Source organism: Hetaerina americana, unplaced genomic scaffold (genome assembly GCF_022747635.1).
Source record: "Hetaerina americana unplaced genomic scaffold, ioHetAmer1.1.p SCAF_6, whole genome shotgun sequence".
NCBI classification, from domain to species: Eukaryota; Metazoa; Arthropoda; class Insecta; order Odonata; family Calopterygidae; genus Hetaerina; species Hetaerina americana.
This window is the reverse complement of record NW_027287205.1, coordinates 67,358,740-67,430,828: the sequence shown is the minus strand read 5'-3', so window position 1 is coordinate 67,430,828 and position 72,089 is coordinate 67,358,740. Positions and strand designations below refer to the sequence as shown.

The 72,089-nt window shown below is 36.6% G+C and overlaps 1 protein-coding gene across 3 annotated transcripts; it reads left to right on the top strand.

The window, feature by feature from the left end:
* The first annotated feature begins 14,190 nt into the window (after window positions 1–14,190).
* On the top strand, window positions 14,191–66,612 carry LOC139695104 (synaptic vesicle glycoprotein 2B). Of its 3 annotated transcripts, XM_071593736.1 has the most exons (13): window positions 14,191–14,298; window positions 22,785–22,966; window positions 40,953–41,009; window positions 45,019–45,084; window positions 46,177–46,338; window positions 48,025–48,187; window positions 52,140–52,261; window positions 56,682–56,920; window positions 58,331–58,500; window positions 61,525–61,787; window positions 63,703–63,862; window positions 63,938–64,065; window positions 65,713–66,612. In XM_071593736.1, exons 2-13 carry the CDS (start codon window positions 22,900–22,902, stop codon window positions 65,766–65,768), a joined length of 1,653 nt encoding a protein of 550 aa, XP_071449837.1. In that variant the 5' UTR covers window positions 14,191–14,298; window positions 22,785–22,899; the 3' UTR covers window positions 65,769–66,612. The 3 variants fall into 3 exon arrangements, with proteins under 3 accessions (XP_071449837.1, XP_071449839.1, XP_071449838.1); XM_071593738.1 differs by lacking the exons at window positions 63,938–64,065; window positions 65,713–66,612 and having other exon boundaries at window positions 61,525–61,824; window positions 63,703–63,738; XM_071593737.1 differs by lacking the exons at window positions 14,191–14,298; window positions 22,785–22,966; window positions 40,953–41,009; window positions 45,019–45,084 and adding an exon at window positions 45,650–45,730.
* The last annotated feature ends 5,477 nt before the right edge of the window (window positions 66,613–72,089 follow it).

Genomic DNA, 72,089 nt, shown 5'->3' with positions numbered 1-72,089 from the left:
TAAATGCCTCAACTCAAATAGATACATTTTCTGAATGCGGCACATAATACCTACAATTAAAAATGGATGGATGTTATGTGTTTTTAAATCATTTAAGACCTCATAGAACTGAATTATTGTATACTTTTATATAAATGAACATTATTTAAGAACAAAAATGCATAAATTATAAATATATACTAAATAAAATAAATACATAAGACCTTTCTTGAGCTAATTCATTCTCTGTAGCTCAAGAACCAGATGCACTTGATTCCAGCAAAGCAGAGAAAGTGAAAAAGACAGCTATTTTACATACCATTTCACAATATGGGAGAAGAAAGTTGTCAATCCTTCCAATTTGGTAGTATGCTGTTTAAGATGGTTTTGGATGAATAAAAATTAAACACCCCTAGACTTCTTAGCACTGCCCAAGACACAAACTGACCCCTCACTAAAACAAACCCCTCACTAAAACAAACCCCTCATCAATTCCAGATACAATCTACCTCCCATCAGACCAACCTAATATCCTTTTCCTGCCCCTTCCTGGCTTGTCTAACATCCTTCTTCACTCTATTACAGTCTGCAACATTCTATTGCCCATCAAAACTCCTTGCATCCACTTACCCTACCGAATTTGGATTTCTCCCAACAATCCCTCAATTGCTCAGCACTCAGCAATTATTGTAACCCATTGGCTGACTGGATGACTAAAGCTTGACCATCTGCAAATGTAACTGATTTTATGGATTCCCTACCTACTTTCACTCCTGCCTCCAACCCTTCCCATGCCTCCCTTACCATTAACTCTTCATATAAATAGAAAAGAGCAGGTGATAATGGGAATTTCTTTCTTACTTCCCTACCTAGCACTGCTCAACCCAACCCTTCATCTGATGCACTTAGGTTGTATATCATTATGAAATCTAATCAATCTACTCCACCAAATGCCTTCTCAAAATCCATAAAATAAACAAATCCATCCTCATTGTACTCCTATGTTCTCTTCTATGAGTGGCTTCACCATTGCTATGGCATCACACCTACCACTCCCCTCTATGAATCCAAACCTATTATCCCCTAAGTCCTTATATTCCATCCTATCTATCCTCTTAATGATGATCCTGAGTGCTACTTCAGCAGTAAGCAGCACATATCTATTCCCATGTGCTTATTTTATTTAAATCCTCTTCATGCCCTTTTTACATTGCCATCAAGCCAGCCTCGGTCATGACAAGGTAACGTCCTCATCTGCCAATCCAAGGGTCACCAGTTTGATTCCCACCTGGGTTGGTTTTCCTCCACCTAGGGCTTGGGTGTTTGTAACTATCTCCATTGTTTTCACTATTAGTAGTCTGATGCAAAGGCCAAAAGCGCTCTTTTTGGACTAAGCCTAAATAAATAAAGTATACACGTTTGCCTGGAACTGAGTCATTCTCACCTGCATCATTTTCTCTTCCTGTCTAAACTAAGCTTACAGGCATAAAATTTTACCACATAGTTCCTCTTTGAATTATTTCCATCTTTTTTGGATCATCCTGTGTTGAATTAGTAATTTTCCTGATGCATCTTTAATAGGGTGCATAGATTTTTCCTCCTTACTTTGTTACATACAAAGGACCCATTTCACCCTTTCTTTGTAAATTCACCTGGGGTACCTGGGGACAGTTTAAAAATTGATCAATTCATAGCAATGGTGAAGCCACTCATAGAAGAGAACATAGGAGTACAATGAGGATGGATTTGTTTATTTTATGGATTTTGAGAAGGCATTTGGTGGAGTAGATTGATTAGATTTCATAATGATATACAACCTAAGTGCATCAGATGAAGGGTTGGGTTGAGCAGTGCTAGGTAGGGAAGTAAGAAAGAAATTCCCATTATCACCTGCTCTTTTCTATTTATATGAAGAGTTAATGGTAAGGGAGGCATGGGAAGGGTTGGAGGCAGGAGTGAAAGTAGGTAGGGAATCCATAAAATCAGTTACATTTGCAGATGGTCAAGCTTTAGTCATCCAGTCAGCCAATGGGTTACAATAATTGCTGAGTGCTGAGCAATTGAGGGATTGTTGGGAGAAATCCAAATTCGGTAGGGTAAGTGGATGCAAGGAGTTTTGATGGGCAATAGAATGTTGCAGACTGTAATAGAGTGAAGAAGGATGTTAGACAAGCCAGGAAGGGGCAGGAAAAGGATATTAGGTTGGTCTGATGGGAGGTAGATTGTATCTGGAATTGATGAGGGGTTTGTTTTAGTGAGGGGTTTGTTTGTTTAGTGTGGGATATAGTCATCAACTAGGACAACAAGGATGTGGTACATCTCTTTAATGTTAACAGAAATGATTCCTCTCCCTCTCCTCGCCTAATACCATAAGGATTATAAATTCATATAAGTATTATTATGGCTTTGATGAAGCATCACTTTAATTTTCACTGTCACTATAAATACCTACAAAAACGTTGCCATGCTCAGAGATTCAAACACCAAAGTCACAGGAGTGTTTTGACAGCACTCACCCAAGAATCTCCCTCCATTCTAACAATGTGCAACTGGTTTCACTAAAAGCAACTCACCACGCAGAAAAAAATGGCTTATGCCATGACACCTGTATTGCTGACCAAACTGAGAAAGTTATCATCCTTTCTCATTCCCAGTTTTCTTCCTTTTAGTCCATTATTTAATATCCATAAAACATACGGTTTTTATAAAAAGTATCAGTAACAATTTTTTCCTGATGTGTGTGTGAAGTGCTGAATTCAGACCTTCAGTAAAGTGTGTGCATGATCGCAGGTCATTTTGGCATTGATAAGATGACAGTGCACCACTATCACTGAAAATTTGGAATTGTGAGGGACCAGCACTAAACTCGTCCAGTAGGCCTTGATGGACGACCAAGAGAAAAGTCAAGTGCCAGCTTGCAATGGCCTTCAGCAACGGCATCGTGACAATTCCCCAAGCCTCTTACATTCCCATCTTGGCATCAGCAGACTATTTCCTATTCTCAAATGTGAAATCCTCCCTCAAAGGATGTCAGCATGGGACCCTAAATGCTGTCAAAGAATCTTGCACGTGAACCCTTTAGGACCTTCCGTTGAAAAGCTACTGGCAAGAGTGTATTAACTCTCAAGAGAGGTACTTTGAAGAATTTTGAGGCATTTTAGCAATATCTGAAATAACTCTATTTTTCCAAAAATTTTACTGAGACTTTTTATACTAAACATTTTAATTAACCTTCCTGTCCCTCGCCCCACTTCTTATATGTATCATGATTACATTATGATAATAAATAGTGATTATTTATAAATTATTCATTGTGGAATTAGTTCATATTTTTTCATTTCAATGAGTCCCAATTTGAATACAAGGAGAGTTTACGGATCAAAAATAATGAGTGAATATTTTTGAAACAGCATTGAGCAACATGGCTGAGACAGTGAGGGGCACTAAGTCAGGTCTGCGTGGGGTGACGTGGAGAAACGCTGATGACTGGAGTCATAACTTAAAAATAATATATACCAATGGAATGGTAAGATGGAGAAACAGCATAGAAAAGCCACTAAGCTTAACATGATACTGGTGAGAAGGGCAGTGAACATGGAGAAGGTGAGTCAAAGAATTTTATTTTTAGAGTTAAAAGCAGAACTAAACAATTCAGGGTTAATATGAGAGAAGAGAGATTTTTCCAGTTTGGGCTAATGAAACTCATTAAGAACTCAAAAAAGATAAAATAATGTAACTGTAACATGTTGAAAGTGACAAATTTTACAAGCTGATTATTTTATCTATTACTGAATGCAAATTGAAAACCATCCTTAGAAAGCAAACAAAAAAATTTTGGAGTCAGAATGGTCAACACCCTTAGCAGGAGTGAACAATAACGAAATACCAAAACAAATATACATATATCAAATTGACTCCATCAGTTAATCAAATAAACTGATATATTAATGCAAAAAGATTATATCTGTTCAAACTTTAGATCTTCTGTACTTAGAAAGTGACCAACCCCACAATTCAAATCACGGCATGTAAAACAACAATTTACTACAATAACTAATGAATTCTGTCTTTAGATTTATTTGTAATGTAAGAAATTAATACAAAAGCAATACATCAGTGATTTGTCCCCCTAAATAAAGTGGCTTGAAGTCAAAAAGTGTCAATGGTGCCTTCTATTTTTACCACTTTTAAAATTATTTTAATTCATCTTCATATCCCTAATTTTGATTCATTCCTAAAACCAATATTCATTGTTGAAACTTCAGATATCATTCTATACACTTTCATAGTCTTAAATATTTTGCCACAGCCATGAGCAAGTGATTTATGGTAAGAGCATTATGAATGTGGAATTCACTTCCCATTAAATTAAGGACTCAAAATTAAATTAAAGTCAAGGTATAGTTAATAAACTCCTTCTCAAGAAAACCTTATTGGCAGGTTTCTTGGCTAGTCATAGTCAAAACTCATCCCAACATATTATCTCTTTTAAACTCCCCTTCAATACATTATAAACTGAAGTTGAGCTGTAAATTTCTATTTTTTTCTTTTCCTTTCTAAATGTTAATACAAAATATAGGTTAGCCTACATTTTTCCCTATTGGATGTGTTGCTCACATTTTCACTTTCATTTTTTACTTTTTCAAAATGCATCATATCATTATCCTTATAACATGGAGATTAAATATTATGGGAGGAGTCAACCCCAGCCATACTCTTATAAATGGGCAAAGGATGGGTGAGGGAAATTAGAGAGGAAATGTAAAGTAAATCAATAAATAAACAACTCAAATAAAATAAAATAATATGAAATGATATAGGGGGTTCAAAATAGAAAACGGTTAAACCAAAATATGATAACAAAAAACGCTCAGGCTAAGGTGTACTAGATAGCATTGACCTTCGCCCTTCCCAAACACTCACCAGTCTGGAAATTACGAGAGAATTAGGCTTAGAGAGTGATCGGCGGAATGCTGGCGCAGAGATACTTGGCGATCACTCTCTAAGCCTGATTCTCTCGTAATATCCAGACTGGTGAGTGTTTGGCAAGGGTGACGGTTTAGTTAATTGTTGGCAGCTGTTTTGCTTGGACGTGTTTTGGCTTGTCTTCGATGTTTGCCTGTTCCAAAAAATGGATCAAATTATCTGTATCAAATTTTGAGTGAAAAAAGAAATTAAGTGCGCAGTCCACATTCCGAATGTTGAATGTGGTATATGGAGAGCCTACTTTGGACCGAAGCAACGTTTATCGGTGGTACAAAATGTTCTCACAGGGCCGAGAAGATTTGAACGACGAAGAGCGTGCCGGACGCTCGAGCACGTCAACGACAGACGAAAACATTGATGAAGTGAAGAAAATAGTATTTTTTCGAATCACCGTTTGAGAAGTTGCTGAGGACCTAAACATATCGATTGACTCGTGTCATTCGATTTTTATCAATGATTTGGGCATGACAAGGGTCGCCGCGAAATTCGTACCAAAATTGCTCAATTTCGACCAAAAACAGCAACACATTAACGTTATTAACGACTCTGTCCACGACAACTCAAATTTACTCCAGAGGGTCATAACTGGTGACGAATTATGGGTTTATGGTTATGACGTGGAAACTAACAATCATCCCAATGGAAGCTACAGCGCGAGCCAAGACCGAAAAAAGCACGCCAAGTTTGGTCGAATGTGAAAATTTTGCTTACAGTTTTCTTCGATTGCAGGGGCGTGGTGTATCATGAGTTCTTGCCACAGGGTGGAAAGGTAAATGAGGAATATCCTGCGAGTTATGCGCAATTTGCGCGAAGCAATCCGCCACAAACGCCCGGATTGTGGAAGAACAAAAATTGGCTTTTGCACCATGACAACGCCCCTGCTCACAAATCGTTACTTGTGCGCGAAGTTTTGGCAAAAGACAACACACTAATGATGCCGCAGCCACCGTATTCCCCATTGACTTTTTCTTGTTCCCGAAACTGAAGAGGCCCATGAAAGGACGACGCTACGCTACGATTGACGAGATAAAGACTTCATCGAAGGAGGAGCTGAACAAGATCACAAACAATGATTTTTTGAAGTACTTAGAGGTTTGGAAAAAACGTTGGCACAAGTGTAGAATATCTAATGGGTATTCCTTTGTAGGGTAAAAAATAAATATTCATGAATAAATAAATAATTTTTGAAAAAAACCTAAACGTCGCAATACGTTTTGAACAGACCTCGTGTTGTAATGCATATTAGCAGATGACTTAGTCTAAAGTTAATGCTGCAGCATCTTCCGCGGTTTCTCATCAACACCAGCTACACACCATGCCCTCCTTTCACTTACCAACGGAAACTTTCCCAGACCACAGATCCTACCTCCACCAAAAGAGTCCCTCATACTTCCTTCCCATTATTTATTAAATTTATTAATCACGCACCAATGCGCCAATCTCAAAAACCTACTGAGACCACACCTGTACGTGGGATTATAGAGCATTCTATGTAGCATGATATACATAATCGTTTGCCAGCATAAAATTTAAAAATCGGCATTACATAAGAGAATTTAAATGACGTAACAGGAGATATTTAAAAAGGCGAACTGTTTGAAATGCATAAAATTAAAAAATGAGTTAAGAGCTACATCTCAAAACACTGCGTGAAGTGAAGTCGTAGTATTGTCAACCCAAGAGACACCCATGTAAAGTGAGAATTCCTTTTATTTATTCGCTTTCCCATTTGAATAGATTAGCTATCCCGTTTTACGTTATAAAATGTAAACTGGGTTTTCCATTTTCAAATTCACTTTCTACCCGTTATCACCACATTAAAGTGTGTACCGAAATACTCTATAAAACTCGATCATAAAAGGATTCGTCCCCGGCCCCTAATTGCCAGTAGCCCCCGGAACCAGTCCAATCACCGATAATTCCTCAGAATTCAAAAAAACGGAGCATGAACATATGTGGCTTATCGATTCAGCGGCCTTGCTCAACATGTATAACGCGGCCAAACTAATGCATTCACTGAGACTAAAATAAATACCTTATGTATGCATGTGCAGAAAGAGCCAATCTAACTACCTGGTTTCGCCCCGCCCTTGAGGTGTTTGCTTTTACGGCAGTGTTGGGTCTGTCTTTCCACGAAGGGCCGTTCATTGTTCAGCGACAATTACGCTGTGTAATCGTAGCCAATCAAAACCGTTCAAACAAACTAACGGCCACGCGATCACTTGGGCAACCCCGAAAAACTCAAAAATCACGTGCAATACAGCAATGCTGCTAGCGCTAAAAGCACGATATTCACTCTTTGTTCTAGACTGGGGCTAGTTAACTGACGGTACAGAGCTCTTTGGTGTTCTTCATAACTTCTAGTGGCATTTGATGCCTTTTTACAGTTTTATCGGTCACTATTTTACCATGCTGCGAAATAGAGTATTTTCCATGAACAAACGGAGTATGATAGCCGTTGAATTTTATGACTACCAATTATTTACATCTATAACCTAAGTTTCAAAAATTATTTCAATCTCTCTCTGAAAATGTGTAAAAAAGAGTCTGAATGGAAGAGTAACAATTAAATGCCATTCAGTCACACCAACAACCAACAATATTTCTAATTGACAATTTTGATGGCTGTGACGTAACTTAGTGCGACCTTTTGAAGGAAGAACATCTATATCAGTAAAATAGTAAATGACGCAAGAGATCGGCTAGGCATATAGTATGCGTGGATAAGGCAACTATAACCAGCCGGAATAAAGTGCCACGAGACATTAGCCAAATGTGATGGTGTTTGAAAATTGTGAGCCAGCATGGTCAGTTAAATCTTTTAAGTGAAAGACACAAAACAAGGAATATGCACAGAATACAATGCCGACTTCTTATATATATTTGTGTCTATTCAACATCGCCGGTCCCTGTACATTTCCTTCATGGATTCTACGATTTTGAATTTTTGGGATAGGGATTGCAGTTAATAGTTTCCATTCATTAATTATTTCACTTGTTCTAGGGTTAAATGTTAGCTTTTCACCCTTGAAATGCAGTATCCAGTAAAAGTTTCTTTTTATAGTTTTTTTGGCTTTATAAGATAGGTGTGCCTGTAGGTTGAAGAGAAAATTATGGGTGAGGCCAAGGAACTGGGAGCTAAGAAAGAGAGATGTGAGCATACAAAAATAGGGATGTCGAAAGCCACAAAGGAAATAATGGAAACAGTAAACACGAATAGAAAAAGAAAAAGGAAACCGTGAATTACGGAGGAAAGATAGACGAGAGAAGGAAATTGAGGAATATAACCACCGTGTTAGGCCGAAGGAAGTATAAAGAGTTGAATAATTAACTGAGGCGGGCCACAAATAAAGCAAAAGAAGCGTGATGTAAGACGCAGTGTAAGGATATCGAAAGTTTTCAGGGGAAGGTTGAAATTGGTGCGCTATATAGGAAGGTTGAAATACATCCAGGAAGTAATAAGGGAAAATTTCAGTTAACAATCAGAGATAAGTCAGGAAAAGTATTGGTAGAAACAGGAAATAACCAAGAGGGATGGAAGGTATACTATATATAGAAGGACTGCACGATAAAGAAATTATGCCAGTGAGATTAGAATTATGGAGAGAAAATTACGTAGAGGAAGATACCTTAGGTCCAGGTATACTCGGCAATGAGATAGAAAGGGCATAGAGGGAGAAGAAATCAAATAAGGCCGTGGGGGTGGATAACATTCCTCGTGGGGGTCCAACATTTGAGAGGAAGAGTCTATGACTATGGACGTTTATACGTACGTATGTATATGGGCTGATTCGTAGTATCTATGAGGAAGGAATCTGGCCGGAAGACTTTGCGAGATCAGTGTTAGTTCCTATCCCGAAAAAGATAAAGGCTACATCATGTGAGGACTACGAAACGATAAGTTTGATTACTCATACAGCTAAAGGGGTTCTCAGGTAAATTCTTAAAATGTGATCACCTGATTGGGTTCAGGAAGGAGAGAGGCACAAGTAATGCCAGAGCAGTGTTGAGGTCACTATGGAGAGGAAAATGGAATACAATTCTTATGTATTTGTTTGTTATATATATTTCGAGAAGGCGTTTGATACGGTCAATTGGGTTAAATAAATGAACATATTAGAGAAAATATGAATGAGCTGTAGAGATGGAAACCGTATCCGCAACCTGTGCATGCTTCAGACTGCTCAGTTGCGAGTGACGGATGCTGAGTCCAGATAGGCAGTGTCAGGAAGAGAAATAACACAGGGGTACTCATTATTCCCCGTGGTTTTCAGCTTATACGTGGATGCTAGGGTTAAATAGGCAAGGGAATAAATGGAGACAGGAGTGATAGTCGTTGGGGAATCCACAAAATCAGCTAGTTTTATGGATGATTAAGCTTTAGGTAGCCAGCCATCCGAAGGGTTAAACAATCGCTCAGTGCTTTGGAAAGTCGGTGCTATAGGTATGTGTTGAGGATAAATGTAAATACAGCAAATATTATATGATTTTCGAGAAAAGGGGAGGCTAAGTAAAGTATTTAAATATGATTTCATAAATAAGAGCAGCTGGAAAAGTTTACGTACGTATGTCGGAAGTATTCTAGGCGAAAACAGTTTAAGTAGCAGGGACATACAATGAAGAATTGCATCATGCAAAGAAGATTTCACAAGGGGGAGGGTGTTGATGACAGAAGTGTTGAGTAAGAATATTAAGGAAAGGCTCGTCAAAACTTTGATATGGATCGTGGTTTTGCACGGCGTGGAAACATAGCCATTGAGGCGAGGCGACAGGCGTAGTTTGAAGACTTTTGAGATGAGGGTGTGGAGAAGGATGGAAAAGGTGAACTGGGCAAAGAGGAAATGAGTGAACGAAATGAAAACAAACACGAAAGTATCATACAGAGAGAAAATGAAAATAAACGAGGAAGTGGGGGAGAAGCATGGTGGGAGAGGAAATGGGATTGTTGGGAAAAATCCGAAGGAGGCAGGAAAGATGGATGCAGAGTGTTTTCATTGGCAATGGGATTTTGAAGACTGAGATACAGGGGAGAGAGTTGGGCAAACTAAAGAGAGGTAGGAATAGGATAGGGATGATGGACAGAATGAAGAGAGGAAGGAAGTATGCAGAAATTGACGAGAGGCTTTATACAGGTATAGTGTTGGATTCCAGGTTGAAGAGAGGCAAGGATATTGTCGGTGTACCGTTTGGTATCTTGTGTCCATCCAAACCCTACCTTTACCGGTAGATTATCGGCAGTAAAATAATCGCATTTAGGCCATCTGCAAAATTAGATATAATTTCACAGAATATGATTTATTATTATTAGACTTTTGTTTATCATCCAAATCAAAATTATCGTCCATGTTGGCTGTGATGGGCACCTCTCACTACCTCTTTGCTTTCTTAACACTTACAATCCATATCGAATTAAAACATGCATTAGGAGTTATTTTTTCCTTTGTCTATGACTAAACTAAACGCGCATCTTAAAAACGGTGTAAAAATCTTTTTCATAGTGTTTATCCATGTCCATTTCATTTCTTTATTAGCAGGAAAACTATTCATCAGAATGGAGACGCAATGCGAGTCAGAATTGATACCAATTTCAGCAGTATGAAGTATAATAAGGAAGAGATAAGCAGGGGAGTATTACACTTCACTTTTGCCATAGCTTTCTGCATTGAATTACCTAAGTTTTCAATGATGAATTCAGCAATTATTATTATCAGGCATGCACGATGAAATGAATAACCTGTGAAAGGTTATGGTGTTTCTTTTCACGGAATTATTTTTTCATCCGTAAGCACAGCACAAATGAGCCATGGTGATAACCGTATTTTCGCCCAATATCACGTGACCTCTGTGATTCTTATGTTTGCCTCAAATCGATGGCGCCTCGCTTCATCTATATGTATGATAGGTCTGATGAACAAAATTTGAATGAAATAACCCTATAGTTTTTAAAAGGGAAATTGGTATGATGACGACAGAAGCTGATAGTGTTGAAACAGGTTACGCCAGCTCCTCCTCGATAAGGTTTAACGTGAAAATCCTTATGGTAACTAGCGAAAAGAGGTGAGAACTGAGCACCGCTTAGGTATTGTCAGTTTAGATCATTCTTCTTCTCACACGCTTTAAAATTACTTTTTTAGTGACCAACATAATCCTCATTTCAAAAATTTATTTAGCAGGTGCAGTTGATAAGCCTTATTACCAATGAAAGTTTCCGTGGGATTTGTGACTTTCATTTTTAACTCTCCTCGATAATCTTCAGCAGCCGCTCCAAGCCATTAAAAATTTAGTTGAAGGAAAACTTTGTAATCAGTTTTGAGAAGTACTCAAATACCAAAATCTACGGAAACAACATTGAAGGGAAAGAAAAATATTTCTGACCGCCACGTTATTTTATCTTCACCATGTCATAATTGGTTACAATTAAACTCCAAGAAATAAATCTTGGTTTTATATCACCAGTAAAGAAAATCGCACCCGTTATTATTGCAGATTTTTGCGATTGGATGCGTTAAATCCAAGTAGAGGCTTTTAATATATTTTCATTCACATTCTGAAGATAATTTCTCTTATGTGAACACTAGATTCAAATAGTAAAGAATTGTACCATATGAAGTTACCGAAATTATTGAAGAAGATTATCCAAGAATGAAATTACCACTGCTAGAGAGTGTCCTATTAACGTTAATTAGAGCAAGTGACTTAGCAATTGAATTGTTCGAAAATTCTATCGCGCACCGGATGAAATCAAGTTAATACCCAGCCGTAGGAATTCATCAAGTCGTTCCATAAACATTTAAGTATAATTAATCAGGCCAAAGTTGGCAATATTTCTTAATTTCATTTTCATTCCGAAAGTGTAAGCTCTTTCATGGCTTACAGTTCCAATCATAGCTCTGTAAAATGCCCATAATAGAATAGAATCTTATGATTTTTGCAGATTTATTTCTATCAGGTCTCAATTAATAGAACCTCTATATTAATGATCTAGAAACTGACATTTTTACCGACCAACTAGCAATTAATCATTTGGTCAGTGAAAAACTGTGGAAAGCACAAATTTATGTGACGATCTATGTTTTAAAATCATTAACATTCATCCTTTGGCAAAAAACTTAGGTTCTTTTAAGAAAATTAATCTTATACATATAACCAGGAGTAAGGATTTTCGTATATATTTTTAAATTTTGTACCTACATTGGCACCAAAGAACGCTTCGATGCACTAATTTTTTCAAGTAATAACTGATAAATGATTCAAATTCTAAAAAATATCCTTGAATCAATGTAATTCATCAATTATTCCGCGACATTAGCATGCATACTGCTTTTGAAAAACAAGACACTTTTTTTCGTAATGTAGCATGTTAGAGACTAATACACTTCTATCCTTCATAAAAAGCTGGCATCCATAGTAAAAGTAAAAAGTAACATAGTAACCATGTGGTTGGTCAGACAATCGGCAGACAAGCTTCCTATACTCATAATTATAATTGAACTTTCTAAATATACGCAAAAACCTTTGAAAAATAAGAAAAATTGCGAGCACTAAATTTATCCCATGAATTCGCCTTAATGACGCCTCGCTGCTCGCCGGAATTGGCTGATCATAGTTTTTTAAATTGTATAAATTTCTAAATTGGATAATCAGTCACAACGAGCCAAGTGACTATCGATGCTCGCAATTATTCAACAAGTTACTCGAAACAGGTTCTTACTCAAACATAAATCTACTTCTGTTCTTTCACAAATACCTAAGTGTATATGGATGAAGGAATTGACGTGGATTGAATGAAATTGATTCAATTGGAATTAGCCCTTGTTTCATTGAAATGATCATCAACACAGGCAGTCATGTTCCTTGACATAAGGATTAAAGTCGAGATTATGCCGTCAGTCTTATCTCTCTAATTAAGAGGTAGCATTATCAACAAGTTAGTACAGCGACTTCTATTTCTTCGCAAACTACTGTCTTCCATCAGATGGAGGCAGGTATGTATTTCCCGCGGAAACCTTGACTTACAGGAGCTGTATCTCAGAAATATTTTCGATAGCTCGTTTCATGGTCTTTTACAATAAAAATTGCCCATATTAAAAAAGTTGTCTCATAGCAAGTTAGCCTTAGAATGAATCTTAATATATTATCATGCATTGCATAACTTTTGAATGACACCAACAAAACCTCCTTATGGCCATATTATTTACTGATATTAAAAAAGTATGGCAAAGTGAGACGGAGTTTTCACGATACCTAAAGTGAAACAATCGCTTGGGATAGTCCAAAAACCTACCTTTAAATGGGCGGATACCTTGAACTGATATTGCTAATGGATTTATGTTCTTATTTTGCCTTACTCATTTATCAATACCTCCCGTGGGAAGAAATGACATAGTCATTTGGTTATGTCACCGCATTGCCTCGATATTTTCTCGATTGGATGAAATAACAGGCGTCTATTCTTTGTTTCCTAGAAACTAAACCTACCAAAGATTAAACTTGCATTTGCAAAGGGGATACTGGGGCTAGGAATATGAGGAAGTGTTGAATGCGACACCGCCGAGTACGAGTTATTTCACTAAACAAACATAATTTTCCCAGTTTTCAATGGGCGTTAATTGGTTTATACAACTCTACTCGCGGGAATCCCTTTCCAACTACAATGCTTCATGACTGGAAATCTCATTTTCGAGTGATTGGTAACAGAAAGCGGACACGAGTATGGGGGTTTTCTCCTTATAAATAGTCCCCTGAGTAGACGTGAACTATGTGAGCAATATTCACAGCTGCCGTGAGCTCACAGGACTAAAATTTGCTGTCCACTGCATGTGCTGCCGTTCTATATAATATTCGACACCATTTCAATTGATATTACAAATAACCTGAGTGAGTACACATCAACATACATTTTTAACTTTTGTGTTCTGGACTGGGGTCCTTGTTCGCATTTATTTGGACACTGGTTTTGGTTTAAGGTTATTCTATTTTTTTAGAGAACCGCTACTCTAATTTATCATTGTAACACCGATCTGATAAATATAATAAAGCAAATATGGCAATACGTTTTCTCACCCTTCTAGAGTACTCGCCCCCTCCCCCTCTCTCAACCCTCTGCTTAATTTTCCTCGTCCACTCTCCCACACCACGCCCCCCGGATTCTTGCGACTCCGCACGCCGCCGCATCCAGAAGGCGACGTGACCACCAGTTGAGGACTGTCTATCTCTGTGTGAGGGCGCCGTTTGCCGCCCTTCCCAAACTCCTCCCCCGCGGGCAAACTTCCGTGGTTAATCGTGGATAAGGCTAAACGGGTTCCGTGGGCTGTGAGGCGTCGGCGGTAAAACGTAAGTAGAGAAATAAGATAGCAGTGGGTTTCAGGAAAAACTTCTGCTCCCTTATGGCAAAGGTAAAGGAAACAGTAGAGCAACATTGTCGAGCCTAGCTCGTGAGAGTCGAACTTCGTACTCAATCGTGAAAAAAACCCCCGTGTGTTAATGTATTAAGCAAGGCAGACGGGATTTAATCTTGAGAAGTAAACAAATCTCAAAACGAGGCAAAGAGGAATTGTTTCGTGGCAAATTTAAGTAAGCAGAGATAGTTCTAAATTACGTGCAGGCTAGTTTCAGCTTTTATCTTTGGCGAAAACAATAAGAAGTGTTGAACACATTCAATTTTCAACAATTTTGCGAAAGCTTGAAGAGAAAATGACAGATTTTTAATAGTATGAAACCGCTTTTCATGCGATCTAATTTTCACATGCATACTTAAAGCAGGAAAATAAGGACGCGTGACAGTAAATAATTTGATATTCGGAATGAACATGAATTAATGAATAAGGTTGATCGCCTAGCAAGCGAGCGAAAAAAGTTACCTTGACGAGCCTGACTTTTCACCCACGGGGGGGCGTAGCTTAAGTGCTTTCTATCGCCGACCAAATTATTTAACTTAGGTTCATATTTACCAATGCATTTCTAAATATATTCAGGAGAGCCCATTCCATGAGTATGAAAAAATATCAATTCATTGTCATGTTTTTAAATTTTCATTCCGAAGAATTACAAACACAGCTCACTCATTCAATGGCTCGCATAAATTCCGTTCCACATTTCCCATTTCTATATCCATAACTACGTGTACCCGAAGCTCTTTAGGTGGCCTGAAGAGTTTGCGCTTTAGTCTCTCTCCTCATATACTATTCCACCCCATAGTGTGCTTCTAGTGCATTCCTTGTGCCTGATATTGTATTCCAGTCAATCTGTACTTTTAATAGTTATCATTCATCAATTTACCGCAATAAATTAAAATTTTGAAACCCTATTTCCCAATTCCACGTGTCTCTTTTTACTCTCGTATGCTTTCCTCCGACTGCTTCCTACTATCTCCTCCTTCCTTTTTTTGTCCCCCATCTAATCTGTCCGCCAGATAACAATGAATAAGAATTGTCGTAGTTTTTCTCCTTCCTTCATGACTTTGTATTAATAAACATCTAAATTGTTGAATTAACAAGCTGTGTGTGTGCAAAACCTTCATCATATACATACTTACTCATTGGTCACAACGTAAATTTGTAGTAAAACTTTTAGTTCATTTGCAACTGCCTTCCGAAAATACGATTTCACACTTAAATACGGCCTTCATTTTAATGTATTCCATCATCACTACCTGGTTTGATGTTGCATCACATTAAAACCAAGTTGTCATCATCTTGTAGCCCACAAAAATATGCATTTTTTAATAATCATTACGTGAAATTTCACTGAATCGGGTCCGATTCTCATTAATTCCTTCTCCAAATGTTTATAAAAGCATTTTTCGTTACAATATGAAGTTCAATCTGCAATACTCATGACTAATGAAAGTGGTAGCCAAGAAGACTCTTGTTTGCCTTTTGACCGAGGAGTTCGCGGCTGAAATCTCAGTGTCTCTTTTAACACTATCGTACAAACACAAGCTGGGTCGTTGAAGTAAGACAAGACTGTTCGGAAACCTTCGGCGGCACAAGGAAAATAACTGGTCCCTGAACCCTTCTGTATAAATTATAAGCACCATAGAATGGTAATTCCAAATTAAGCACCCACTAGTTTGATTACTGCTATAGTGGTCTCCATAATAAAACACCAATATGTCAACTTTCACGCTGTAATATCTTAGAATGGAGTTATGGTGGTACTTGATATGAGCGTACGCAAATAGAGATTATCGATCCTAGTGCTGTATAAATGTATTCCTCTCTCTTTCTCGTTCGTCAGATTATTCGTCCATTTGATTTTCAGCCGATTTCTATACTTGTAAATTGTTTTGTCTGTCGAAGAAGAACATATTCCACATCTATACAGTGCTACTCTTTCCCATATGCCAATGTTAAATTGGTGTCGGCACTACAATCATAGTTTACTGTAGATTGCCGATCCTGTACCTAGACTTTCGATATTTAAGACGGCATATTCAAAACTGCTGGTCGTTAAGTTTGACCTAGAGACATTAGCTGCAACCATGTGCACTTCCATTGCTGGAGATATCGTCAATTTAATGTTCGACGAGGTTCTCCTGACCCTACGGTAAAAGAAGGAGATCAAGGTGTCTGTCATTTAGCGCAACTTGTACCTTATATTCTGGCCTCTAATCGGGGTGATAATTTCATTGACTTTCCTCTTATTAATCCTATAAATTCTTTTGCCATTCGATGCAATGGGTTCAAGGACTTGGACGCAAACCTCTTCAGTGTTGCATGATAACGACGAATTTATCGAAACGGAGCAGGCGCATTCGTTCTTTGTTCGCTTAAAAAATGTTTATTATTCATATTTACTCCACTTAGTTTAAACCTCTTCTTGGGACCTACTTACTGACCTCTTCTCGTAAGTTTCTGCATCCCCATTGCACAATCTTAGTATACTATATTAATATTTCGGCAATTGATCGTCAGATTTTTACATGCCTCATTTAAAAACTAAATATCCAGTTATACACTAGATGGATTTTTAAACTTTAGAATTTCCCCAAAGGTGATGGGGAAATTCAAACTGCTGTGCTTTTTGTGTTGGCTTAATTTTGTCCCAGAGTATCTAATCTGACTGCGGGAGATATAATCCAGTTTAAGCTTTGATTAACAGCTTTCGGGAGACACCTATCGGGCAGAGGGTCGCCCAACTATTGAAGGGTCAACCGGTTTTGATTTTTCTACTCAGCAGACTTCCTTGACTCTATTTTGGGTTAAATATAGACCATATTCACTATTTCTTTCCTTTTACCCAATTCATTTTAATTAAACTTAAATAAAATTGACTAATAGCTATGAGAAATCTGAAAATAATGTATAATCAATATCAATTATTTACAATATTTACTACCATTATAGATTTCACCATTTTATTTATTTTTTATTTAACCATTCGACTTAGATTGCTTAAGCATTTTCCTACGCCATTAGGTACGGTTAAGATCACGCAGTCTGCCATTCCTAATCTCTCATCCACTTAAATAAACTAGTGATGAAACTCACTAATTCAGAAATAGTACCCAGAATACTTTTTGGCTTAATCAAAACGTAGTTTACAACATATGTCCTTTTAAAAGATTAATTTCTTGATTACCTTCTCATAATTCCATTCCACAAATTGTTAAATTCGTAGAAATTGACAGACAGAAAAATAAATGAGGAAATCTCAGGCATGGGGATGGAAGAGGGGATGGTTAAAAAAATCCAAAAGGGGCAGGAAAGATGAATGCACAGCGCTGTGATTGACAAGGGAATGTTACAGACTGTGACTGAGGAGGGAACGTTTGGGAACCGAAAAATTGGCGGGATTAGGTTAGGCATGTTGGACGGAATGAAGGGAGGAAGGATTTATGCAGAACTGAAGAGCGGCTTATTGTAGTACGGGAGGTCACGGTATATTACTTTAGGAGATATAAGAAAATGTATCGTGATACCGTTGTATAGGATATGTCCATCCAAAACCTACCTTAACCAGTTGAAAATTAATGAAAATAATAACCAAATGGTAAGAGACACACAATTACTTCTTAACATATATTGAACATTTTTTCAATTTATGGACATGAATTCTTTTTACGCGTCGTGGTAATTGTGATAATAATAATGAATATTCATCCCATTTTTCTTTAGAAATAGCACAGTTGTTTTACACATACTTTGAAAAAAGTTTCTTTGTGTCTATTTCCTCGTATACATACACATAACAAAATGTTTTGAACCCGTATTTAGCTTTGGGTTTGAAAAATAATTTACGGGACATTTTCAATTCTAATATATGATTATTTTGTAATGAGCCTACACCTGATTTTATCAATGATAACCTTATATTGGGCCAAACATATAATTGATTGATTTGATCAATCAATGCCTTCACCTTTTATTAAAGAAATAGAGAGTAACAGCTCATGATCAAACAGTCTACCTTGATGATGAAGGCATACTCCGTTAATTTGGCTGCCTATTCTTATGATTGAATCATGAATTGACTATGAATAATCATCATAAGATGAATATAGAATACAATCATGTCGTATTTTCCTGTTCCGAAGATTTAAAAAAGACGTTTAATAGTGTGAATTTGGAATGACTAATGAGTATATTGCAGAAAATAGGAATAGATTGGAGGGACAGGATGCTAATTCGTTACCTGCACACGTACGTATACATGTCTCAGACTGCTCAGGTGCGAGTGGGTAACGAAGAGTCCAAATGGGCAGTATTAGCAAAAGTAAGGCTGAGTTGTCCATCATCACCGGTACTATTCAATATGCATGTGGAGGAAATGATTAAAGAGACATGGGAAGAACTAAATATAGGGAGGAAAGCCGGCGGGGAATTCGTAAAATCAGGTTTGCTGTTGACCAAGCTCTAGTTTTTCAGTCAGAATCAATATAAATAAAACAAAGGTTTTGGTTTTCCCGGAAGACAAAGGCTAGGCTAAACTTTCAAAAAAAGGAGGGCAAAAACTAGAGCAGGTGGAACAGTTGACGTATCTGGGAAGTGCTTTGGACCCAATGGTCGACGTAGAAGAGACGTAAGGAGAAGAAATGCAATTAGACAAATAGGCTTTCACAAAGAGGAGGGTATTGATGACAGGGACTTTGAGTAAGGATGTTAAGAAAAGCATCATTAAAACTTTGATATGAAGCGTGGTTTTCTTCGGACCGAAAACATGGTCACTGAAGCAGGATGATAGGCGTAGATTGTGGGTTTTTGAAATGTGGGTGTGGAGTACAGAAAGGAAAAGAAATAAGGATTTGCTAGGTATGATGAATGAGGAAAGAGGATTGTTGGGAGAAATCAGGAGACAGCTAATATGAATGAAGGGCTTATTGATTGGCAGCGGGATGTAGGAGACTGTGATTGAGAGAAAAATGTTAGGCAAATGAGGAAGGGTAGGAACAGGATAAGGATGTTGGTCAAAATGAAAGGAAGAAGAAAGCATATGGAGAAGAAGACTGGCTAGGTAAGGTAGGATGTTGGGTTGTGTTTGAGGGAGAAACAAAATATTAATTTGGCAGTATTGTCCGTCCAAAACCTACTTTAACTGGTAGATTGGAGATGAATGACTTTCGGTCACTTCAGTGAACTAACGAGATTTTTGCAAGCATTTCAGCGTTAAAATCTTGCTCCCAGGTCCATATTTAGCTAACATTTTTGACATAAATTTACCTCCGCGCTCACGTTTACGAGAGCATACTCTTTTTGTAGCGGCATCGAACGAATCGGCCAGCTGCTGCCATCATAAAACCTTATCCTAGGATTTACATCATTACGTGGCTCATTTGAAGTGACCGAGCCAAAGAAAAACAAATATTTCTATCATATCTTACATCTAAAAAAATTTGAGTCACCCAAACCCGGGTTCAAAATTGCTCTCCTCAAATTCCAGGAACATACGCGTGGCCACCGTTTACGCCGGTTCTTATCTTAAATTCATTATGAAATGCTTTCACGTAATTCTCGGTGCCTCTGATTACGTCTAAAATAATTAATTGTGATACAGGGATTTATTTTCTACCATTCTATTTTTTTCAAATATCCATCTAAAAATCCTAATCCCTATGCCATAAAAAAATATTTTACGCTAAAATTTCAAAATTTAAGAAACAACGCCATCACAATGTGACTAGTTTTCACAAAGGACGGGCTCACTATTAAGATGTTACTAAATTGCTTAGCCTTTGCGGAGTCATCGAAACAATTCCCATCCATACCCATGTTTCAGAGTTGCACTTGTTTCAGTGAGGCAAGTGTTTACTATTCATATTATTATCAAAATGATCAATGTGGAGTCTTTAATGCTTAAAATAACTTTCTTTCGAGAGGTAGGAGGGATAAAATAGAAACTGATCAATCTTAATGGCACATGAAAGCAAATCAAGTATGGAGAGCTAAACATTTCCATAACAGAGAAAAAAAGAAGAAACAAGCAGAATTTTATCACATAAGGATTTTGTTCTCTTACTAAATCTATCGTACAATTTCAAATTAGGCTACACTGTGCATAACTGCGTAAATTCAAAGGTTTCACCTGTTACAATTCGCCTGGTTTTAATTAAAGCTTAAAAAAAACAGGCAGGCTGTAACTCCCCATATACGTATCTGCCCATGGCGAACTATTTCATATCTTAAATATCTCTAATATCCTTTAACATGTAACATTTATTTTGAAGCTTTAAATGTATTATATCTCATACAAGTACATAAACTCTTCAAAATTTACGAGGTGCTGCGTACTTTTACTTTCTCATTTCCAACGAAAAAGATAAGATTTGAATTAATTGAACTCTGTACAACTGCTTCTATTATTCTCCACCGTGTAGACAATTTTATTGTACGACCTTTTTCCACGTTTCTAAGATTTACCGAGTGGAAATGTTTATTATTAATAATCAATTTCTGCTTCGTTTATAGTATTGGTTATATTTCTTTTCGCGAGAGACATTTAAGTGCCAAAAACCCATGTCAGCCCCGGAACATACTTCAAATGGGTTCGCCATCCCTGCACTTTTTGCATCCAGTGCCCAAGAGTAAGTGCGTCTCCAGATAAGTATAGGTACTGGTTCTGATTACAAAAGCCCTAATTCTTTTGTATATTATTTCTGTGCGCAAATGATGGCACCTTAAGCATGAAATTATTGTTCTTAAGTCCATAACTGGCCAATTTTTCAAAATTAATGTTTTCCTTGTTCAATGGATAATTTGCTAGCTCACATTACTTATAGTCACTTTAATTTTATGAAACCTTGTCAAAACTCCAATTTTCTCAACTACTTGCTTTCGCCATGGCAGGTAATAAATAGTCGACTAATATGAATAAATACGTGTAATTATGTCACTGTGGAACTGATTCATAAAAAGGTTTGTTTACATTTTTCCACTTCCAAATGTTTATTTTTATCGTTTTTGAACTTTCTATGGATGATAATTGAGCAGAAAAATGTGAACCGGTCAAACTAAAGACACATTTCAGTTGAATCAAATTTCCTAAAATATGAAACATTTCATTAGTTACTTTTTGGGCTTTATATTGGTCACTTATCAATTGAGATCTCTTTTCCTTGCGAATTATTTCATACCTTAAACTAATGTTTAAATGATAGTAATAGTTTCGGAATTATTGAGTGTTACTAATAATCTATACGTACACATTTACATACTTATTCGCGTAGCTTAGCATAGACAAGGGAATACTTTTAGTGCACCATTTTCCTAATCATACTTAATTAAAACTTGGACCTAACACCTTCCCGTTAAAATTTCGGCACTCAGTATTATTGTAATTGAATTTCTTAATTCATGCCGTTATACTTATCTACTGAGTAGCTGTTAAGAGTATTTGTACTCGATTAAATATATAAAGTTTAAAGGGAAATCAGAGATTTGTTGACAATTTATCTTGAACAAATTGATTGATAAATTCTGACACACCTGATATAAACTAACAGTGAAATGTTTGGATTGGCTGCCTGTAAAATATGCTGACTTTCTCATAGTGAATTCATTTGCCGATCTTTATCAAAAACCATTTCTTGTCAATTTTTTTCTCACACCAAATTTGATTTCCACCGAGCATAAACAATATTTTCATACGCACATTATTACCACCATGCTGAGAAAACAGATACAGATTTGTGGGTTTATCTTTCGCTAATTAAGTCGTGGTATAATCATTCTAAGTGTCAATGCTTACAATCCGACAATGTATTTTACGAAAATAGGGAAGTAACGACATGTAAAGATAGCCACCCATAGTCGACATATCATTTAGAAAGAAAAGGTCAACATTAGAGGTCATGTACCAATTAAAAGCATATTTTGACCAATCCTTAAATATGTCCTTCGCTTCAGTGGACCTCTTCTTCTTTGCTTTGAGTTATTTCTTCCTTCAGTTCTTCACAACTTCATGTCGCATAGAAAATATGTTCTGTTCCTGTTTCTTCACAGCTTACCTAACATTCTCCCCTCTGCCTTTTAACATATCTCCCCCTCTCAGTGCACCCACCACCCTCTTTTTCTGCAAAACACAAACCACGCACTGAATAATATAAATTCTTCCGTTAAAGCTTTGGAGTTCTAGTCGTTTAAGATTCACTCACGGCATAGTTAGCGCAAGTAGTCTCGCTTTAAAGTTCGGACCGCTATTTATCTCATAGATTAGGATAAGGTCATTGAAAGGCAAACAGCTTGGGTGTATTTATTCATCGACCCAAAGCTGCGGTGAGGGCAAGACGGTTTGACGTTCACGTGGAGGAAAATCAAGTGACTTCGGTGCAAGACTCTCCGTCGAAACCAAAAATAAGCTCCGCCTTCCTTGGATTTCCACAGCTCTCGGCGGAGAATATACCACCACCCCCCACTCGACATCGCGGTCCCGTCCGGCCCAGCTGGTCCCGCAACAACCGACTGGAAGGCCCGTTCTCAACCGCCACACTCTCCTGAGATGGCCAACACATCCACCACCCCAGAGCACACCACGACCACGGTAGATGATCGACGCTGGCACCCCGGTGAGTAGCATAGTGATGAGAGAGTGAGGGGAAGTGTGTCCCAATGCCAAATTGATCGCGCGAAATGGGGCCGCCGATGACCCTCGGCGTGATTCGAGATCCTCGATGTCTTTGGGGTCTTAAGGGACGTGGGAAATAACCCATGAAAACAAACCTGAGAGGCCCGGAGCGGAAGGGAGGCTTTCAGAGAAGGGTGACTGACTTGCAGGGTTCTAGGTAACTGGCAGGAAGGGGTAAAGGGCAAAATGGTCGAGATACTATGAGGCGAGAGGTATAGATATCATAGACCGAGTCATTACGATTCATACCAGTGCCCCACCGAAAGCAAAAGGTGACTTTTGAGGGCCTTTGCTACGTTTGCATAGCGCGAATTCGGAATTTTATACAATTCATTGAGACATTTGATCAACTGAATGGGGCATTGACTTCCCATTCGCCATTTGGAGGTATGATTGTATTTTTCGCCGTACTGGTTCGCCTGGCGAGTGATGCAACCGCTTGCGAACCCGTGTGATACGGGTGAATGTGTCGCCACGATCATGGATACTGCTGTACCCCTACGACTCTAAACATTAACCAGCAAGGATTTTTGGGGATTAGAAGGCCGGGTAGCAACTTTGTAGGCAAGTGAAAAAAGAAGCGAATATGAAAAAGAGAATAGTGGCAGAAAAAAGTCTTCCTATTTCAACTTTATATCATTTCAATTCATCTTTTGCATTAGCAATCACGGAAATGCGAGAAAAAAGAAATGCAATGATATTATTTTAATTCTTCTAGAGGTGACACCACTTAATAATCATTAACCAAATTGTGGAAGCTTTGTCCATATCACCGGTGTTAACTGTGTCGAGTCATTCCATAATGGCATGCCATTGTATTTTGCTCTTTCCGTATTAGGAAACCATTATGAGTAGTAGTTTATTTAATATATGCGTATAAAGTTATGAATTACTTGTTCATTATATATAAAGTAATACAATACATTAATTATCAAGCACTCTAGGTTTTTCTTAAGCACAACGCTCTTGAAAAATATAAAATGGCTCGTTCAAAACTTGATCAATAAAAATTTGGGAAAGCTTTCATTACGAAGTCTAATATGAAAAACCAATCGTCAATACATCATTCGAAATTTATTTACAGCTTTTAACACTATCGAGTATATTTACAGCCCAACTGATAGGTCATTTATGCCCCAACAAGTACAGTTAAAACTACCAAAAAAATGATTTTATTTAGCATTCAATGATATCAAATCAAACACGGTATTACTTTCATGTAGGTCAAAGATTTTTTTCACATAATCCATTCAACTAATGGTAGGGTGACATCAGGATGAATAAAAATCTGTCAAATATAGGATATTCCAGTATTGATATACCGATTTGTTCATTATTGTTTAAGGGCTACAACACACTCGACAGATTACGTGATTTTCTTTAGAATTCCACTAAAAATATTACTAATTTTTCAAAGTGGTGAAAATTATCAAGATTTTCGATTAATGAAAATGTTTTACGTATACAGCGCCGTTAAGAGTAATGATTAAATAAAATATATTTATTTTTAGTGTAATATCACGAAATTGGGGATGTAATGACATTAATATCGAAAAAAATCATTCTTCTCTCAGGCGACTCTTGCACTTTACGAGTGCACAGGAAAAAAGATAGTTAAACTGGTAATATAATGTACTAAGAAGGTTTCATCTATCACCCGTAGATTTCTATGGAAATAATAAAAAAATATTTGGAAATTGTGTTATTTCATATTTATAGTAAATTATTTTGCACTTGTTAAAATTTTATGGTTTCACTTTGTCAGATATAAAGACAACTATGGGCATTAAAAAGGCATAATAATCAATACAAAAACCTAATTCAATCCTGAATACATTTTACTTAACTGCAAAAGAAATTGTCAGTAATTAAATAAAAAATACAAAGAAACTTAGAATGCATTCGAGTTCAGACAAATTCTAAAGCAGAAACTCACCAAAAAAATTCTAACATTCTTTCCGTGATGCCTCAAAATGTGTGCGTACAAGAATATAAACGTCACATTTATTTCAACGCAACAGTTAACATTTTCAACGCTTATAACTTCGGAAATTTTGTTACACTATTCAAACTTTTAAACATAAGGTAAAGGCTATTGGAACCAGAAGAAATTAATGTTAGTTATTACTCTTCTGCGCCGAATTATGAAAAATAAAATTTAATGATAAGAAAACTATTGTTCTAAATGATTTCCGCGATAGATAAGATAAGTTTTCTTAGCGGTAATACTGGTTGGAAGCCCAGTAGTCACCCTGATATTGACGGCCCACGCGTCACAACTTTGTTAACCCAAGGTCGATAAACTCCTGCTTGGCAGTCTCCCATCCGTGATCCTTCTCAAAAGGCAGAACACAAGTCAGTTTTAGCCATACGAGATCCACGGCGACTGACAACGGGAAACTTTGACCCAGATGAAATATCTCAATCAAATGTATGATGACCAACTGGATTGTGGCTACACTTGAATGGAACTGAGCGGAGGGTACCCTCCAATTTAGCCTACGTCTAAATTGGACGGCATACAAGAGGCCTCCTTCCAGCTTGAAAATATGAATATTTAATTTAAAGTTATCAAATCATGCACGATTTATTAGATGAAAGAGGCAAGGTCGAAAATTGGCAGACTTAGCCGTGAAATGTTCAAATTACAGTGCAATTATTCTACTGCAAAATATTTTTTTTCTTGAAACTTCCTTAAATTTTGTTTCGCCAACACCAAAAGTCGTTGGTAACACTTGAAAATTACGTGTATCTACTGAGTGGCGAAAAGGCAATAAGTGAGATAATAGGTTATCAAAATGCATTGAACTTCTTTTCATTGTGTATTATCTCTCTTAAATACCGCAGTAAATCCTTCGCCAAAACTGAAGGTTTCCCAAAAAATAGTAACACGTGTGCTTACATTTCGAATCGAAAATATTCTCCTTTAGAATATTTCCTGCCGAGTTGTTTTTCAACAGTTTTTTCCACCGACTCATACCATCGTGTATCTTTTTTTACTTTTGCGGTAAATTCGAGTAGTTAGAAAATGTTAATTTTTTTCTTTAACTCTCACGACAAATATTTTACAAATTTTCATTGCGGAATAGAGGATTTATTTATTTATTCCCTGGGTGTAATGGTTGCTTTCTGTTTTATGTATAATTAGTCGTTAGTAATAAGACTACATTCACAAGTACTCACCGTATTTTTATTCATTATTATTGATTGATCTCATTCTTAATATTAATGCATGATTAATTATACCTTTAGTATTATAGTTGAAATTATGCTAAATTGTGGAATTTGAAAATATTTTATGAAAATTTCTTGCGATTCCAGTTAGGCGTACTTAACGATTAAGCCGTGTGAAATTGACAATAAAAATTTTAAATATAAGATAATTTTGAGATTTAGTATTCAGTCTCATATAAAAATTTAATGACCCTTGAGCCGATTTTTTATTTCGAAATACTGCTTCTCTCCAAAGAATGAGGCCAATATTGGGAAATCACTTAAAATTGCAAATATTGGCTAAAGAAATTTCATTTTGGTTTTTATGGCCAAGTATTTATTAGTTTGAATATCTGATTAACATCAGAGGTTTAAATATGTATTTAACATAATAATAAAATGCAATGCACTAAAATGAATAAGTAGCTGATAAAGAATAATTTTATCAGTTTCTTTTATACGCCATTGCTTGCATGATTTCAGGAAGTTACTACCTCACGGTTTGAAAAATTATGTTTGAAGAAAAAGTAATTGCTTTAACAAATCAAAACTTACATGAAGAGCATTTTTGCAGCATGAATTCACAAATGACATAGTAGTAGCTACAGAAACGAGAGAGCCTGCAAGCAAGACTGAATACTATCGACCAAGTACTTCGGGAATATTATTTGAGGAACAACTAGAAGAAAAATAAAACCCTTGCATGTGGAAGGTAAAATCTGAAGGCAGATATCACAATTCGAGGAGTTAAATGAGATCAAGTGGTATCCCTTCTACCCGAGCAGCAGTACAACTTGCGAGGGAAGATGTTCGACCGATATCAAGCGAAGAATAGCTCAATATTAGACGCTCATGTAGAAGAGGCAACTTCTATGTCCATAGAACCTTAGACTACAAACAAGGTAGCAATTCGTCGAAACGACTGTATGAAGCATGGCTCTCCTGGGAGGAAAGGACCATAAAGGAGAACTCTACGACAAAGAAGAACTTGATTGGACACGCCCTGAGGAAGTGAACATAAATTAGTTTCAAATATGGCAACTGCGAAAACTGAGGGGAAGATCCCACGAAAAAGACCAAGACAGAAGTATATAGGATAATCTTAGAAGGATGTAAAACAGAAAACTACCAGGGAGTGAGGGAATAACACTGCATAGAGAAAATTGGAGGGCTGCAGTGAACCAATCTTAAGATTGAAATACTGATTATGATGATAGCTGGAATGCGCTGTACTATTTGTCTCAGAACAACTGAGGGAGAACAGGAATTGATTTTTACCGGTATACCGTAAAAAACTTACCCTGAAAAAATATTATTTAGCTCGATTCCTTCTTTCTTATCCCCGCCGAGTTAATGGCGAGATTGCTCCGCGGGTCACGGTGGCTTCGGGAAAACACTTTCAATGACTGTCGCAGAATATTCCACTTCCATGATTCCATGATTTCACTTCCAATCCAGTGGTAGACATATCGAGACTCGGATTTTATACATCGCTCAAGATTAGCTGATATTGCTAAGAATTCTCGCTTTTGCATATTAAAAAACGCCTAAAATCCATGATACACCTCATATAAGGGTTAATCGTCTATCTTAATACGTATGAAGCCTAAGCATCTAACCAGAGTCAGTGGCACTTTTAGACGGTACATGGTGGCCTCATGGGCATTAAAATCAGGGCCCACGTCTCTCATTTAATTCCCAGGTCCTTAAAAAGTGCACCATTTTGAATTCCATCCGCTTCAGGAGACATGGACACCTTTTGCCCTATGGTCCCCACATCTGTTGGTCACGGGTCCCACCCAATGGAAACCACTTGGCACCACCAACTCATCGATGAACCTCAAGATTAACAAATTTCGACCGCCGTCGGACAAAATGGATCAATCTGGGGCGACGGCGATGGACCGACCCCGGAAGGGAGAGCTGCTTTGTGAAGGAGGAAATGGGTTCGCGATCGGTCGGAGGGGGAAGAGTCGACTCAGTCGGCGGCGAGCAATGGGGGGAGGGAGTGGGTGGAAGTTTAAAGAGGGATAAGGCGTGTGGTGGTCATTGTGTCACGAGGAAACGCCGGCCTGGGCGTCAGACGTCCTTGCATCCTTACAACCAATCGAGCGCTAAAGTATGCAACGGAGAAAAGGCTCTGGTGGCAGGCTGCGATTATTAATGGGATTCGAAATTCTTCCGCTCTCCGGGAACGGGGTTAGACGAGACGACCCACATTGCAAAACAATTCATCTTTGGCGCGGTTTCGTAATTAATTTTATGAATGGAGGCGGATGAATGGGAGAGGGATAGGATGGCGGTTATTTGGTTGGTTAGCTGCTCCGACGCCTGAGCTGAGATCATATCACACTGTAATTTCAATCCATAAAAAATGTACGCCACGCCACATCTCCGCATTCACTCCGTAAGACACAGCAAAGGCTTCAGCGCGGAGGTGTGCGTTTCCCCGCGCTGGATCCGGGCCCTCGACCAAGTCTAGTCGGCCAACGCTTTACCCTACCTAGGGGAATAAACGAATCAGTAGAATGATACAATTTCAATCCGCTACTGTGCATTTCAATGCAAAAAATTTCAGAGTATAAAAATCATTCACCTTGACCGGTATTCGAACTCGGATCCCTCAATGTCCGGTCAGGGGCTTTAGCCAGTTAAGCTATCGAGGCGTCCTCTTAAACTCTGAAATTTTTGGGGATCCGGGTTCGAATCCCGGTCAAGGTGAATGATTTTTACATTCTGAAGTTGTTGCATTGAAACGCACATTAGCGGATGACTCCGTTAAAAGTTACTGTGGCGGCATCTCCCGCAGTTTCTTTGGAATCAGTAGAGGATGTCACGACACCCCTCATTTTTACATAACGCGAGTCTGCGAGAAGCTGCGAAAAATCACCACAAAGACATTCAAATGTTAGAATTTCTCAGCACCGGACGTAACCTTTTAAAATTTACGGAATTTTGGACGAGCACGAAAAGATGTGGTCATCACTGGACAAACGTAATTCAGCAGTCTCGTCCTAGAGGAAGTGTTAAGTCCCCCACAATCACATACACAATCTACTCATACCCTAATCGCACACTGAGTCACATAAAATTCTGAGATCCACCGAGTGATTAGTTCTCTCGGAGGATACCTCTGGAGGATGTGATTAGATTTTTGGCGCGCGTTTTTTTTTAATTTTAAATCCGTGGAATATATTAAGGTAACTGAAGCGTAACATTGGCTCGTCTTTTAATGCATCGGAGAGCTACAAAATATATTTATAAAATACTCATGTATGCAAGATTAAATCAAATATTCTTAACTACTGAAAATTGGAGAATAAATTCAGTCGACCTAACATACAGCACAATAAAAAGCTTAACACTTTTAATAGACATTGACATTTTGAACGTAGTGTCAATTTCAAACACTTGAATGAGTTTCTGTGACTAGGAATGGTAAAGAGGTTAATTTCAATAGTTAATTATTAGGAAAAACATATTTTTCTACAATAGTTACCACTTTGAACCAATGTGCCTAATTAATCAGGCTCTCTGCTATTATCCAGAATTAAAAAGTAATTGATGTATTAAGATGCAATATTTCAAGTAACATTGTACCTTGACCCCATCAGCAAGTCTTTCGATACTCGTCCTGCCATTTATCAAAGCAAATAACTTCTACTTTCCAAGGATTAATTTTTCCATAAATTATCGCTATGTTCGTTTTTTTTAATTTTGAATGTACCATTTCACATAAATGTACGAATCCACATAACACCCCGCAAGCCGCCGCGGATGCTTGAGGCGGGGGGGTTGGTTCACCACCCGTAAAATAGAATAAAATCACATGCAAAACCGACTCATATTAACTCTACACAAATATTTTTTGTGTAGAGGTAGTCGATGCATTATGCCGTCGATTATTTTAATAACACGAAAGAAAATACTTACGTGCAACAATATTCAATGACAGGATACGTACATTCAAATCATTCTGTAGAACTGTTACAAAGATGGGTTTATTAAATAAAAAGAATAACGTGTAGGTGGAAACATGCAAGATATCGACAAATATATACACTACCAATTCTAATTATATCCTACGCGATTGCTGTTGTATCCATTTTGATATCTAATGGTACTAGGAAAAAACTACATTTTAAAACTATCCGTTCTGCAATAAATCCCCTTAATTTTACGTTGGTGATCTAATCTACCATAGTAAGTTTGGGCCTGTAATGTCTTTAACATCCTTAGATAAGCAACCTGCCTTAAATCTACGCAGTTAATTTAACCTGTATTTAAGCCTATGGCTAACTAGAGACTCCCATCCTAATTCTTCCAAGCATGTCGTGAAACTGCTCCCTTGTTCATAACACTTTTCACAAACCTAGCTGCTCAGCGTTGCACTCGTTCTAGTTCCAAAATTATGGCTCCTTCATGAGGATCCCATAGCATACTCTGGATGGGGCCTTACTAACGTGAAATAACAGAGCTCCTTGGCCCTTTCATTAAAATCCCCAAGTATTCTTTCAATGAATCTTAACTTTTTATTAGCTATTCTGTAATTTTCACGAATGTGTTTTCCCCAGGACTTATCCGTAGTTATTGTTACGCCCAAGTATTTTACCGATTCTACGCGTGCTATGTTGGTTCCCTTTGCAGTGTGTTTTCTGGTGAAATACTTTGCCTTCTAAAATTTAATTGAAACATATTTATTCAAATTTAATTCTAGCTCCCATGTCTCGCACCATTTAGGTCGGTAGCCAATGATATTCAACCTGCCTGACTTGATATTTCCCTATTCGTGGTCTGCCCAAAAAATACGCGAACTGGTGCAATCTAGCGGCTATGACGCGGACTCTAGCCCCACCCACTAGCAACGCTAGTTACCGGAGATCAAATATGCCGTCTGTGCTTGGCGGATCGTTGAGCTGTGCGTATGGTGCCAGATGTGTTAGTTTCTATTGTCCTTATTTTTACCGTTCGTCGAAAATGGAAATTGACGAAATCACGGAGCAACGAATCAACATCAAGTTTTTTGGTGAAGTGCGGTAAAATTTATCAAGAAATTACTGAAATGTTGACAGCTGTTTACGGTGATAATGCTCTGAAGAAAACACCCGCTTTCAAGTGGATTAAGCGTTCTAAAGATGGCCAACAAGACGCCACGGATGATGCAAGGCCGGGACGACCTTCAACCCCCTGTGTCGACCACAACATTGATCGTGCGTGGTTCCTTGTCCTTACTGATCGTCGAAAAACCGTCCGAATGATAGCTGATGAACTGAATTCAGGAAAATCAACAGTGCACACTATTTCAACCGAACATGATGGATAGATCCTTCACCATGACAATGCACCAGCACATTCAACATTGATTGTTCGCCAGTTCCTGGCATAAAATTCAATCACCATCCTTGATCATTCTCCTTATTCGCCAGATCTCGCCCCCTGCGACTTTTCTCTTTTCCCAAAATGCAAAAATATGATGAGGGGACATCACTGGGAAGATGTGGACACAATAAAGCAAGAAACGACGAGAAAACTAAAAAGCCCAACTGCCGAGGACTTCCAAGGGTGCTTTAAGCAGCGGAAAAGATGATGGAATAAGTGCATAGCAACGAATGGAGAGTATTTTGAAGGGGACAAAATCGACGTCGACTAAATTTCGCCAAATGAAGTTTTCGTGGCCTCAGTTCGCGTATTTATTGGACAGTGTAGTATATCACGGCGTGATCAGCAAATAGACGAAGTTTACTGGAAACCTGAGACCCTATGTCATTAATTCATAAAAGGAACAATAGCGGACCGATAGTACTACCTTATGAGACATCCGATGTTACGCCTACTGTGTCCGATGATACTCGGTCTATTACGACCCTTTACTCGCGACCTGTTCAACTAATGCATTCGACTGCGCTCAAGGGGAAGGGGTAGCAAATAAACAAATTCAGTCGATCTTTAAAGGTCAGAAAGCGTTTATCGAATCAGAAACACCTTTATCTTTTGAAAGGCAATCGACCACGTCGCCCAATTCATCCTCCCTCTCAACCACCCACACGTCTAGAGGCACTCTTTAGTCTGAGGTTTTATTCCCCTCTCATCACTCTCCCTGACCGTGCTATACATGATTAATATATAACCTAAATCACCACTGCACACGAGTCGCTGTGTTTACAAACCGTCATTCCCAATTAATCCAGGACTACTTGACCTACAATTTCCATCCTTGTCCCTGGACCTGGCAGGAGGCCCAAATTGCTCCAAGCGAGCGACCGCGAAATAATAGCCTCTAATTGGGTAACTACGCCACGAGCGAAGTTCTCTTCCCAGTTCGCATTAGCGGAGAGAATCTAGGGGCTAGGCGACGGCCTGTGGTCGTCGGACACAGTTAATGGTCCAATGCATTGATCTGAGTAATTCCCATCTCCTGCATCACGAGAGTTCGGAGAAGTATGGAATGGGTGCACAATGGCAATCTGAGCGTTGTGAAGATGCAGTTAAACTCCCCAAGGGGCTCTAAAGTGAAGCGATACAGGGCCATTCGGAGAAAGTAGGTCAGAGATGTAACGATATGCATTACCAATCTCTGGCGTGTCACGCATTTCTGTTCAGGAGTATTTTGACAAATGACCAATACTTTCCTGATACTAATATGGCGGTTACAGGAAAGATTCTCCTCTTTCTCGTATCCATCATACGAATCAACTAGTTCTAAATAAATGTTTCACAAGAGGAAGGACAGACTTGTGTTTAGGCTCTATTAAAACCTATATGCCACAATCTAGTTGGTTAATTTTCGCGAAAATAATGGAGGGTAAAATTCTATTGTTTGCACTCTCAAGAATCTTTGCTGGTTATAAAATATTGCACATATAAATGAGTATATACATGTATATGTATTTCTATATATACATACATATATACATATATATACATATATATATACATATATATATGTGTGTGTGTATATATATATATATATATATGCCTATTTATATTTCCCATCACTCTCAGTGTGTGTGTATATATATATATATATATATATATATATATATATATATATATATATATATGCACATGTGTATATATGTGTGTGTCTGTGTGAGTGTGAGAGAAAGAGATGAAAGAATAAGTGAATCACACTCAGTAGCCCCTTTTTAAAATCGATTTTTTCAACATAAAGATAATACGAAAAAATACTTACGCCAGACGGAACTGGCAAAAACTAGTCATGACTGAACCGAGTAGACTGTAACATCATTCTGGCCTATGGAAATTTAATATTCAATCACCGAGTCAAGAATCCAGTACAGCAAGTAATCAGTGATATGTATTTCGAAAACTCTATTTTAGAAATGCGAGTCATCCGCAAGTTGATAATAATTATCTTGCCTAAAGTCCATGTGTCAGGAAATGTATAATAGAACCCCTGATTATGTTGAGAATAATTAATAGATGATATCTGTGTGGTTTTAGAGGTGACTAATCAGCAATAAATCACATTTTTATGGTTATGAGTACAATTTTATCTTGCAATGCTTGGATGATAACATTATTGTTGCACTGCCTGAATTGGAAAATTACATTTGATAAAGTCCTCAGACAGATGATGCTGACCACCCTTAGAAAATTAAGCGTGCCTACGTAAGAAATTGGTGGAGCTAACTGAAATTAAAATGGAGGAATCGATTGATAAGATTTTTCACCATGGACAGTCAGCAGTAACTTTCAAAGTCGAAATTGGTGTGTCTTAAAAAAAAATGCTGTTTAATCTGTATCAGTAGCTGCATTTGTAAATTTAGTATTGACTGGCAATATAACATTTGGAACATTCCAAGTAGAAGTGCTGATGGCAATATTGTTACAGAAAGAATTGGAGAAGTGGTGAAAGAAAAATGTGACCTGATGAGTTTAATTATAAATGATAAGAAAAGATTATATCAATTGATCATGATAAATATTGAGAATCACTAAAATTGGGTATTAGGGAATTTGAAAATGATAGCGACTTTCAATACCTATCGCAAACGTCAAGCGCAAATTATTCGATTTTAGATGAAATAATAGAGAGTTTATCGTCATGTAACAGATGTATTTATGCCCTCGAAGAAAATAATATTCTCTAATATTAGCGAGCCATACAAACTTCACAAAACGGCCATTGCCTTAGTTGTAACAAACGGTTGCGATACGAAGATGTTAACACAGAAAAACAAATAAATACGAATTTTTTGACGGAATGATATTTAGATGAATTTAGGGCTTGCACAGAAGGTTGGAGGTGAATGGAAAATCAAGAAAAATTCAGAATAAAATGGGGTGATAATGCAGAAAACATTGAATGGATACTAGATAGGAAGATGTCTAGATGGAGACCTAGACAATGATGGAAGGATGATGTAAAAGAGAATTCACGAAGAATGAATATTATTTATTGGAATGAACTAGCAGAAGTTAGATGAAGATCGGCATTAATGTTGAAGAGTCCAAAACCCCATGGTATGTGTCGTCCACGGAAGATGAAGGTAAAATTTTGATTATTTAATGATCAACACGAAGAAACAATTGCTCCGTTAATCATTAAGTAGGGATTCTACTAAATATTTATTCAATTCCAAAGGGAAAGTTACACAGCTATTACAGACCTGCCATTGTTGCTATAGCAGGCCTGTAATCACCCAACATTTCCATTATTTAATTATCCACCAAAAAGGACTTATTCTCTATTACAATTTCTGATTCGATAATATTTCTATTAGAATGTGCTTATGGAGGACCTTCCATTTCCTTACGATAGTAGACCAAAACGTATATTATTCAATCTAGTTCAATGTTCTAGAGATAACATATCTGCCACGTTTGTGACTGTCATCGATTTTTACCAAAGAAATGTAACCAAAAGAAAAGGCCAAACATAAAGCAGCTAGCCACCTTTGAAGAAATAAACCAATATCAAAAGTCCATTTCATGACTAAAAATTATCCGTTGCTACGCCTTCTGCCATAAAGTAAGAAGTATCCAATTGTCCAAGTATCATAGGATTTTTTGCAATCGTTAAATTTCCATCGAGGGCTATCAGTTCAATGATACCATTTGCAGTAAGATTTCAAGGCAATTAGTATGATAAATAGGAATACCTTGTAGGAATTTCAGAGGCATTCTCAATGAAGTTTATCCATTATGATGATGCTGTAAATAATTTTTTCTTAAAAGCTGTTGAAGACAATTTGTTCTCTCGAAAAGTTGATGCTGCCAATATTGGTAATATGCTGAAAAATCTTCCTCCGAATAATTTAAATTTTAAATGGAATTTTGTTACTCCACTTGATATTATATCGACTGTTAAAAAATTTAAAAAATCCAACAGTAAGGATATTTATGGTCTTTCTAACTCCCTAATAAAGGACATTATTGTGCTCATTGCGGAACCATTAGCAATGTTAGTCAATTTATGTTTTGAGACAGGAGATTTTCCAACAGCTCTAAAATATTCCAAAACAGTACCTGTCTATAAGAAAGGTGATAAAGATGATTTAGCTAACTACCGCCCCATTTCCATAGTCCCCGTTTTTGGTAAAATTTTTGAAGCTATTATGAAAGATCAAATATGTAATTTTTTTGAGTTAAATAATCTCTTTTCCAAATCCCAGTACGGCTTTCGATCTGGGAAATCTACAATTTTGGCAGTAGAGTCCATAGTTAATTATGTCATTAATGCATTTGAAGAAAAGGAATCAGTCTCAGTGACACTATGTGATCTTAGTAAGGCCTTCGACTGTGTTAATCATTCAATATTACTAACAAAGCTAGAATATTATGGTATTAAGGGAGTTGCACTGAAACTAATGAAGTCATATTTGGATGATCGCCACCAATTGGTTGAACTTGATGGCTGTCGGTCTGCAGCTCTTAAAGTAAAATGTGGTGTACCACAGGGCTCTGTGCTTGGCCCAGTACTTTTCATTATCATGATTAATGATTTGCCCTGTAATATGAAACCTAGATCTGTTTTATATGCTGATGACACTACTTTTGTACAAAAGTGTCAACATCCAGAAGATGCAAAGTTACGATCTAGCCCTACCCAAAAACAGGCTAAGGAATGGTTTGATGTTAATCATTTACAATTAAATACTAACAAAACTCAGCATATTGTGTGCAGTCTTAAATCAAAAACAACTAATATTGAAACTGCTAAAATACTAGGAATTTATATTGATACAAAACTTAATTGGGAGACTCACATCAGTCAGACCTGTAATAAACTTAGTAAAGCTGTTTATATGTTAAGAAAGCTCAACTTTATCATTTCAAATGAGTATCGTTTAACACTTTACCATGCCTTCTTTCAATGTCATTTGAATTATGGTGTTGAGTTATGGGGTCATTCCCCTCATGTTAAACAAATTTTGCTACTGCAAAAGAGAGCTATTCGCTCTCTTGCTAATATACCACCACGTGATTCCTGCAAACCTTTTTTTATTAGGTATAGAATCATGACTGTATTTTGTTTGTATATCTTTAAGGCTCTGATTCATGTGAAAGTTAATCTAGAAACTTACCAATTAAGATCCAACCTCCATAACTATTCCACAAGAGGTAAATCGAATCTAAATACTACTTATTGTAGATTGTCATCAACTTACAACACATTTCACAATATGAACATACGACTGTATAACTATCTGCCTACTCAGTTGAAATCAGATGGTATCCAGAGTTTCAAGAATAGGGTATATACCTGGTTACTTGCTCACCCACTTTACTCATTGGATGAATTCTTTTGTGACAATCTTCATCACATTTAAGAACTTATGTTTATATATTAAGTAATATTATGATTGACGACATTTAATATGGTTGTACCATTTTTAAAATGAATAAAGTATTATTATTATTATTATTAGTTGGCTTTAATTAACGCCTTTAAACCTCAATCAACCCAGGAGTTGGTTCTCATGGGGAAAAATAGTGCCCATTCCGAAAGTAAGCTATTTTGATTATGAAATTCTAACATACAAGGAAAGGAGGGTGGCAGTTCCTTAAACTGTAACACCTGTTGTCTTCTATGAAGTCGTGTTATCCAAAACATCGCACCACTTGGATTTTAGATAGGGCCACACAAAGGATTTGAAAACCGGCACAGAGCATTCCGATTAGTCGCAGAATGCTCTACTCATTGAGCCTGTAGTGATGACGAATACATTAACGAAAATAGGTGTTCCCTTCTTTTCAACAAGTTTCTTTTCCCATCTATGCCATTAGTCAAAGATTCTTACTCACGTTGATGTGTTCAAATACATTCGTATGCAGAAACTATAAGGTATATATTGTAAGAGAGATATTACGTGACACCTCGTTTTGAACTTGCTATGATCAAAATGAAAACAAATAGAACTTTAATTGGCATTTCCAAATCATATTGAAACATGAATTACAAGTAAACTCACCGAAGTCGGGACAAAATTTGAACAAGAAAGGCACGAGGTCATTTCGAAAGTTCTCTTTTTCGTGCGATTAGACAATTATTCTCAAGAATATTCTGGGTTTGCGACTGTTTATGAAAACATTCTAGCACAAGGTTTTGCCTAATTATTTATTAATGGGATAACAGGGTCAGATTCCTTATTTGGAAGTGTTACGGAAAACATGAAAGCTAAATTATCGTGTCATAACCTGATTGTAATCATACAGCAAGCCAATATAAATATTCTGGGCACATGCTGAGAGAAATTGCGGCACCGATTTACTGGGTTTTATGATAATATCATTTTTTCCTCCTAGATCGCACTCTTCCAGTTTAAATGGCTTGGAGGCACACACTTACACAAAGGCGTAATCGTTAAAATTTCATAAACCAGTTCACTGAATTCATAATATCCATTCGTTCTTAAATAAGATAACGAATATTTGACCTTCATGTGGATTTATGGATAACTTTCGATAAATCCCCACAAAGCTCAAAAATCACCATAGGAGAGCGTATGCATATTTTGAGTCCACTAAACTTGTATTTATAATTTTCTCGATTGCGCATTCATATCATATGGCACCACCAAATCATTGAAGCAAGTAGAGTAGAATTCAGTGGGAGTCATGACCTCATCACAAAACTGAGTAAATCGCCTTACTCTTCACATGTTCCCACTATATTTACATAGGCTTGCTATACGGTTATAATCAGACTATGTCTCGGAAAATTCAGCTTCTATTTATTTCCGTTACACTTCCAAATGAATTACGATCATAGCCCTATTTTATATACATGTAAACTACATGCATGTATGTATACAGTAATCTCTTTTGCTAATATGTTTTCGGTCTCTTCCATGGAATACAACCTTGTCATAATGGACAGGATTGTGCGTTAAGGCAAGGATAATGGTAAGGGGCGCAATCAGTTCCTCAGTGAGGTGCTTCGATGTAAAATGTTGATTGGGTATACGATCGATAGGAGGAAAAAATTGCGGGTGTTCCTGAAAGAAACATTGATTATGATAGAATATTGGAACGCGTTCATTGGCGAAAGGGGAGATGGTGGTTAGGTTTAGGACAACGGTTTAGGACAAATGAATGACCGCGGGGAAAAAGCATTTGAGTTCTGCAGGATTTAGGGGCTAATTATAACGAACACTTGGTTTAGACACCGCATTAGGGTACCTGTATTTACAAATTTCCGGCGATTCAAAAGCATAACAGATAGACTACTTTATTATATAGACTATTTATGGTTCATTCGCATTGTTTTGGGAGAACGGTCGCGTATCCCGATTATGATGGTACTAGTTCCCACTCCAAAAAAGAGAAAGACAGCATTATATGAGGACAACAGAACAATGAGTTTGATATCACATTCAGCTGAAATGGATCATCCACAAGAATGAAAACTTGTACTTAGGGGATGATCAGTTTGGGTTCAAGAAGGGGAGAGTCATGTGTGATGCCATAGCAGTAATGAGGTCACTAATAAAAAGGAACATGGAAAACAATCAGGATGAATGCATCTGTTTTGTAGATTTCAAAAAGGGATTTGATAGAGTTAATTGGGTAGAATTAATCAATGAATTGCAGGAAATAGAATTAGCTTGGAGAGATGGGAAACTTATCTGCACCCTCAGACTGCTCAGGTGCAAGTGGCTCATTGGGAGCCAGGATGGCCAGTGATAAGCAGAGGAATCAGACAGGATTGTTTATTATCAACATGCTTTTCAACATACATAGGAAATAATGGTTGATGATTCATGGGGAGACCTGGTAATAGGAATGAAAGTTGGTGGGGAATTCATAAAATCAGTTAGGTTTGCTGATGATCAAGCTTTGTTTTTGCTTGTTGGCAAGGGATACAAGTATTGCATAGCACATCAGAAAATAAGTTCAATCCATGAGGTGAGAACCACTGTAAAAAAATTAAGGCAGTGAGGATTTTGAGAAGGAGGAAGGCTAATTCAGTCATTAATATAAGAGGGCATGAACTGTAGCAGGTGGAGCATTTTACCAATCTTGGCAGTTTTTCAGGCAAAGATATTCAAAGTAAATGGACATAACATAAGAAGAGTTCAAGCAAAAAGTTCAATGAAAAGAGTTCAATGTACAGGGTTCGTCCGGAAAATAAGTGTACTGAGCTCAGGAAAAAAATTTATTACACTTTTACATATCTTAAGCTAATATTCCTCAAAATAGGACCCTTGTGAGTCGATACACTTGTTCCAGCGGCGTTCCCATTCCTGGAACGCTCCCGCGAAGGCATCATCGGGAACCTCTCGAAGACTCGTCGTCGACCTCTTCTCTGCCCTCCACGAACATCTTGTGCCACCGAAAGATCATGTTTCTGGACATGGCTGACTCCCCGTAAGCCTGGTTAATCATACCGACAGTTTCGGTAGACGATTTCCCAAGCTTTACCGCAAATTTGATGGAATAACGCTGCTCCAAAAACTTCGGCATCGCGTTCCGTGACGTGGGTCGAGCGTGGAGGTTCGCGTTAACAGAACTCCTCACTACACCACAGCTCAGAGCCGACTGCCTTTTTCAGCGTCGCTTGCCAACATACCCCCCTCCAATCGCAGCCCGTCAGAGCGGTGCTGGGCGCGTCTGGAGCGGCGGGAAAAAATCAGTACACTTATTTTCCGGACGAACCCTGTAGAGTAGCATGTAAGGTTTGTTTTTTAGTAGAATGAAAGCAATTTATTTTGATTTAGTTTATGTCCATCCAAAATCTACTTTAAATGGTAGAACACCAATGCCAATAATTATAATGAATAATTGTACCAAATAATCCTCATATAATTATGTGAAAACCTTATTTTGTAAGTGCTAGTGATTATGCACAATCAAAAACTATTAAAGATAAAAAATGGAAAAGAATTCCAACCTTGTAATTATTTCTTAGTCATATTTCATATTGCATCAAATCAAGAAAGACTATAATATGCCAAGTGACATAATGATAGCTATATGCCATGATAAAATATCTTGATTGGGACTGGAGCTGCTACTTGAAAATGCTCACTCAGACCAGGAATCAAACCATGGGGTTTTTCATTTCAAATGAATGTTGAATGGTCTGAGCATTCTCCCTGCCTGCAACAAGTCAGTGATTTAACTCTAATTCATGATGTCATTAAATGAAATCCAATATTCATGTGGTTTCATGATTGATAATAAAATGATAAAACTTTTCTAATATATTTTACACTAAATTTTCCTTTAAATCTTTTCTGTTTCAGATAATAATGTCAGCCATGAATCTCATTCTCATTGTGAAAAAGAGATTGAGCTTATCGGTAAGAGATAATTCTATGTCAATTAGACCATAAGTAACTTCTATTCAAATATATTTATCACACATAACCTCCTGCAACATGAGGGTATTTGACAATGAAACCAAATTTTATTTGTGTGATCATAGGTAAATAAGAATAATAAGTAAGTAGTGGCTTTCAACAAAGCTGGCTTTGGGCCTTAATATCTGTTTTACTATGAACATAAGATGTTAAATGATAGAATGAGTATTCAAGTTTATCATTGCTGAAACATATTCCTTCTGTTTCACCTGACTGGTCAAATCTACCAATAGGTGTACCATGGGGTCTTAATATTTCTCTAAAAGCAAACATGGATTTTCTTTTCAAAATCCTCAATCACTCTTATTGTGAATGATGAAATGGCTTTGCGGATGGGGAAAGATAAAGTGGCTATTTCCTAGTATCTAACTTTGGGATAGAGTGTGATTTTGTACAGCCTGGAAACATTTTTATTGAAACAAAATAATAACTGTAGATTTTAGGTTTTTGAAATAGTGTTGTGGAGATGGATGGAAAGGTGAAATGGCATGAAAAAAACAAATGAGGAAGTCCTAGGCATAATGGGTGAAGAGATGGGATGGTTGGGAGATATCCAAAGGAGTCAGGAAAGGTGGGTGCCAGGCATTGTCTGGTGATGGATGTTGAAGAATGTGATAGGGGGAGAACTTTAGGCAAGCAAGGGAGGAATTAAAAAAGGATAGGCATGTTGAATGGGATGAAGTAGTGGCCTGTTTCACATTCAGAATAATTCATTTATGTTGTTCCCTTCATTAATAATCTCAGTCTCCCATTAAGATGTGTAAAATAAAATCGATAATGCTCCTGGAACCACTCTTTGGCCCCGTATATGAATTATTAGCTGTATACATTGACCGGATATTCCAGATACATTCCATCTAATTAAGCCAATTTTTTTAAACTAACCCACACATTCTTCTGTGTTTCTCATTAAATATATTTACGTTGACTGTTTATTTTGCTCTGATACATTTTGCAAGATTGGAACCTAAAGATTTGTTGATAAAAATGCTTACCATTAATAGGAGACCTTATTCAAGTGAATTAAAGGGTACTAGTTAACCTATATGAAGGCTGATTACAAATAAATAAGATTAGCATTTTACAACAAATAAAAAATTGCAGTAATTCAATAATAACATTCACAAATAATAAGTGTAGTTTTTGCCTAGAAAAATTTTGTAATAATTGATTGTATCCTTCAAAAATGAATTGCCTTTTGTACATAACATATGACAATAGCTCATGAATTATATGCAGGGCAGCAAAACCTTAGTGGGAAAGATTGTTGTGCAATTTTTCATATTCTACCTTATTAAAACCCCTTCATCAATTACAGCCAAGATGTAAAGGAAGTGCTTGTGAATTCTGGTAACACCTACAGCTATCATAGAGGGAGCTATGATAAATGGTCCTCATAGGGTAACCCATTACCGATAGTAGGAAGGGTAGGAGCAAGGCCAAAGGCAATCTTCAGAGCATCTGTTCCCTATTGATATGGCTGAAAATCTGTCTCGTCCTAATGGGGCAGACATTGGAGTCATGGGGTGATATTAAAAACCTCAATTAATTATTCAACAAACAAAAGATGATCCAATAACAAAATTGAGTCCTGGCAAATGTGGGACTTGGCCCATTGGGCCAAGTGGGCAGTCACAATAAAAAAAATCAACAGCAAAGATGACAAAGAAGAGGGCAAAGCAGTTAAAACAGTGAGTCGGAAAGTTATGATGACATTGAGGATGGAAATTAGATAATAAAAGGCTGAAGATGGAAGTATAGATATAGGGCTGCATGATATGAGATGGAAGGACGATAGGGATTTTTGGTGCAATAATTATAAAGTAATATAAAGTGGTGGGGAAGGAACAATGAACTGTTTTCTCATTGTGAACATTGGCATATGATGACTTTATTAGAAAACATAAACATTGACTATGGTTTTAACATACAAATTAGAAGTTAAGTTCTTGATAGAATGAGAAGGAAATTCATAAATGCCAAGCCAGATAACTAATGTAAATAAAAAATAAAAACTTCTCTTTAATCTTTTTGTTACTTGGATGATTACAAAATATGAGAAGTCACAGCAGTGAGGGGTTCATTTAGTATTAAAGAGGTATGAAGATGCAGAGCAAAGATTTGACAAGATAGTGACAGAATTTTATTATTAGAATCAAAGCTGGATCAATGAACTTGGTCATTGTTTAGGTCTAAATGCCAACAAGCAATCAAAGGGATGACGAAGTCAACAAAGAATATGATCCATTCGAGAAAATAATTGCAGATGTTTCTAATAGGAAACATTTGATAGTGATGGACTGCAGTTTAAAAACAGGGATGACCAAGGGGAACAGTAGAGTTCCGAGGGCAGTATGGTTTAATCATTACGAACACTTAGTTTAGGCACAACAATAGGCATAGGTATAAATGGAAAATTTTAGGGGATTCAAAAAGCTAGGAGGATTAAGAATACTACAATATGGTTATGGTTAGATATAGGAACGGTGTGACTAATGCAGTTCTCAGGTAGTGAATGTGAATTTAAATTATAAATTATTCCTGATGAAGTGAAACCTCAGATTCAAGAGGATAAAACAAGAAAGATAGTTGTGGTGCTGGAATTTACAAGCATTAAACAGTATCATCAGAAATCAGTATCTGCAGGCTATAAGGTGAAATATGAATGAGTAAATGGATGCTTGTACACTAGAATAATAATGGGAACATGTAAAATAAGGGATACTGAAAGCTGCAAATTAGGCTATAGGAACAGTTATATAAGAAAAGAACAAGGAAAACATGAATTACTGACGGCATGATTAGAGAGATGTGTGAGAGAAGGAGATAGGAATACAAAAAGATAAATAATAAACTGAAGTGGAAAATTAAAAGGGTGAAAGAAGCATGGTGAAGGATTCAGTGCAAGGATATGGAAAGTTTCCCAAGGAAGGGAGAAATCGGTGTGCTGAACAGAGTTATGCAAGCACTTTCAGGAATCTTTAGATCAAAATTTTTAGATGACATGTATTAAAGATGTAAAAGGGAATTTGGTAGATTCTTCCTCACAAACTAAACTGTCATTTTCTGAGAAATGCAAAGGAAAAGGACTTCCTCTCACAGCTCTGATTAAGCCAATTTTACACAATATAGGTCTTCATACCAGATGGGTATGCTCCTTAATTTTTATGTCAATTTTTGGGTGGAAACAAAGTTTTTAATTTAGTGTTTAATCTGGAGATTTCAATCAGAAAAGCATGGTACTAGTTAAATGTAGACCAGGATGGATGTGTCAGTAGACTTAAAAAAAGAACATTAACCTTTAATGCAGAATGATCAAATGATGAAGGTCAGACTGTGCTTACAGAAACAGTTGGCTTTATTTTTTCTTCTATTTCACGTCTTATAACATGGCACATTACTCAGTTTGCTTGTCTCATGTGTTCCAATTTTTGCTCAGATTTCCATCTGAAGATATGCAACCAACCAAACAGTCATGTGAGCAGTGTAGATGAAGCATCAACGGCTTCTAACACATCATGAAATGGATTTATTCTAAGTAATTAAAATACTCTTTATTGCATTATTTTTCTTTCACAAACATATCTCTGTCTGAATGCATCACAAGACTGAAGCTTATATTGACTAGAATAAGAGGTTGAATTGTTAGAAAATCAGATTTCTTTTACGATGTACTATGGAATGTGGGAAGCAATATACGAGGGTGGTCTGACAAGTTTCCAACCTTACAAAGATACAAGACATTTTTTCTGAAATTTTCTGAGTTGGAAACTTTTCAGACCATCCATGTATTAACCAGGGGCATTCAGGAATATGGGTATTTGCAATATGCATTTTGCAATTTGCATTTCACTTCATTTCATGTAACACTTAGGCAGTTAATTTAGAATTACATTTATCCATTCACATATCATCTGCTTAATATTTTATTTGTTCTCTACTCATGCAGCAGTACCTGTCACATGCTGTCCCAATGAGGGGAAAGCTGACTTTGAAAAAGCCATCCAGATGACAGGTGAGTAGTTAATCATTCTGCATTATGCAGCAATTAATTTTAAGTACTTAATACAATATATATACTTGACCCCTTAGGGAATTGTATTCTAAATCCTTGGAGATGATTTCCAGCCATATGAGAGCAATTTAACATTAATTTAAACAAACAAAAATGTCAAAATGTTCTTGATTGTACAATTTAAGCTTTAAGACCACAATAGAGATCATCTCAAAGTAGTTCACTCACACTGCCAAGAAATTATCTAAGTATTCAGTAAACATTTTAACTCTTTCACAGACATAATACTCTCAGTTGTCAAGTTAGTCAGTTCCATTGGTGTATAAAGTAAACAGTGCAAATCCCTCATATATTTAGGAATTAAAATGTAAACTAAGAATTTTCCAAAGCTTAATCTGGTTGTTCAACAAAAAAACTCCATGAAATAATCTGAACAGAATAGCACCTAGACAAAATTACATTCAGAGCTTTCCTTCATAGAGTTGGAGGCATGGTAGTCCAGTGGGTAGAGCGCTGGGCTACTGACCTGAGAGAGTGTGATTTTCGGGTACCAGATCTTCCTGGGAAACCAGAGGAAGCACAGGGAAAGGAAGTGGCACTCATAACCTGATGTGTGAATTTCACTCACAGATGGGCTTAGTATTAGGTGAGCTCTACCCTCACCTATCAAACCAACTATCTAGTCAATTAGTGTGGCTATCCAGAGATTTCTAAATGAACATTTTAATTCAAAGAAACTAGTGCCACATACTACAGTGCATTGATCAATCCATTTGATTTTGAATGAAATAACTATATTGAGTATTTCTAATCATGTTCGATTATTAAAATCCACCAATGACATCCTTTATTTGAGTTCTTAATGCCTCTCCAAGGCATTACAATCAAGCTCATGGAATAGTGAAAAAAACTTCTTTAACGTTAAGTAGTATTTTCAATCTCAATTCACAAAGTATTTTTTATTCCTTAGCGCCCCTCAAACAACTTCAAAGTATATGAAAAACATTTTTAATCAAGTTTTTATAAAATTACCCTACAAATTTGCAGATCACCTTTGCAGCTCCTATACTACGCAATTTAATATCTTTTCAGGCTATGGAAAGTTCCACTATTTCCTCCTGATTGTATGCGGCTTTGTGAGCACCAGTGAGGAAATGGATGTGATTTCAATGTCTTTCATCTTACCATCAGCTCAATGTGACCTTCAACTCAATACCGAGACCAAAGGCTGGATGAACAGCATTATATTTATCGGTGAGTAACTGCTAAGGTAGAAACTCTAATAATGCACTTAATCACTTCTTATGACCACTTATTGGTACTGCTGTATCTACCATGAAGTTGTATTGAAAGCATTATTTAGGATTTTAAAGGAGATATAAGGACTAGGAATACTTGACCTTAAGATAGAAAAAGCATTAAAGGAAATAAAATCTAAGAAGACTGTAGGAATGGATAACATCCTCCAGGACTACACAAGAATTTATATAAATGGGGATGGAAAAGTTATAATGGGCTCTTTAATAGAATGAGGTATTTGGCCAGAAGACTTAGTTATATCAGTATTGATGCCCATTCCAAAAAGGGAAAAGCAAAAGCATGTGAGTACTGTAAGACTTTAGCTTGATTTCAAATGCAACAGAAGAAAATAATACTTAGGTTCCTTAACAAAATGACAGAGAAGAGAGCAAGTGACTACATAGGAGAAGATGTTTGGGTTCAGTAAGGGTATGGACAAGTGTGAGGCCATAACAAAAATAAGGTTACTAGTAGAAAGGAGCACAGAGTATAACCAGGATATCATTGTATGCTTTATCAGTTATTATAAGACATTTAACAGAATAAACTGGGTAAAATTAATGAACATTTTGCAGAAAAAGGAGCAGACTAGAGAGATTGACAATGGTGCAGAGAGTGAATGGAGAAGTGGGTTGGGCAATGCTAGGCAGGGAGCATGCCCATTATAAACTGTTTTTCTCAATATATGCATATACCACAAAAATGGTTATGGAGAAATGGGATGGAGGAAAAGAAGTTTTCAAATCAGTTAGTTTGTGATTGATCAGGCATTGGTTAGGCAAGCAACCAAAAGCTGTAAATCGTTACTTAGTGCATTGCAAAATCAGGGTGGCAGAGTAGAATGGACATAAAAGATGAATTTCATTAGTTAAGGAAGCATTTACAATGTGATGAGCATTGATTGCAGGCACCTAAAGTAAAATTGGAATTGACAAGACTAGTAAAAACTTTAAAATTTAGATTAAAGGCTTTTGAGATTATAATGTGGAGAGGAATGGAGAAAATAAAATGGAAAGATGGGAAAACCAACAATAAAGTCCCAAGCATGAAGCGGGAAGTGAGACAGCTGTTGAGATAAATTCAAAAAAGCAAGACAAGGGGGTGCAGGAGATACCGTAAGGCAATGGGATGCCAGGTACAGTAATAGAGGGTTTAACGCTGGGAAAGCAACATAGAGGGAGGGAAATATGTAGAAGGTATTTTGGATTAAATAAAGGGAGGGTAAATGTATTCAGGGCTGAGAACAATTTAATATTTAGTATAGCGTTTAAGAAAATTTTATGTCATTCTGCTATTTAGGGTTCAGGAGTATGGTAGTATGTGGTCCCAGGATTCATCCTAAGCCAGGAGACTTCTACTAATGATGAGAAAATTTAATTCGCTGATTTACTGAGGCATTGCCACTCCAGTGTACTGGTAGCCTACAGTGCACTTTGTAGAATTAGTGGTGTATGTAAAACTTTTATGGGTATCTAGTAATATCTTTATGAGAGATCATCCCTTTATCCACCTTTCTCCTCAATTGGTACAGTTTATCATTATATGTTAGTTACTATTTTACTACTGATACCTACTTCTTTTCCTTCCTTTGGAGTAAGTCATTGAATAAATCCAAAATGCTTCCTTTCTGCTTGTTGCTAGGAATGATGGCTGGTGCTTATATTTGGGGAGCAGTGGCAGATTCCTTGGGCAGAAAGAAGGTCCTTATTGTCATATCTTTCATGAATGGTGTCTGCATCATTGCTTCCAGCTTATGCCAGAACTACCAACTGTTCATGCTTTTTCGATTCCTCAACGGAGCTGCGTGAGTAATCCAAAGAATGTTTCATGTTCTCAATGAAGTAAATGCAGGACATTTTGGAATGGTAATTGAATAAAAAATGCTACTTGAAAGCAGTTCATTTTTTCAGTTCAAAACATAGTGACACTTAATACCAGCAGAATGAGAAATTGTGATTTGATGTTTATTTTGGCACGCATTCCTAGCAAGTAAACAAGTTGAAATTAAAAAATTAAATCATATACACAATTGAATTAAAAAAATGCTTTTAGTCATACATTTAGATGAAAATATACACTACCCGATGAGTGTGATCTTCAAAAAATGTTCACATTTTTACAGAAATCACTTGCATTTCTTAGTTGATCAATAGTTACAACAAGTTGTTCTATGCACCAAATTATTTTAATATCCAATGCAAAATATTGCCAGAAGAAATAATTTTGGTGTAATAAAATATTTGAATTATCATCATCATCATAAGTATTTCAATCCTAAGACTGGTTTACTGCACCCCTCACATTCTTCCCCATTTAGTGTTAAAACCCTCACCCTCTGGTAGGTTTTCTGTTTTACGTCCTTCTTAATTTGCCCTATGTTCTTGTCTCTTGACCTTCCTCATGGGATCTTTCCATCAATTTTTCCTTCTATTATGTTTCTAACTAATCCAAGGTGCCTCAAGGTATGTCCAATCTATCTAGTTCTTCTTTGTCGTAGAGCTCTCCATATGGTCCTTTCCTCTTCTGCGCTTCTATATACTTCATCGGTCTTCACTTTGTCTATCCATTTAATCTTCAGCATTCTCCCCCAGTACCATGTTTCAAATGCTTCTATTCTTTGTTGGTCCACTTTTCCAATATTCCATGTCTCTGATCTGTAACTATGATTAGAACTATGCACTTAGAAAATTATTTAGCCCAATTTAATGTTATTGATAATCTAACTCAATTAAAGGTAGGTTTTGGAGGGTCCCTAAAGGCTGTTATCTTATATTTTTTGCAAAGACTTCCTCCTGCTTTACCTTATTTCCTTCTTCAGTTCTTCTAGCCTTAGGCCTGCTCTCATGCCATTTAACAAATCTATTTTCTTCCTTCCTCTTCCCTGTTTACCCAACATTTTCCCTTCTATGGCAACATTCAACACCCCACTACCTTAAAATATTTCCCCCAGCCAGTAAAATATCAAATCATAAGAATAATCATACCAACAAAAACTGAGATATTTCAAGAGGGGTGTCATTCCTAAGCAATATAATGTTGGGCAAATTCCTTGTCGATTCCCCCCTAGAGGAAGTTTAAGAAACTGTAGGGGACGATTCAATAGTAAATTTTAATGGAGTCAATTGCTAAATGCACATTACAATACAACAATTTTCAAAGTGAAAAATCATTTACCTCAACCAGAATTTGTACTTGGATCATTGAAAAATTTTTGAGTTTAACCTTGATAGCTTAACTGGCTAAAGCACTCGACCAGACATAAAAGTTTCCAGGTTTGAATCCCAGTTAGGATGAATGATTTGTTTCCCATTGGATATTATGGGACCCCTGGGAGAGTTTTCATACACGAAAGGGCAGTATCTCACCAATTAATATCAGGTATTGCATGGTTGCAAAGAGCCATGTCTTATGGATTGCATTTTATTCCTTTTGTTTGACATACATTATTTACTTCTCCTTTTTCATCAAATCTTCTAGCTGTCTGCATGCCTTCCTCAAGACTAGTCACTTTCTTTCTCCTCCCTGTTTGCCCAGCAATCTCCCTTCTGTTACCACTTTTAAAAACCTATTACCTCTTAATATATTCTCTATGCACTTTGTGTGTCTTCTGTTGATATTCCTCAGCAACTCACTCTTATCCCTTTCCATATTGTAAAGTCCATCGTTAGTCTTCCCTTTTCTCTGACTTACTGTCTCAATTCTTCTCCATGCCTATATCTCAGCAGCCTTTAATCCTTGCCCATGCTCTTGACTTACTTAACTTCTTAATTACTGGACTTACTTGACTAACCTATGTTCTACATTAAATTCCATATACATTTGATATTTTAATTTGTGCATCTTACTTTGCAAAACACCATAAGGGTATTTGGGTTATTAGATAGCAGGTTTGTTTCATTTTCAGGATTTTCAAATTCTCACAACTGATGTTTCCTTATGCTTTATACAAGAAGTCTGAAAGGGAAAAAGACTCCTTCCTGGCACTTATAGTTTATTCAAATGTAGCATTTCTCCTTCCCCTCCCATTGACTACAACCTTGACATGGTGGAAGGGCTTCTGCGTTCCATTGACCCCCAGAAATGTGCTGGCGTGAGTAATAATATTGCTCCTGGTAGGGTCACCCATGCCAAATAGGTCGAGGCTAGGAACTAGATGAAAAGTAGTCACTCAGGATCTGTTCCTCAGGGAGGTAGCTGCAAAGGCATCTGACCCCAGTGGGGGCCATTGAGTGATGGTGTCATGTTAAAAACACTACTGAAGAAAGCAATGGGAAATCACCTCAATTATTATTCCCAAGACTTTCATGATCGGCAGTATAGAGAAATTTAGTCCTGGCAACTACGGAATTCGACCTAGTCAGCTGTGTGTTGTGCCTGCCAGTAGGAGAGGCAAAGCTTCTGCAATTGTCATGTGACGAAACCCTTGAGTAGCAAAACCGACAGCGGCAGCACATAAGACACGGAAGAAGAAGACGGATAAGTTTGAATAGGAATTTTGAATGCTGAGACAATGTTGAATACAGAAAAATTAGATAATAAAAAGCAAGAGATGGAAAGAGGAAATATAGATATTTTAGGTTTATGCAAGGTGAGATGGAAGGATAGCGGGGATTACTGGAGTGATATTTATAGAATAATATACAGAGGCGGGAACGAGAGCCGACAAGGGATTGCTATAATATTGAATAAAGAGTTAGGAAGAAGTGTAGCCAGCATAGAATAAGCAATGGATAGAATATTACTAGTAGGGATAAAAGCAGAACTGACAAACTTGGTCAATGTTCAGATGTACATGCCACCAACTAATCATATGGAGGAAGAAGTCAATTGGATATACGATTAGTTAGAGGACATAATCACATGCAGGAAAATGTTTGATAGTGATGGGGAATTTGAATTTAATGGTAGGCGAAGGATTTATTGCTGATGAGGCAGGGGATAATGGTTTAAGTATGAGGAATGACCACAGGGAGAAAGCAATTGAAATCTGCAGGAGACAGGGGTTAGTCATCATCAACACATGGTTTAGACACCACAAAAAGTGTAGGAATACATAGAAAATGCCAGGCAACTCAGAAAGGTTATATTATGTTTAGGCATAGATTTAGGAACAGCAAGATCAATTCGCACAGTATCTGGGAGCAGATGCGGACTCTGATCACAATATAGTAATCATGAAATGTAGTATGGGATTCAAATAGATAAATTAGGGAAGATGGTTTAGGAGATGAAACCTAGAAGCATTAGCTGGATTAAAAAAAAAGGAGTATCAGCATGTTCTAGAGAAAAGCATAAGAAACACATAAAAGCATAACTAAAACTTCCCTCTCCTTCTAAAATCTATATTAGCTTCTTATATTAGGCAAAATTAGGTAAATTTCAATGCTATAAGAAGTAAACTGTTCATAGCTCTCTAGTTTAGCATGCAATTTAACTCTTATTAGGGTACTGAACAACATGTTACCTCAGTTTAAATGAATATTATAATAAAATAATTTTACATTAAATTCTTAGAGTAAAGTGTGCTGTCAAAATTATATAAGCATAATATGAAAACATGATCTTTACCACTTTATTTAATGAAATTTTATGAAGTATTTTGCAATAACTGATTCATAATTGATTTTATAAATAAGATAAAGTTAATGTTTGAATTATTTGTAACTAGTTGATTTGTAGATAATGATTCATTATAATAAACCACAGTCATACATTAGTAATGAATATTCATACAACAATTCAACTTGCAATTCCAGGTTAGGAGGAAGTGGACCAGTAATTTGGTCATATTTTGCAGAATTTCAGCCCAAGAAAAAGAGAGGATCGATGCTAAGTTTCATGGCAGCATTTTGGACTCTTGGGAATTTGTTTGTGGCAGGTTGGTTGTTTGAAATAATCTTATGTATGTCCAATAAGTTCAAACATTATGGATGTTTCAAGTTCACCATTCTTGGACTTGAACTCCAATTGCATTTGATTTCCCTGAAAGCACATTAGTCTAAACCTTTTCCACTATTCATTTGAGGTATTCAACCTAAATACAGGCTTGGAACAGTCTCCAAAGACTACCATCTACAATGTAATAAAAACATCCAATTGCATTCACCTCACTTTATTTCCTTCTTCTTATCTTTGTAACTCCTGCCTAACTTCATGCTGTTCAAAAAGCTTAATCTTTTTCTTCCCCTACCCGGCTTAGTAGTAATGAGGTCACTAATAGAGAGGAACACAGAATACAATCAGGATGTATTTGCCAGTGTCATATTTTCAAAATGGCATTCTATCACGGGCACCAACATTCAAGTACCTCCAGTATTTCTTTATTCAACTTTCTCACCTTTGCTAGAGGCATTAAAAGAATTGCAATTCATACAATGTTGGCCAGCAATTATTCATTCAATATTTAATATATAAAGAATTAAAATCTGATAAAACGGAGGCCTCAAAAGAAGACCGCATTAGTTAGAGGAGGAACTTGGAATGTTAGGACAATAATCAGGGTGGGAAAATTATAAAATATAAAGCAAGAAATTGAAAGGGGAAACAGAAATGCCTTAGGACTGAGTGAGTTGAGATAGAAGGATAGTGGGGATCACTAAAGTGATAATTATACAGTAATATAATACAAAGCAAAGCAAAAGAGTCATCAAGGGGTGACTATAATACTGAACAAAAAGATAGGTGGAATCATAGTAAACATAGAGCAAGGGACAGATAAAATATAATTAGTAAAATATAAAGCAGAACCAACAAACTTGGTCATTGTTAAAGTAAACATGCCATCAGGCAATCATAGGGAGTAAGATGTCAACAGGGGAAACAATCAGTTAGAGATCATAACCACATGTGTTCCTGCACGGAAATATTTGATAGTGACGCGGGATTAGAACTTGATGATAGGCTAAGGAAGAGATGGTAGTGAGGTAAGGGACTATGTTTTACAAACAAGAAGGAATGATCATGAGAGAAAGCAATAGAGTTCTGCAGGAGATGGATTTATCAAAACAAATAGATGGTTTAGACAACACAAAAGGTGCAGTAGCACATGGAAAATGCTTGGGACTCAGGTACATCTTAGTTAGACTATACCATAGTGAGGTACAAATTTAGGAACAGCATCATCAATTCACACTCTTTCTTGAGAGCAGATGCAGACTTGGATCACAATTTACTTATGATGAACTGTAGGATTTGATTCAAAAAGATAAAACAGGGAAGATGAATTACAAATTGGAACGTAGATGCATTAATTAGATTGACAAGGATCAAGTATCTGCAGGCTGTAAGGAAAATCATGAATGAATGTAGAGAGCTAGGTACTATAGGAAAAAAATGAGATCATATGTAAAAAGGATATTGGAAGCAACAAAAGATACCATGGGAACAGTAAATCAGAGGAGGATATGGAAACCATGGATTAAGGATGATATGACTAGAATGATAGATGGGAGAAGGAAATGGAATAGGATAAACATTAAGTTAGGTAGAAGAACATATAAAGAGTAAAACAATAAACTGAAATGAGCAACAAAAAGGTCAAAAGAAGTATGGTGGTAAAGTCTACAGAGAGCGGGTGAAATTGGTGTGCCCTGATATAGGAAGGTGAAAACCCAGTCAGGAAGTAAAAAGGGGATATTGTTGCAAACCATCCAAGATAAGTCAGAGAAAATATTGGTTGAACTTGAAAAGATGCAAGAGAGTTGGAAGGAATACATAGAGTAACTGTATGGTAAAGAAATAAGACAGAAAGAGAGTATGATGTTGACAAGGAAAGATCCAGGCTTACTTGATGGTGAGCTGGAAAGGACATTCAAGGAGATTAAATCAAATAAGGCAGTTGAGGTAGACAAAATTCCTGCCAAACTACTTAAAAGTCTAGGAAATTGTGAGAGGAAGTTTTTATGGACTAATTTGTAGCATTTATGAGGGAGGACTTTGGCCAGAAGACTGTCAGATCAGTTTTAGTTCTTATTCCAAAAAAGGTAAAGGTAGCAATATGTGAGAAATATAGAACTATAAGCTTGATTTTGCACAAGGCTGAAGTGGTCCTCATAATCATTAATGAGAGGATGGTAAGCAGGGAAAATGAATACTTAGGAGATGATCAGTTTGGGTTCAAGAAGCGGAGAGTCACACATGATAGCAATGTAGTAATGAGGTCATGAATAGAGAGGAATACAGAATACAATCAGGATGTATTTGCTAGTTCCATAGTTTCAAAAGGGCATTTAATAGAGCCGATTGGATGGAATCAATTCAGGTATTACAGAAAATATAAGTAATTGATGGGATAGGAGACTTATGCATATAACCTGTATATGTCACAGACTGCGCAGGTGTGAATGGTTGATGGAGAGTCCGAATGGCCAGTGTTAAGAAGAGGAGTAAGACAAGAGTGTCCATTATCGCCTATGCTACTGAATGCATGTGTGAAAAAAATGGTAAATAAGACATGGGAAGGACTGAAGGCAGGAATGAAAACTAATGGGGAGTTCTTATATCAGGTTTGCTGATGACCAAGCATAGTTTGTGAGACAGTCAGTCATCCTGAGTGTATTGGAAGGTCAGTGCAGAAGATACTGGGTTTGTGAATAAATATAATTAAAACAAAGGTCATATGTTTTTTGGGAAAAAGAAAGGCTAAGTTAAACATTAAAATAGGAGGGCAGAAACTAGAGAAGGTTCACGTATCTCAGAAGTGTTTAGGACCAAAATGTTCAAAGTAGTAGGGGCATAAGGAAAGAATTGCATTAGGCAAAGAAGCTTTCACTAGCAACAGTGAAAGTTAATGACAGGGGTGTTGAGTAAGGATGTTCAGAAAAGGCACATTAAAACTTAACATAGAGCATGGTTTTGTATGGTGTGGAAACATGGTCATTGAACAGGATGATAGGTGTAGATTGAAGACTTTTGAAATGTGGGTGTGGAGAAGAATGGAAAATGTGAGGTGGAATGATAGGAAAACAGATGAGAAAGTGCTGGGTATGGTGGGGGAAGATTGTGGATGGTGAGGAATCCAAAGGAGCCAGGAAAGATGGCTTTAAAACATTTTAATTGGCAATGGAATGTTGAAGACCGTGATAGAGGGGACAACGAAGGGTAAACGAGGAAGACAAAGGAATAGGGCAGGCATATTGGCTTTAATGAAGGGAGGAAAGAAGCATGTGGAATTGAAGACAAAAAAACTGCAGTGCCTGATTTCCAGGTTTTTTGTGAGGAGAAATAGTATAGGTTGTGTCCTTCCAAATTTCAGAGTCCTCATATTTGCTTTTCTCTTTTTTGCATTTAAATCAATGTGCCTTGAGAAAGTAATTGTGGTCTATCCCCTTTGTCAGAGATAGTATGAGATCAGTGGAATAGGAAAAGCAGGGTAGTCACCCTCCAAAATTATATAGAATGCACAATACTACCATCATGAGTCATCAGCTGATATTCAAAATTAATATTGGAGTCAGGGAATGGGGGGAAGGTTAGATATCTTCACCTTGTCAGAGTGTCAAGGATGAATATAGTGTCTTGTTAATCCTGCACCTTTACCCAGAATATGAAGGTTTTAGGTGAGAGAAAACAGGGACTGCAAACTGTCAAAGAAAAATTGTCTTCCCTGACTATTAATGACTTTTTCCCAGACTTCCACCATACTGACCTCTCCCATATTCCTTTCTGGAGAAATCAACCTCTGCAAGAACACCCTGCCCTCCTTTCAAATGCCTCAATCTGATACCCTTCCCTTTATAGCCATTCCTACTTCTTACATGAGATACAACTGGAATTAATTAAATAGTACTTTCATAATTCCCAGCATCTCTTCCATATGGTATTCATGCACCCATTGATATTTAAGTGAGATATTTGATTTAATGTTGATTATGGACTTTTTTAACTTATCAAGACAAAATGCACATTAACTTTATAAAACACACCTTCATAATTGGAGAATTTGGAAGGAGGTAGGAAAGATGATGGATACAGATCATTTTTGTTGGCAATATGATGTTGAAGACTGTGATAGAGAGGAAACAGGCAAGCAAGGAAGGGTAAGGAATGGGATAGATGTGTTGGATGGAATGACAGGAGGAGGGAAGTAGGCAGAATTAAAGAGGGACTTATTGCAGAGATGGATGTCAGGTTGTGTTCTTTGTTAGAAGAGGCAAGTAGTATATATTTTTTGTACAATTGTATAGGATGTGTCCACCTTAAACATACCTTTACCGACAGAATACCATTCATAATAAGTAAAAAGCAAATATTTACAAATAAGTAAAATAAGTACCTACTCATTTTTCTCTTTTTTGCAGGCATGGCATGGATAGTGATTCCAAGCAATATTGGCTTTTCCACTGCAAATTTTTTATTCAATTCATGGCGTGTTTTTCTATTGCTCTGCTCGGTACCAAGCTTCATTGTGGCTGTTCTACTCCTTTTTCTGCCAGAGAGTCCAAAATTTCTTTTGGTGCATGGACAAGCAAACAAGGCCTTGTCTATATTCCGTCAAATTTATGCATCAAACACTGGAAAAACTGAAGATACCTATCCGGTAATTTCATTTTAATTTATAAAAGCATAACCTGGATAATTGGCTGATTACAAATTTACTAGCATTAACATAAAAAGCCTGCAAAGTTAGTGGCCCTAGGTAAAAATACTAAAATTAAAGTGATAGACATAAAAATCAGTTCTTGTTTCAATTTCTCCATTTGAATACTTGGTTGAACCCAATGTAGCCTTTGACCTCTAACAGTCAATCATTGACTTGTTTCATATAAATTCCCAAAGCCTTTATCAACCAAAGCATCTCTCTATAAACATTCCAGTTCAACCGTTCTCTTCTTTTAACCTTGAAAATGGATGACATATCCTCAAGCAGTCAAGAAATGAAAGTTGTTCCCAAGCATTTAAAGCCCAAGCACCATTATACTAGAAAACCTTATTATTATTGGAAGCAGACATTCTGGCGCGTGTCTATTGAGAAACCCAAATCAGAAAAATTAAAATTTCATCTTTCTCAACAGCATATTCATATTATATTACATGTATACCCTTTTGGTACCATTTAATGGATTTGAAATGATTAGAGTGATCAGTTTTGTTTTTAAAAGGGAAAGAGAAAGAAGTCACATTGCCACTGCGATGAAAAGGGAAGTGTTGATAAAAGTATAAATGGTACATGAATGGCACATAAATACAAAAGAGCATATCAGTTGTAATTCTTTTGCAGTGTGGTATTTAATTCAAGTTGTTTCAGGGAGTATAGTTGTCAAGGCTTATAAAGTCAATTCAATCACAACCTCCAACATGCTCATCTTTTCTCTCAAAAATTGTTTACAACTTTATATCATTTATAAGGGGCAAGGAAATTCAGTGTTTAAAGCTTCGTGCTTTTTGCTTGAGGGTCTGGGTTCGATTCCAATGAAAGCTTTTTACCATGAAATCAACTAATGTAGCACTTTTGGTGTTGCATATGTGAAGGGTGTCAAGATGATTTGCGGGAAACATTTTGTATGATCACTGGCAGAGAGGGGGAGGGAGGAGTTGTAATATTCCTCTGAGATTTTTCATTCACTTTAGAAATTTCAGGTACATAATGATTTATTTCCTTAAATCAGCCATTTAAACCTAGGAGGGATAGCTGCTTGAAGAAACAATGGCCTGATAGATTCAGTAGAGGGGCAAGGGGAAGATAATGATAAATGAGGAAGCTTATTTGGTCTTTCATCCCCTTCTATTGTTCAACCTGATAGGACTAATGAATTTTCACCCTGTTCAATAAGTGATAAAGACCAAGATTACATTGGTTTAATTGAACACTTCTTGTTCATAATAGTACCAAAGTCTAAAGAGCCATTTAAAGAAGAACAAAAAATAATCACATTAATGCAACACAAATGAAGAACAATATCTTTGGATATATAAATTATTTAAATATTTTTTATTTTGATTTTTTCAGGTTAAAGAATTACTTGGAGATAATCATTTCTGTGAAGATCATAAAAGAAAAACAATAAAGTGTAAAGAGATGGGGAGAGATATATTACAAAATAGCAAAATGTTATTTATGCCGCCAATTTTGAAGTATACTTTCATTTCAGTCACCATCAATCTCACCTTTCACATAGGGTAAGTTGGTCATTATATTGATTTAATCCAATGTCAAGAGGTATTGGTAATAACATCAGTGGCAGTGGCATTGAGTAATATCAGTTTAGAAGATTACATATTGTGAATGCAATGATTGAAGCAAAACAATCCTGTCACATGATAGAGGAACTGGGGGCAAGCGTTTGTGGTTAGTTCCATTTGCTCCTGAAAAACAAATTCAAAAGATTTTCTGGAGGTTTAAATGCTGCAGAGGGACATTTGGAAAGTAGATTGGTGGTGGTTTTGCCACCAGAGAGGATAGGGTACAGATCGCTGAGAATAATGTTACGGGCTTGCATGCCAGGGTAACCTTCGTATGGGATGCTTTAGGGTTGTATGCATGACTATTAGGATTTTTTGTGCAAAAGAGTGCCAGATGAGAGAGACATGAAGCATTGACACTGTTATTATTATTTTTGGCAATCTACTAGTCAAGGTATGCTTGTATATGGCCTTCTTAAATAAGCATTTCACTTTAAACACAGATAGCACTGAATGTAAAAATTCATTTTACTGTTAAGTTAATTTTTCATAAAATATATCATATGTATGAACTTAGAGTTAAAAATCAGAATTTTATAAGCACCCCTTGATCATAGTGAGACAGTGAGTAGAGTAAAAGCACCCTAAAATCGTGAAAGAGTGCCAATTTTCCTTTAATTCCCAAGGCTGTTAATTGTAAAAATGAGCCCAGTTACAAATAATAGGGAATGTACTACAAACATATCCATACCCTATTTACCAATCTTCAAAGATTGAAAGTCATCCATGAGAATTATTTACAAGTTTGATTGACTGATAAGGTTTTTAGACTTTTAATGCTCCCAATACGTATTTCATCTATAGACAAGGAGTGGATGAAGGCATCATGCCCATATCCACTCCTTATATAAGACACAAATGAAGTTAACACAATAAGAGCAATCTCATTAAACCTAATTAAATATTGTTTAGGAATGGTTTCATAAACTATGCATAATTTTTCCATAAGCTGAGAACTTTTTCTTCGTTAAATGGTTGGAAACTTAAACTCAGCGAAAAGGTGCGTGTCACTTTGACAGAGCATGCAATTCAATAAATGGCTATTTAAAATTGAATAGTTCACAAGGAACTTTCTATATATTTATTCAATACAATCACATATAAAGTATTTAACATTGCTTATGCTTATATTATTTCATTTCATTATAAGTATGATATCTAATATCTGTTAGTGGGAGCAATCACCCCAACTCACACCAAACTGCAATGCGGTGATATACAGCAATTAATATTACATTAATGAAATATACTCATATGAAACACAATAAACAAAAACCAAAAAAGAAGGAATAACACCCAAAACAAATGACTCTGATAAAATATTTAGGTGTTCCCTGCTTTTCATCAATGTGAAAGGATTGACTGTCAGGATAAGTAGGAAAGGAGAAATCGGGAGAGGGTTCCGAAATGAATGGTGCAGGAGAACCAATGAGGGTGCAGAAGAGAGATGTTGACAATGAGTAACATTCAATTCAGGCGGCTGAAATGATTTTAAAAGCCATTATCATACCTGCTCAATTATTTTTAGTGGAATTTTTAACAAGTGTGACTGTATAAGAGAGAGAGGAAATAATTGATGCATTGTAACAGTTATCTTAAGAAATGTAGCGGGTAGTAGTATGTTGGGGAATTAGGATGGAGATGAATGTGGAGGAAGGCTTACAGGTGTTTATTAATTCTGAAAATGAGGGATTGATGTAAAAGGCCCAGCAAAGTTTGCATTTGAGATTATATATAGCATTACTTTAGGTACAGGAAGATGCTGGAAGGAATGAGAAATTTGAGAAAGTGCTGTTACTGAGGTGTCATATTACATGCCGGTGCATGGAATTGGAAGGATTTTGGGAATGGTTGGGCATTTAGAAATGGACATGGTATCCTTAAGAATATTCAAAAGACAAGTTTATTTTTGCTGTTATATGAGGTTTTTGGGATGTGTGACTGCTTCAGAAATTAGTGGGAGGAAGTTTGGGTAATCATGCTGGAATACAGAGGGGTAAAGCTTGGAAAGGAATTTGCTTAGGGTTTTGGGGTCATTTCAAATGCGGGGGCCATGCATAGAAAGAGAATAGACTATATATTTAGTGTGTAGAGGATGTGTTGAAGTGAATGTATAAACGCTAGTTTGTGGGTTTCATATGGACTGAGGCAAATATTTTGTTTTAAAGGAAGTTAATTGATACATAATAAAGTAACATGAGAAGAGAAAATAGTAGGTATCACGTAAATATAGCATTTGGCTTTGAGGGGAGAAATAAATATTTAATGATCACAATTTGAATGATGTAAAGTTGAAAAGAACATTTTCACTTAAAATTATGAGTAAAATCCTTGACTCAAGTAAAAGTAATTTTAAAAAACCTGCAAATATTAGATTTTATTTTTAAAATGAAATGAGGTGATTTTTAAAATAATTTGATAAGTGAGGTGAGATCACCTAGGACTAAGCCCAGGCATGTGAAATACACACAGCAGGATATGGGGATCCTTACTCTGTGTAACCTATGGTTTCCTAGAAAGAGCTGGTACCCGACAAATCAAACAGTCTGCGTGAAGATTAGGGTGCCCAGAGGCAAGTCCTGGAATTGAACTCGGACCCTCTCGGTCAGTAGTCCAACCATCTACCCTCTTGGCTACCTAATTCCCCAAAATAATATTAGTATCAGCAAAAATTAAAACATTGATAATAAATAAGGTGAATATTTAGAATTGATTCATGAAATATACATTTTACAGAGTAGGAACTATACATTTCACTTACAGCGTTACTCAACTGTAGGTCAAATTTAGATTAACAACAGCCTAAAGAAGCAAGAATTTGACAAATTATGGACGTAAATTATAAACAGTTCATGAAATTTATTCTTCATGCAATTACTTCCATGCTCTAAAATATATTTTTTCACGATAATCAAATGAAAAAAGCCATTTCCATGACAAAAATTCAATCTTGTATTTCAGGTATTATGGCCTAATGATGTGGTTTCCTGAGCTGTTCAGTCGGTTTGATGAATTTAGTAGAGAACACCCCAACAAGGATGCCTCTGTATGTGATGTGACTTCATATGTTGTGACATCAGGATCGCATTCTCATGCTGACCTCTGCACTGACAAGATTGAAAGCTTCGTGTTCATGGAATCCCTGATTACAGTTGCTGCCGCAATCCCCAGCAATATTTTTGCAGTTCTCTGCATTGATCGTCTGGGCCGGAAGTTCTTCCTGGGTACTGTATCCTCCATTTGAGGGGGAAATAAGTTAAGGTACTATTTCCCAGAAACAGCTCACTGATCTTTTGCCTCATTTAACACATAACATTCAAGAATTTTATTCTTTTCTGCCTAACCATTAAACCATTTCACTCAAAATAACTTAATGATGGCAATAGGTAGGCAATTATTTTCTAAAAGCAAATTAAGTGAATCCCTTTACCACTCCTCTTCAAACTAGGTAGTTACCTACTGTCTAAACCTGAAAATTAATTGATAACCTTAAAAATTAGAATTCATGTGGGTACATCTACTCCTACTTATTTATTTTTCTCAAAATCAGTCTTATAATAGAGGTTTGTGACTGTTTCTGGAAGTTTCTACAGGACAACACTTAATAATATTTTAAAGTTGATAAAAAAAATAGTATTATATGAAGGAAGTGGTGAGCAAAGAAAGACAGGCAAGATGGCTTAGGGACAAGGAATGGCTACAATGAGAATACATAAGGATTTTGCAAGATGAAAAGTTCAGCATAACCTCTAACCTCACTCAAACATCATCTCAGGCATGGTCAAATATGACGTAGCATGGAGATTCTGAAAGATACCATTTAAATAATATATTAGGAAGATAAAGGTTAAGGCACAGTGCCTTTACTTCATACGAATGTCAGTAGACATATTCTCGAATGAGATGAAATTGGTATTTTATTGATGGGAATAAACTCTGACTGTAGGAAGAAAATTTGTGGGAACTTAGCATTAAAAATTGGCTCTAAATTCATAAACATAGACAAGAAATATGTATAATAAATGATAATGCCCTGGGGTTTAGATAAAATAAAGTGAGACAGTGATGGCAAACAAGTTAGGTTGTTGGAAAATAAAGACGTATGAAAGAATATTTTTGCTAAATTACTCAAGGGTGTCCAAAAAAATAAATAAATGTTTTAGTATGCTTGCAAATGTCTTTTGTTGGAGTTAAACAGTTAAAATTGGCCAAATTTTACAGTAAAAGTGGCATGTGTACCTTCACATGAACTAAATCTATGTATACTATCAGTGATTACTATAGAAATATGATCAATTGATAGAAGCTAGAAGAACAACAAATATGATTAAAAAGCAAAATTTAGTTTGGTTTTAGGAAGGAAATGATAATGAAAATAAATAATAAAAAATCATTAGGCTACTTTTTGCTTTGATTTTTAGAAACATTTTGGTAAAGTGGAGAGGATAGGCTTAATTTTGGCAAAATAAGTATGAGTTGACCCAGAGGACATATTTAATTCCAAATCAGTGAATTAATCAGGAAGCAGAAAAACTGATGAGGGAGAGTCAGCATGGCTATTGAAGGCAAAGAGAGAGAGAGAGACTGAGTCATGGGCAAAATAAATGAAATAGAAGTATGGGCGGGACTGAGGATAGTAAATAAATAATGTGAGGAGCTAATAAATTCAGATAACTTTGAGGAAGTCCCTCCACCAAGACATTATTGTCATTTTTGTGTGCATTATTAGTTCATTGCAAAGTATAATAAATGAATACAATGGCTAACAATATGAAAGGAAAGAGTTCATCAAGAACTCCGGGTCCCATGTAAAAAAATAAAGCAGAAAGGCATAAAATACAGCAGACAAACCAATTTTTAAAGTAGAGGCTTCATTTGGACAGAAATGGGTCTTCTCAGCGGCGATTTTCTTAAGTGTTATCATCATCTTGAGTGACAATGTCAGAGCATGTTAAATTCAATAGAAAAGGTAAAAATGCTATTTTATTAATACAGTTATAGAAAATCTGATTGAAAAGCCATTCTTGAGGAATCCAATATATTTAATAAGTTCTTAATCCATTAATAAGTGTACTTGGTTAAAGGGTAATTATAGTTTACAGTATCTAGTCAGTAATTACTTATTGTCTATGATTTTAGTTTTCAGCACATTTACGTCCGGTGCTTGTGCAGTTGGAATGTTCTTCGTTCACAATGCCACGGAAAACTTGATTGTTTCCGCAGTTTTTAGCAGTGCCATCAGCTGTGGAAATGCTGCTTTGGACTGCCTAATCACCGAAATTTTTCCCACAAATTTAAGGTTTGCTCACATGGGACTCTGACATGGAAATAGTAGTTAGTTCAACACTTTCATATCTATTTATTCTATTTTCAGAGCAACTGGAGTTGCAATATCTATGGTGGCTGCCAGACTAGGTGGCATTATTGGAAATATTGTGATTGCAATGCTTTTGGATGCATATTGCCCGGCCCCAACATTCATAGTTGCAGGACTTCTAATTGGTAAGAATTACCAATTACATTGGTAAATTAGTAATAAATTATGATCATTACATCTAACTAATTTTTCCAAAATCAATGTCAAGACAATAACAAAACAAACGCTCCTAGAGTAATTTTCTTACCGTGGTTAATGGAATTTTGGTTCATATTTTAGGTAAGTGATCCTCCTTCATTATGTCCAGTCTCTCTCATTCAGTATTGCCAAAATGTCAACTTACCATTTCATATTATGGAATAAATAACATAGAACTTCATTGATCCATTTTCTTAGCCCAGAAAAGTTGTCACTCACATTCTACAACTAATAGCTGCTATCGCAAGTCCATCTTTCCTTCCTAAATCCATAAAGGCTCCATTGATAATGCATTAATATTTTCCATTTGGCATTTAAACTGATTTCTTCCACCATAAATATGCCAGCATGAAGTAATAAATTTAATGTATGCATGTACAATAATCCTTGAAATATTATGAACAAATTTCACAAATAACACTACAAATTTAAATAGAACAAATTGATGGGTAGGTAGTCATTTAAATTATTGACATGATTATTATCATATTTGCAAATCTAAAGAACTTCGTATTTTTAAAAATTAAGAATTATTTATCACACAGTTTATTTACCAAAAGCCACACGTCTAATCGTAATGAATTAAAGCATTGAAAACTCACAAAGAAAAGTAATTCATCACTGAGAGAATAATTTTTTCATTCTGAACTAACTAAATATTTGTGTCCACCTAAGTACTCACATGACTTCACTCTAGTTTATATCACATATATTCCATAGTTTTTAAAATAAGGAAATTCGGTTAATACTAATAAAACAGAGATATAAGCTAAGGCACACATTCAAATGGAAATAAGTAAAACAAAAACAGTATGAGAAAATGAGGATCATTCAAGTTTGAAGGTTTCCTGATATTTTCGGACAAGCCACTTACATCATTAAGTTTAAACTTCAGTCACTCCTAAAAATAATCTCCCCGTAGACATCTACATTTTTCACTTCAACACCATGATTCTATTGCCCCTCGAGAATACTTTTGTAGGGATGTAAGGATGATAGGTTTAACCAGCTTGAAAAACTGGCTGGTCCATGGCCAAGGCTTCTCAGGTTTCATTGTCACATAATGTTCAATTTTTTTTAACTGTCATATCCACTAATGCACATTTTTCATACCCATTACACATCACCACAATCCTCACTTAATGGATGATGAATTTTGAAGAGTGCTAAAACCATGGAAATGGACAAAATGGATGATCACACTGTTCTTGTATTCTTAATGATGCCATTATTAGTATTAAAATTCTTCTCACTCCAGCGACAGCTATAAAAACCCTGTGCACTGTATGCTACAGCCATCCATTTCAGGTATTGATAAAGAGTGGCCCAGTATACTTCAATACCCAGGATATACTCCAATCCCAGAGAAAGCTTTCTATCAACTCCAATCCTAGAGAAAATAATTGGAGGACTTGAGTACATATTTGACAAGTTGAGCTGCTAACCCTAATGTTAATATGTACTTCTTTGTTGTTTCACCACTAAACCCAGAGACAAACCGTTTGAATGAGCATTTCATGGAAAAAATATCTCATCCTCTACCTTCTCTCAATAACGAACATTTAATTTTCCAGGAGGTGGACTTCTATGCTTATGCTTACCAAACACAACAAGAGAACCTCTTTCTTGACAAATGAACGCAGCTAAGTTCCACTCCAGATTGGCTCAGCAAAATGACAATTTTGAATTTTTGACAGCTGTGCATCTTCAGCATTTATATAAGTAAAAATGTCATCAAGAGGTTAAAACTATTGTATGAGCGATGCCTATGTAACTGGTTCAGTTCGTTCTCCTTCAAACAAGTGAATAACATCATTTCCATTGCCAAGTATAAGGCCCAAATACCAACTTTTTTTGGAATAGGTAGATACCTATGCATTATAACAATTCATACAGATGACAAATTACATTTTCAAAGAGTATTTTGTGCATGTACTGCAGTGTATGGAAAAGTGTGCATGAATCTCATGAACTAAAATATTCATGGACCCATTTTATAGAAAGATTTGGAAGCAGAAATGTGTGCCAGTTTTCTAATTTATAAATTGACATACGTTTGTCTTACTCGTACACCGATACTTTTCATGAAATGCGATTGCGATGCTATTTAATTTTTTCCAGCTTAACAACATTGGCATGAATATCAATTAATATTAGTGCAGTGGAAAAGTCTACAAGAATATGTGATAGTAATTTGGATCTAAGACTCTCTTACTGTGATGGCCAAAAGTGAAATTATAATGCTAACATTTAATTTACAAGACCATGTGAAAACAATAATATATCATATACTCCTTAAAATTGGACTCAGTCCTCTTTGGTCAATGTGAATCGCCATTCAATTATATATTCATGAATATTAATATAAACCATCAACCAAAGGTCTTTCAATTCATTTTTAATGAATGATGTAATGATTCAATTAAATTGTTTCTGAAATATTTAATTAAACTTGCTTTAAAATCAGATCAAAAATAAAGCCTTCGTCAGATTTTTATACATTTAATGGTTTCATTTCCATCCATAATCATTCCAGCCAAAAGGTTTCCTCCGTAAAATATGCCTTTAACGTTCTATTTTTTTCTGGCAAAAACTTCATCCATGACATATTGAAAGAAGTTTATGACCTGAATGAAAAATATGATGAAATTTACAATGAAATGAAATGATTATGATCCTGTTTGGCTATAAATAATATATTTATAATCTTTTAACAAAGGCCCCATATTCATGGAATGTAGCACATTATTTTCATGATTGAATTCCATAGAAATTTCATTCCATGATATGGTCCAAGGACTCACAAACATATATATTAGAGATCATTCAAGGTGTTTGGTTTTGTAAATGTTTTGTACACTACCCACTTCTCTGAAATTTTCAGTGATTTATCAATGTTCACCCCCAATCTGGACCACCTGAAGAGGTAGAAACAGGACACTCTAGGGTCTCAGCACTTCTGCTGGATCACAGGCATAATTTCTCTGTTTTTAGATTTCACAGCTATTTTCACAGAGATAGGTATGTTTCTCATTTCATACTGGGTGTATTACATAATTGGACAATTACAGTTACTCAAATGATCATTATGATAGGTATGGGATGAGAATAAATGATAATAAAACAAAGAGTATGTGGTTTTCCAGAAAGAGGAAGGCTAAGTTAAATATTAAAATAGGAGTTCATGAACTAGGAGAGGGTGGAACACTTTACTTATCTTGCAAGTGTTTTTGACCAAAATGGTCAAAGTAGTAGGGGAATAAAGAGAAGAATTGCATTAGTCAAAGAAACCTCCATAAGGAGGAGAGAATTGATGACAGAGATGTTGAGTAAGGATGTTAAGAAAAGGCTCATTCAAACTTTGATGTGGAGCATGTTTATGCACAGTGTGGAAACATGGTCATTGAAATAGGGTTGATAGGCATACATGTAGATAGGAGGCTTTTGAAATGTAGGTGCGGAGAAGGATGGAGAAGGTGAAGTGGACAGAAAGGAAAACAAATGAGGAAGCGCTGGGCATGGTGGAGGAAGATTGAGGATTGTTGGGAGAAAAAATGCAAAGGAGCCAGGAAAGATGGCTTTAGAACGTTTTGATTGGCAATGGGGTGTTGAAGACTGTAATAGAGGGGAGAATTTTAGATAAGCAACATAGGAATAGGATATGGATGTTGAATGGAATGAAGGGAGGAAGGAAGTAAGTGGAATTGAAGAGGGACTTACTGTTAGGCTTAATTTCAGATCATGTTTTTGGTTAGGAGAGAAAAGAAAGGTATTGTTGTGCAATTTTTATGAATTTTCCATCCAAAACCTAACTTAACCAGTAGAATACACATCATAATAATGATTGGATCAATCCGTAAAACTGGGTCTGATTTATGGTCTCAGCCTTTTTCTCAGATGGCCATTTTTCACAATTTTCAATACTGAAATATTTCCTCAAGACCCCATTTTTGTTAATCTCTCTGATATGTATCCTCTATTCAAAATAAGTTATGCTATTTCTCGACTAAGAGAGATGGCTCTCAGTTATTACCAGCATAATACTACCATTAAACGTTAGGTTAATGATAGTTACAGGGCGCAAGGACTACTAATTATCTAATACCCACCTAACAGAACAATAAGCACATTTGCATGGGAATGCAGGGTTTTAGTAACCCTGCATCCCCATGCAAGTACCTAGAGTCATGCCCAGGTTTCAAATAAGGCTCAGTCCACTCCTATCTTCTACAATATGATGATACATCATGTATATCAAATGTACTCCATCGAGTGCCTTCTCAAACTCCATGAGGCACAAAAAATGCGTTTTGATTATTTATTCCTCTTTATCAATAACATCATATTGCTAGGACATCATGCACCACTCTCATTTCTAAACTCCAACTGATCTTCCCCTATTCATTCGCTCACATCTCCATATTTTTGTTGATTACAGTTTGAACGACGTAATATTTGAATTTGAAAGAGCCGAGATTAATATCAAAGACAGGTAAACATGGAAGACATAAGTAAAACCGAGTTTCCTGAAATAACCTCAAATCAGACTTCTTGATTTAGTTGGTACCAGAAGGTAACGGTGCAGATGTTGCTATTTTTGTATTTGTGTGCTAGCTAGAAATGATATAAAACAATTATTCTGTCTAGCGACTTTATTCACCAGATGAGTGAGCCCCCGGATCTCATCAACTCTCTCTTTATACTTTAACCTTCTTGAAACGAACTTCTGGCATAAATTTCGTAGTACTTTGAGCGGCGACAGTGTATTTTTGATGGTAAATTAGTTTTTCGTTGGGCGGTACATTGCGCTAAGTACAAAGCAAAATATTCAAATGACCTTAGTTTTAAATCAAAGATTCATGGTCAATAATAGACAGTATAATCAGATGCATAGAAGTATTTAAAACCAAAATAAAATCGAAACGAAACCTAAACATTTTATTTTCGAAATGCCTCTTAGTGTAAGACCACGCGACTGACATATCAGACTCACTTACCCCCTTGGGGAACTCAACGGGAAACCACCTCGTTTATTTAATCCCAAGAAAGTATGATGTACTTCAACACAGTAATGAATTTTGGCAGCTATTGGGGCACAGTCCCCCGATGTTGGTGTAGTGCCCGCTCAAGGTGAACAGAGAAAGATTCACCTTGGAGACAGGGGAACATCCCTCCTCCGATCCCTCCGCCTCCGAAGTCATCCTCACACGAAATCCTTGCACAGCCAAATGCACAGTAACAGGAAGAAGACACGGAAGAGGACTTTAACTGTTCGATCATTTACTCAGAATGCTAGGGTGATGTTGAAAACAGGAACATTAGAAAACGCCGAGCAGGAGGTGGAGAGAGGGTATGTGGACATTTTAGGAACGCACATGATGAAATGGAGCGATGACGGGGATTGTTGGAGCAACAATCACAGAGAATTTTGCGACAGAGGGAAGAGAACATAACGTATATCAGCTGGATCGATTAGAATGTATTGTAGTTGTAACCTCCTTTATTAGTATTTAACCAAGTTATCCTTCCGTCTATTCCATGTATAAGTAGCTCAATACAAGGTGTATAGCTCAAGTATGCATGAGACTTTGCCGCATTTGTCGATTATAAAATTTGAGGAAAACCTGTCACTAACTCCCTCATTTTTTATTGTTCAAGAATATCTCGGTCTCAAAAGATTAATAGCATTGGTGATTTTCTCATAAGCACCAACTTATGTTTCAAAGCATGCTAAAAAGCATCCGTATTAGAAAAAATCAGCTAAATACTCCCCTTCGCTAGCTTATTGTCAATGCTCGAATATTTTTCAGATCTTTTAGCAAACGGCTGGATTCCTAGGACTTAGTCTTAAAATAATTACCATCCTTTGTTGCGTTTTAACTTTTTTCAACTTCCAATGAGCCTGGCCAAATAAGTGAGGTCATCGCATGCCCATGGACGTGTCTATGCTTCGAGTCCTCATCCCCACCTCCGCAAGGAACACTTCTCCTCCGCCTAATGGAGAATATTAAATTCTTTCCAGCCATTACGCAAGGCAGAAACGTTTCCCTTTTGCGTCACACATTTTGTCCTCCTGCTTCCCTTCCCTCCTACCGTTATTATGTCCGCCACCCTCCTCCGTCACTTCGACAAACGCCTTTGAAGTTTTCGGCGCTAAAGTGACTCCTTGTAGTTACGGTGTTACTTACACATCTGTTCGGATTCGATTATGAGGGGGCGGCGAGAGATGGCAATAGGGGTGAGTGAGTGATTCGATTTCTCGACCACTCATCTCCCCAATTTGCCGCCAGCCCTCCCTATCGTCTCCCCGTTCTCCCATTCTTCTCGGCCCCCAACCCCGCCTCCATGCCCCTCTCCATTTTATTCCCCACTCTTCGCCCTCTTTGCCATCGTGCTTTTCTTCACGGACCTCCTGGTTGCTCTCATATTATCAAGATAAATAATTATCTTGTTTCAACACAGCAACTGTTACCCGCGGGGATTGATGCTGTACACATATTGGAAGGGATCTGTATTCGAAGTTTCACCCTGGGTTGCATTAAGAAAATCACTATGGGCAGTTTCAGATATGAGATTGAAATAGCTACCGCAGACTATATTAACTGAAGAACACTACATATCATGCATCCTTACATTCAATCTCGGACTATCATTTATATTTTCACGGTTTTTCGAAAATTGACCAATGAATGAAAAAAAATGCGGTGTGCAGTATGCCCCATCTTCACTATGACGCTTAAATAAGCTGCTTTTATCGGAGTGAAGGGGGAGATGTTAATAAATGATTTCTCTTTTACTTTACAAATTTTTTTCTATCTTACTCCCCGTCAATTTTCCTTTTAAACAAGACAAAAAATTCATTCACTATTTATGTCATCAAAAAATTACTCTTTGCTGAAATGTACCAATGAATGCCAGGGTACTTGGCCACGTTTAATTTGGAACGAAAAGTACAAGTAGTGATCTTGTTGAACGTTTTCCTTACGAGCCAATTAAACTTTATGCAAATTCTATGCAACTTATCATGAATTCTTTCATTTGACTATTACTTCTTTAAAATCGATAAATATGAGAGCATGTCGAAGGGAAGTAATAGTAAAATTGAATAATTCACTAACTCTAAAAGTTATTAATTATTCAGCTTACTTTATGAATGAAGAAATGTCTAGTGACCGTTGAGAACCCCTTTACGAGGGAATTAAATAAGAACATGGCCATCCGGTCCCTTTCCTCATTCAACTCTCACCCATCAACAAACTTGTCTTAAAACTAAATGTCACCATACGACAGCACTAGATTAACAACCTAAAGTATAGAAAAAGAGATGGCATTACCATCACCACCAATACCCTACCCATCTAAAGTTAAATTAGTATGATTTACTCTGTTTAGTTTCTCTGGTTTGCACCCTATTTCTACTTTAAAATAAAAATATTATTGCTTCTTGAGATGAAATTCTTTCATAGTTCTATTGGAAGATTGAATATGCATGATATGATCGGTAAATGAAGAACGTTCTGAAAACTCCCTCCGTAAGTCTCCCGGATTCTTAGGCCATTTTAAAATCAATTTCCAGGCTCGTTGCAACTTCCCCACTGTAATTTACGGAACAAAACGAAGGGACTAAATTATTAGCTTCATATTGCAAATACTACCTTGATCAAAAATTTCCCGGAATTTATTCAGAAAATTAAAAATACAAGTTTATTCATCTAAATCTATATTGTCCCCTTCAAAGTAATCCCCATCGACTGCAACACACTTATGCCAGCGCTTGATCCAATCCTCGAAACATTTTTTATATTCGGTTTTCGGTATGTCCATCAGTGCTTCCTGCGATTTTTCCATTACTTCCTCTCGGCTGCTAAAACGCGTTCCCCGTAATGGTTTTTTAACTCGATTGAACAGAAAGAAGTCACAGGGAGCCAAATCAGGTGAATTCGGTGGCTGT

Bases quoted from the DNA above. Each gene is read 5' to 3' on its own strand.
- LOC139695104 (XM_071593736.1), top strand. From the start codon at position 22,900: ATGGCCAACACATCCACCACCCCAGAGCACACCACGACCACGGTAGAT. The intron at 41,010-45,018 runs GTAAGAGATAAT...CTACTCATGCAG, and splicing joins AAAAGAGATTGAGCTTATCG to CAGTACCTGTCACATGCTGT. The intron at 46,339-48,024 runs GTGAGTAACTGC...GCTTGTTGCTAG, and splicing joins GAACAGCATTATATTTATCG to GAATGATGGCTGGTGCTTAT.